General features: G+C 35.4%; 9 protein-coding genes and 1 non-coding gene across 11 annotated transcripts; 4 read left to right on the top strand and 6 right to left on the bottom strand.

Annotated features, from left to right (window-relative positions):
• Positions 1-2,451: 2,451 nt before the first annotated feature.
• On the bottom strand, positions 2,452-4,184 carry LOC106415404 (zinc finger protein CONSTANS-LIKE 16-like). Its single transcript, XM_013856102.3, has 2 exons — positions 3,047-4,184; positions 2,452-2,923 (listed from the first exon to the last, which is right to left on the bottom strand). Exons 1-2 carry the CDS (start codon positions 4,040-4,042, stop codon positions 2,666-2,668), a joined length of 1,254 nt encoding a protein of 417 aa, XP_013711556.2. The 5' UTR covers positions 4,043-4,184; the 3' UTR covers positions 2,452-2,665.
• A 6,436-nt stretch (positions 4,185-10,620) lies between these two features.
• Positions 10,621-14,208, top strand: LOC106415574 (serine/threonine-protein phosphatase 2A 65 kDa regulatory subunit A alpha isoform). Its single transcript, XM_013856328.3, has 13 exons — positions 10,621-10,830; positions 11,060-11,456; positions 11,534-11,780; positions 11,983-12,095; positions 12,203-12,282; positions 12,429-12,570; positions 12,659-12,739; positions 12,847-12,951; positions 13,029-13,211; positions 13,312-13,404; positions 13,539-13,678; positions 13,766-13,832; positions 13,903-14,208. Exons 2-13 carry the CDS (start codon positions 11,064-11,066, stop codon positions 14,017-14,019), a joined length of 1,761 nt encoding a protein of 586 aa, XP_013711782.1. The 5' UTR covers positions 10,621-10,830; positions 11,060-11,063; the 3' UTR covers positions 14,020-14,208.
• An 8,976-nt stretch (positions 14,209-23,184) lies between these two features.
• LOC106412198 (protein ASPARTIC PROTEASE IN GUARD CELL 1) lies at positions 23,185-24,977 on the bottom strand. The gene has a single exon (XM_013853100.3). The coding sequence runs from the start codon at positions 24,727-24,729 to the stop codon at positions 23,266-23,268; it is 1,464 nt and encodes a 487-aa protein (XP_013708554.2). The 5' UTR covers positions 24,730-24,977; the 3' UTR covers positions 23,185-23,265.
• Positions 24,978-28,830: 3,853 nt separating this feature from the next.
• LOC106412232 (GDT1-like protein 4) lies at positions 28,831-31,454 on the top strand. Its single transcript, XM_048736692.1, has 13 exons — positions 28,831-28,993; positions 29,102-29,170; positions 29,556-29,615; positions 29,703-29,750; positions 29,864-29,958; positions 30,041-30,077; positions 30,164-30,205; positions 30,294-30,362; positions 30,455-30,499; positions 30,572-30,633; positions 30,731-30,803; positions 30,885-30,998; positions 31,253-31,454. Exons 1-12 carry the CDS (start codon positions 28,976-28,978, stop codon positions 30,954-30,956), a joined length of 690 nt encoding a protein of 229 aa, XP_048592649.1. The 5' UTR covers positions 28,831-28,975; the 3' UTR covers positions 30,957-30,998; positions 31,253-31,454.
• Positions 31,455-32,082: 628 nt separating this feature from the next.
• LOC106411667 (transcription factor HHO3) lies at positions 32,083-36,611 on the top strand. 2 transcript variants are annotated; one of them, XM_048736691.1, is made up of 7 exons: positions 32,083-32,216; positions 32,430-32,520; positions 35,073-35,240; positions 35,330-35,574; positions 35,654-35,897; positions 36,005-36,081; positions 36,230-36,611. In XM_048736691.1, the coding sequence occupies exons 3-7, from the start codon at positions 35,099-35,101 to the stop codon at positions 36,482-36,484; spliced, it is 963 nt and encodes a 320-aa protein (XP_048592648.1). In that variant the 5' UTR covers positions 32,083-32,216; positions 32,430-32,520; positions 35,073-35,098; the 3' UTR covers positions 36,485-36,611. The 2 variants fall into 2 exon arrangements, with proteins under 2 accessions (XP_048592648.1, XP_013707926.2); XM_013852472.3 differs by lacking the exons at positions 32,083-32,216; positions 32,430-32,520 and having other exon boundaries at positions 34,785-35,240.
• Positions 36,612-39,310: 2,699 nt separating this feature from the next.
• TRNAL-UAA lies at positions 39,311-39,393 on the bottom strand. The gene has a single exon. It is a non-coding gene; the product is annotated as a tRNA-Leu (tRNA).
• Positions 39,394-39,777: 384 nt separating this feature from the next.
• On the bottom strand, positions 39,778-42,455 carry LOC106412423 (SUPPRESSOR OF GAMMA RESPONSE 1-like). Its single transcript, XM_013853345.3, has 6 exons — positions 42,222-42,455; positions 41,578-41,710; positions 41,319-41,505; positions 40,737-41,212; positions 40,194-40,655; positions 39,778-40,110 (listed from the first exon to the last, which is right to left on the bottom strand). The coding sequence occupies exons 1-6, from the start codon at positions 42,227-42,229 to the stop codon at positions 40,057-40,059; spliced, it is 1,320 nt and encodes a 439-aa protein (XP_013708799.2). The 5' UTR covers positions 42,230-42,455; the 3' UTR covers positions 39,778-40,056.
• A 1,443-nt stretch (positions 42,456-43,898) lies between these two features.
• LOC106412196 (probable transmembrane ascorbate ferrireductase 4) lies at positions 43,899-45,236 on the bottom strand. Its single transcript, XM_048736695.1, has 4 exons — positions 45,050-45,236; positions 44,918-44,969; positions 44,630-44,826; positions 43,899-44,363 (listed from the first exon to the last, which is right to left on the bottom strand). Exons 1-4 carry the CDS (start codon positions 45,170-45,172, stop codon positions 44,022-44,024), a joined length of 714 nt encoding a protein of 237 aa, XP_048592652.1. The 5' UTR covers positions 45,173-45,236; the 3' UTR covers positions 43,899-44,021.
• Positions 45,237-45,384: 148 nt separating this feature from the next.
• Positions 45,385-48,448, bottom strand: LOC106415211 (protein decapping 5). Its single transcript, XM_048736694.1, has 8 exons — positions 48,174-48,448; positions 47,991-48,091; positions 47,848-47,925; positions 46,891-47,766; positions 46,476-46,547; positions 46,176-46,343; positions 45,984-46,094; positions 45,385-45,845 (listed from the first exon to the last, which is right to left on the bottom strand). Exons 1-8 carry the CDS (start codon positions 48,325-48,327, stop codon positions 45,645-45,647), a joined length of 1,761 nt encoding a protein of 586 aa, XP_048592651.1. The 5' UTR covers positions 48,328-48,448; the 3' UTR covers positions 45,385-45,644.
• A 12,810-nt stretch (positions 48,449-61,258) lies between these two features.
• Positions 61,259-67,142, top strand: LOC106412676 (probable phospholipid-transporting ATPase 12). Its single transcript, XM_013853587.3, has 12 exons — positions 61,259-61,662; positions 62,018-62,439; positions 62,794-64,100; positions 64,180-64,290; positions 64,365-64,641; positions 64,721-64,809; positions 64,914-65,022; positions 65,268-65,477; positions 65,552-65,677; positions 65,757-65,855; positions 65,925-66,116; positions 66,197-67,142. The coding sequence occupies exons 2-12, from the start codon at positions 62,050-62,052 to the stop codon at positions 66,827-66,829; spliced, it is 3,543 nt and encodes a 1,180-aa protein (XP_013709041.2). The 5' UTR covers positions 61,259-61,662; positions 62,018-62,049; the 3' UTR covers positions 66,830-67,142.
• The last annotated feature ends 1,839 nt before the right edge of the window (positions 67,143-68,981 follow it).

Raw genomic sequence — 68,981 nt, forward strand, 5'->3', positions numbered from 1 at the left:
TCGCATCAACGCAGATGCACATGCTACTCCAGTCATCAAGCTCTACTTTCAGTCAGCCATCTACCTGCTGTGGAAAGAGCGTAATACTCGTGTGTTCACAACTGTCTCCTCACCTTCATCAGTCATCCTTGCCTCTCTCGACCGTATGATGTGTGACCGTCTCCTCTCTTACCCGGTAAGTTCTTCTTTCTCCTCTTCTCTACTTCTTTTTATCTTTCTTGTATAAGACTTTCTTAAGGTTTTTTCTACTTTGAGTTGTTGTTGGTTGTTTTTGTTTCCTTGTTGTAATAAATTGTTTAAAAACAACAGTGTAACCTTTCAGAAAATGATAATCTTAACATCTTACCAAAAAAAAAACAAATGTTAACTTATTTATGTGAATATATATTTTATTTTAAATCATTATAGTGGACGAAGAAAGTACCATAATTTGTACAACAAATTTTCTTAGATTCACCTCTTCGTACTCACAATTTTACCATTTTAATTACATAATTTTACATGAGCTTCTTCACCCTCTCCTGTTATTTTCTTTTTATTTATAACTACAATATAAAGTTATAAACTATATATATTATAAATTAATAATTTATTTACTCTTGAAGTCTAACGATTAAAAATAGAACATAATTCAATATAGATATATGATTCTATTAATAAATTAGTAGTTACAAATTTGAAATATTTAGAAATATCAAAAATTGTATGTTAGTTAATTATCTTCTAAATGACATATATTTCTAATTATTTTTGGATGAAAATATTTTGGGTGAGCTGGATAATCCTAAAAAATTTGAATTTAGTCCCGGACGACGGTCCCTCACGTTTTGGAATTACTCGTATTGTTCAAAGATGTATGAAAAGACTTATTAAAAGAGAGGAGAGGACCATTAACATGTCATTTCAGTTTTCAGCCCACAAAGCCAGCCATGAGACACCCTTCTTCTAATATGAATTACAATTATTACAAAACTCCAAAATTACAATTTAATTTGGTGGGTCCAATTGCCGTTTCAATCTTTGTAAATCTGTCTATTGACTTGCTCCAAATAAGACACGATTCACAGCTTTTTTGTTTGTTGAGTTTCAGTTTTTCTGTTTGTATTCAGACATAACATAGACATGTAAGAAAAACATATCTCTATCTCTATCTCTATCTCTATCTCTCTTTCATTTCTCTTGGCCGTAGTTTGTAATGTAGTAGATCTTATGGTTCATTCAATCAGTCGCAATAGCCAAGTGGGAACAGCATCTAGGGTGTGTGTTTGTATTCAATACATTAATCAACTTGTAAGTTTTGTCTAAGAATGTCCACATTGCATGCGATTCATTGGTATAATTTCAATTTTTTATTAATTAATTAATGGGTTTGTATGGGTACATTTTTGGAGATACAGCAGATTCGTGAATTATGATCATATAAAAGATTTGATACCTCTCTTAACGACACAGTGATTGTTGTACTTCCTTAAACAGTTTTGTTTTAATATAAAAAAAAACTTCTGAACTTAAGAAGCCTTTTTAATTAAGTTTTCCCATAATAGTTTTGAACGCTTGAAGTATGATATTTTTGAAAATGTTCTTTTGTAAATATTCCTAGGTTCTTCAAATATATATGCGTTTCGTAAGTAACATACATTTTATCCACTATCCAGTAACTGTCTGTAACAGAAGAAGCGGCAAAACGAAGGTTGAATACTTGAATGTGATATAACTTATAAGTTACAAAGGCAGTGCCCCTCTAAGTTTCTTCGTGGGGACCAAACTTTCAGCTAAACAACAACATCCTACTATGTGACTCCTATATCTTTTAGTTGTGTACTGTCTTTTTATGAACTGGACCTTCTTATCGTTTATAACAACAACAATAAAAGAAGATTTCTCCTATCGTTGAAAGTTTCTTTAATGTATAACCCTTACTTTCTTAACCTGTTTTATGTAGCACCTCTACATATCTCGTAAGAGAGCACTTCCAAACAAAAAAAAACTTCTTTGAAATTTCTACCAATACTTTATTAACTTGTTTTGTAGTAGCTTAGATAATCATATTATAGCCACTTCCAAACAAAAAAACGTCTTTGAAATTATCCATCTTACCAAAATGTTAAGCGCCGCGAGTAGTGACATTTCTTATGTACCACATATGTAAATCAATATTGGCTCGTTGATAATGACAGATTGTTGTTAGAAAGGGTTAGACAAAATGAATCTTAAGAAAAAAAATCCAGTTCTTAATGGAATTTGGTATGTTTGGTTTGGCTTGATTGCACTGAAATTGGTATCAGATCAGTTTTTCCCTTTGTTCCACAAGACTTTGTAAGTGCAACGGTGGTGGTGATGTATTAATGGTTAAAGAAAATCGGCTCAGTTATGACTTTGAGTTACATTCGTTCGTTGATCAGTTTCGGTTTAAGAGATACTATATGTACAAACTATAGTATCTTCTAACAATAAAAATGACTCACATTATGATTACCAGATAATATATACATCAGCTCTATCCAGACAAGAAAGTCACATTATTGGTTTTCCGGTGCACATACCAAGTCCAGAAAGCACAATTAAGTGCAAAAAACAAAACTTCTGTCGTTGCAGAAGAAAGAAAACTTACAAAAACTTCAGCTTCTTTAAAATAAAAAGCTAAAGTGAGATATAACAGGATTATTCAGTAATTCACACCTAATGGTGAGTTCATAGCAGAAACAGCAAGGGAAGCTCTCTTAACGAATCTTCCTTTCATTCTAGGTCTTTTCTCTGCATTCAGTTTACGTACTTCGTACCTTATCTTCTTCGAAAACAATCTCGTCCTCCTCTTCTCCCTGTACCTCGAGACTCTAGCTTCTCTTCCTCCATCCCCAAACCCACTCGAGGGTAAACATACACCAACGTGATGCTTCTGCTGACTTTCTCTAACATTTCCCCCCTTAAAACACACACAAATTCAACTTTAGTTTGTTAGGATTCACTTGGACCTAAGTTAATATATAAATATAGCTATCAGCGAAACTCACTTTAGATTAATAAAGAATGAGTTTATATAACATACCATGGAAACAAATGGCCAACTGCTGATGTCTATGTCACGTTCTGGGGGCTCTCCTGATGTCCACGGTGGACCTTGGCCTCCCCAAGTTGATATCACCGAGTCATAGTTTAATCTCAGCATCAGAACATTCTTTTGCTCTTCCTCCTTCACCTTTACACATTCACCACTACCTTCAATATTCTTTATTACCTCTTCTTCGTATGTGTTGTGTGACTCGTAATCAAAGCTCAGCTCAAACGGCGCCGTTGCATCTCGGTCATCATCGCATATTCCAATGTTCATATCTTTTGTTTCCTCCTCTTTTTCTATTTTAAACATTTCTTTATTAGATAATCCTAGTTCCTCCATGGCATAAGACTCTGTGTCTAGCCCGCGACCGAGGAGAGTCTCCACGTCAGCAGCGTACTCTTCGAGCTCCATGTCGGTCGGGAAAAAACCATTTAAACAACTCTCGGCGTTGTCTTCGTCCTCCTGATCATCCATCATTACACCACTTCTCATAATAGGAAACTCGATCTTGGCCTCCACGACATCGTTTAAGATTTGCTCGGCCACCGTTGGATCAAGAACCGGCACTTGACAGATCAGCTGTTCTTCGAGCTCACAGCTCTCCGTCTGGTCCTCAACACTAATCTCGGGGACCAAATCATGAAATATCGACAAATTATTCTTCTTACCAGAGCCACGTGGAGTACGAGGTTTACGAGTGAACCCGTGATGCCACGTTGCAGCCTCATGCGGAGGAGAAGAAGGTGAGTGGTTGTGGTTGTGGTTGCTATGCTTTGAGGCAGACTTCAAAAGAACTCTCTCGTGCCGGCGAGCGAGAAGATTCGCTGAGTGGACCAAAGTGTCGCAAGATTGGCATAGGAAAGCATCGTCGGCGGCGCAGTACCACCGTGCCCGCCTCTTCACGCAGCTGTCGCAGGCCCTCGCCGTCTTAGCACCAACAGCACTCGCCAAACTTTTCATCTTTTCACAAGATCGAAAAAACAGCATCAACAGCGAGAGCGCACGAGGGGTTTGATTGGGAGCTCAGCTTCAGTAGTTGAATATTTTCTTAAATGATTACTCTCTACAAAAAAAAGTTATACTCCCGCATGAAGTGCGCTCTCCTTTGTCAGTTGATTTTTAAGTAATGAAAATTTTTATGTACTTTTTTTGGGTGTTTATGTCTTCAAATGGGACCCATCTGAAGGCCTTATCTAGATTTTGATTGGTTGAGTTCTGAATATGATCCTTGTAATAGTGTTTTCATTGGTCAGATTCTTTATCCAATGGATTTCTTGTGTGGTCCTACTTGTTGCCTTATTTTTCTTCTTCTCTATTCTCTATTCCTTGTGCAACCCTGAATGCATTTTTTGGAATAAAATCTTCTTGAATGCGTAGTTCCTTTGTATTCTAAAAAATGTTCACCAGTTACAATGTAAAAATTGAAAGGTATTCCATTTTATTGTATGACATTCCATATCATTCCCAAAAAAATTTAACTTTCATTTGTGAAAAGTCATTCCAAATTAAAGACGTGGAATGCTGATTCCTTTCTTTAAATTCCATAAATAATAATTTCTACCATTCCATATATTCCTTTATATGTAGATTTTTGTGGTTTTTTGTTATTTATTTCTTTTTGTGTATATGTCTTCCTTATTTCTGCCGGGTTGTTTATATATTCAAACAAAAAATGAAAAATTAAAGTAAGGAACACTTAGAAAAGACTAATATGAAAATTAGACACTTCTTTGGAACACTTGCAAATTATAACTTTTTCATTAGGAAGAAAACAAAAAAAAATATTTTCTATCTAACAAAAACTAATAACCATGTTTGGTTAGTAAAAACTAAAAGGGTTAATTTGTGAACTAGCCATATATTGCATGTAAATTAAGTAACTAGCTTTGATTTTGACATAATCTAATATCTAACATTTATACCATAAACTACCCGATTTTATCCTTTATTTTTGCAGGTACCAGGTAAAAAGGTGGAAAAGAATAACGTGGCCAGTAGAAAAAAGAGTGAGCCACGTATATTTTTATTGACCACATACATATCCACGGAGTTCTATTCTATATAAAATAGTATAAAATTATAACTTTATCTACAACCCTTAAATAAAAACATATCTCAAATCCAATCCTTAGAAAACTTATTTCAATCCCACCCAACCTCTATACTAAACTCTAAACTCTAATTAGTAAATCCTAAACCCAAATCTAAACCATAAAACCAAATATAAACCATAACTCCAAATATAAGCACAAAATCTAAATAGAATTGAACAAAAAAATAACATAGTACATATTTGTGAAATTATAAAATTATATGGAAGAAGTTATTACTGGCCTCAACCATACTCCTTCACTTTCTAAATACTAAACTTTAAACTCTAATCATTCAACCCTTACCCAAATATAAATCCTAAACCCCTAAATACTAACCCAATCCTAATCACACCTCAACCCTAAATCCTAAACCCTAAATCCTAAACCCTAAACTCTAATCACTAAACTTAACCCAAATATGAACCCTAAACCCAAATATCAAAATTTAAACCTTAACCAATGTTAACCCCAAAATTCATAAACTAAACATAAATTTTAAAAAGCCAGTAAGATGCATTACCATTCCACATGAGGCATATAGAATAGAAATGGTAAAAATGTAGTTACAATCTAAAGATCATCTTAACATATTTTTCAAATGCTGATATGGTCATGCCTTCATGAAAGGTGATAATGCTTGTCCCAATGCCAAATCCAATCGTACATAAACTAAACCCTAGCAACTATCACTAAACCCTACATAAAAATGTAAACCCTAATCTAATGTCAACTCCAATCTTCCATAAACTAAACTCTAACCACTAATCACTAAACCTTATATGGAAATATAAACCCTAATCCAATGTCAACCCCAATCTTTCATAAACTAAACCCACAAGTAACATGTATGTCCATTCTACATGAGCCTATAGAATAGAAAATGTGAGAAACAATATAGCACAATACATATATATTGTTCAAATTTTGAAGTGTCTATGATTGTAGGGATAGAGGTAATGCTTAAACCAAATTCAGATTGTTGTGGCGAAAGAAACGAAGACTAACGGCATTAGAGAAAAGAGGTGGAAGAGATAACATCAGGGGCGGATCCATTAAGGGCACAGGGGGGTCAGCTGACCCCACTAAAATATACATAAAATGGTTTTTGTATAGTAAACAATAGAAAATTGTCAGCTTTAGTGGTGTTGTTTGCTGTTTTGACACCAGTGAACTCAGGTTCAATTCTCCAGTTGACCCCTTTATAAATATTTTTTTCCCTATTTCTGTAAAAATTACGGCCCATAGAGCAATGTTTGAGTAGACTTACAGCCCACACAACATTTGAAATACGTATTATATTTATATATTAACGAAAACAATACATTTTCTGTAGAATAAAAATTACTTTTATATCTTTGTTATAATATTAATATATTATGACCCCGGTAAAAGTAGTTTCTGGATCCGCCACTGGATAACATCATATATGTATCATTCCCATTCAACGTCACATTGTATTCTGTTTTTTTTATGTCATAATAAATTTTATTCCATTTACGTTCAATATATTATTTCTCTTTACAAAATCATATACAGACTAATATAAACCATATATAAACACCAATACAAAATTCATATCAATAGAACATGAAACAACAACAAACAAGATTGAACCCTCTCTTTAAAGCATCAAATAAAATATAACTTACTATATAGTACATTATATATTAATAAACATGGCAAATAAGAGAAGAGTCAAATTTGAAAGAAAAACAATATGTTCCATTTCATAAAATAGTATAAAAGTACTATTACCTTTCCAATTCATCTATGACAAACCTGAAAAACAAAATGAAAATGAAGACACACATTAGTCTACAAGTTGGAAGGAAATGAAAGCATATGAGATATGCTACTAGTATATGAATTACTTTATGCTTAAGTTAAATGTTTAGTTATGTTAATTCCAAATAGCCTATGCGAGTAAAGAAGTAACATGTGCAATTAGAATTGAACCACATGATATAATATATAATTTATAGATATGGAGTGGAACATATGGTCTGATGGAATGGAAAGCGAATAGTATATTAGTTATGATATGATTTTTCAGAAATAGCAGAGGAATGGAATGGCACATAACCAGTCTCTAAAACTAAAATTTTCCATTTCAAATAGCACATGTTCCATAAGATATTCCATTTCACACATAACTAAACTTGTTTTATCGCAAAAGGGACTTTTCATTCCAAAATCACAATCTCCCCTTTGCAGTGAAAACATTTCAACCCTAAATCAATTTGTTTACCCCAGCTTACCAGATCATGGATGCAACAGAAACAATAAGTTAGATTTATCAACTTAGAATACATTAGGTCTAAATCTATTTCAAATAGGAGAGCTGACATAGAAATAATAGAATCTATGGCATAAAACAGAGAACTTACAATATTGCAACAGAACTCACCGTAATCGCCGATATAAAGGAGATCTGAGAAGAATCAACTTGGTGAAGTTGGAGAGGAAGAGTCTGTTACTAACCACTGCTACAACTTTAATACCGTTCGATGTCGGATGATGGCACAAATGGAGAAAGTAAAAGCAGACGGAGGCGACGTTGTGGAGAGAAATATGTGAAGTCGAGTAAACCACGATTTATTTTTGTGTGATTAATAATTAATATTTTTAATTGTTTTTGCTTGTAGGTTTTGCCGGTAAGATAAAAGGACAAAATGGTAATATTATATAAAAGCCACACCATGTATAGGTGTATTAGGGAAAATGGTCATGTAGCTAATTAGTGTTTTTTTCATAGCTATACAGCCCAATTCCCCAAACTAAAAACTGATTTTACAGAGTTAATTTACAAATCTTTATATGTTGTTTCTTGCAAAACATATAAAATGGAGTTGTTAACATAGAAGTATGCTTTTGGAAATATGTGTAGTATTTTTATGACTCTTTGGGTATAACATCTTCCCAAACAATTTACACTGAATTAGCCACGATCATGGCTACCAATTTTCTGTGACCAAGTATTTTAGATACGATTTACTCATTACTTAGAGTACCTGCAACGGAAGTACACGACGGGTTCATAGGTTAGGAAGAATAGAATAATAATTGTTTGGTTAACATAAGTAAGGATTGATACGTTAATAAGGATTTTTAGGACTTGATCTTTAGGGTACGTGGCATTTTCTGAATGGATGGAAGGGTTTACGGTTTGGTAATGAGAAAAATATTGGTTATTATCGACCGAAGCAGAGAAAAAAAATTTGTCCCGACGAAGAAAAGCGATTCCTCTCTCAACGAAACGAAGGCGATTCCCGCGACGAAAGACGGCGATTTGTCTCCGTCGGCTGAACAAGGTAAATCGCACCCTTCTTTTGTAGATCAATCGATATAGATAAGTTTGCATCTTGAATTGATCTCGTTTGAAATTAGGGTTCAAACACAATTTGGGGATTTATTGCGTTTGTACTTATTATCGGTTTGAAAACGATACTGCTTTCATCGATTTGGGTTCTTCTCGTTTGAAATTAGGGTTTCAAAAGGATTTGGGGCTTTTTGCGTTTGTACTTATCGGTTTGAAAACGATATTGCTATCATGGTAGACGAATATCTCCAACTTGGTGAAAGCACGGCACTTTCGTGTTTACACCATTTCACTGAAGGAATAATACTGTTATTTGGAGATGAGTATCTACGAAGACCCACACCAGAGGATCTTCAACGACTCCTCGATACTGGAGAGAAGCGTGGATTTCCCGGAATGGTAGGAAGCATTGACTGTATGCATTGGGAGTGGAAGAATTAATTGCCCAATCGCTTGGAAAGGGCAATACACACGTGGATCAGGAAAACCAACAATTGTCTTAGATGCTGTGGCTTCACAAGATATTTGGATATTGCACACATTTTTTGGTCCTCCAGGTACCTTAAAAGATATTAATGTCCTCGATCGGTCTCCTGTTTTTGATGATATTTTCCAAGGCCGAGCTCTCAGGTTAGAGTACGTGGTCAACGGACACATGTATAAGTTGGTGTACTACCTCACAGGCGGTATATATCCCAAATGGTCAATATTTATCCAATCTATCTCGCACCTTCAAGGTCCTAAAGCAGAGTTATTTGCTAGAATTCAAGAAGCAACCCGAAAAGATGTGGAACGGACGTTTGGAGTATTACAAGCTCGATTTGCGATTGTAAAAAACCCGGCTCTTTCAACGGACAAAGAAAAGATAGGGAAGATTATGAGAGCATGTATCATACTACATAATATGATAGTCGAAAATGAACGAGATGGATATATTCTGTTCGATATATCTGAATTTGAAGAAGGAAACGTCACTAAAAGTTCACGGGTGGATACCGACAGACCTACAAATATCCCTAATATTTTCGGCATTCGGGATGATGTTCGCGATAAGCGTTTACATCAACGTTTGAAAAATGATTTAGTTAAAAATATTTGGAACAAATTTGATGATTGTTGATTAATAAATGTTGTATCTTTATCTTTAATAATGCAATAAATAAAAATTTTAATTTCACTTTTTTTTAAATATTATTTTTTTATTCCTAAAAACTTTAAATTGGAGAACACTATTGAACTAACAATTCGGATTAGAATCCTTAACTATTCAAGAAAAAAAATAGTTAATTAATTTTAAGGATTTTATTTGTAATCTCACCGTTGCGGGTGCTCTTAGCCACAAAAGAAGAAATTCAAAATAGATTAAAAAAAATCTTGGCCAGTCGATAAAAATGTTATTATTTACAAATATACAGCAATTTAAGTGTTCGTACTAGACGAATATGGCTACTAGACTACTAGTGGCCTTGAATATCGCAAGACAGCCACGAAGCGTCAATTGGCAAATTATTCTACATATTTACAAATGACCACATATAATTCGTGGCTTTATGTGACGAACCTATCACATATAGATGCGTAAGTTAACGTAAGTAATACTCAAGTTGGTTTCAAAAAAAAAAAGTAATACTCAAGTTGAATAGGAGTCTTGAAATAGGTAAATATCATTTCAAAATGAAAGTTGAGATTTTACATAATGTGTTTGACATGATATAAAAGCACCTCCGGCTCCAATGAGAGGTTCTACCCATTAGAATTCTAAGGTTTAAGTTCGGGCAAATCTCCAAAATAGCACAATTCTAAATTTATATCACAAAAATAGCACTCAAAAACTAAAATGACCAAAATAGCATTTTATTCTTTGAAAAATTTAAATTTTTTTATTTTTTAAAATTTGAAATCTTATCCCCAAAACCTCACTTTTCAACTCTAAACCCTAAAACCTAAACTCTAAACCCTAAACCCTAAATTCTAAACCCTAAACCCCACCCCTTGAATGCTATTTTTGTGACTTTTGGCCTTAAGTGCTAGTTTGGAAACAAAAACTTTAATGCTATTTTGGTCTTTTTCTCTTTTAGTTCCGCTGTCTCATCGTTATTTCTTGAATGGATCATTTACAGAGATGTTTAAAGCCCAATAAGCTACCCGAAGGCCCAATCATACCTTCCCTTAGTTTTTATTATTGAACTAGTATTAATTTTCTTACTCTCTTGTGTTGTGTCTAGGCCTAGTTGTGTCCTTTATTCTTGGTAAAAATCAAACGCAGGAAATAGATAATTTTCTCTCGCTCGCAACCCATCTTCTCTCCTCCTTCGTCTCTCGCTCGCACCTCGGAATCTGAAAGCAGCTCGACGCCTGGATCGGTAAGATTCCCTCCCTATTATGCATCATAAAGATCTCATCTTTACGCCTCCATTTCCGATTGGCCGTAGCTTTCGTTCCAGGCAGGATCTGTGATGTTTATCGGATTGATTTCAAGATCCAAAAGCCTCTCCCTTTACCTGATTCCATCGCTATTGATAAATTCACACTAGTCTCGATAAAGTAGCTTACTTTACCTTTTAAAGTAACCATTTTTAATTCTTCTTTCAGGAGGATGGCCATGGTGGATGAACCTTTATATCCCATCGCTGTGCTCATTGACGAGCTTAAGAACGACGATATACAGCTTCGTTTGAACTCCATCCGTCGCCTATCTACAATCGCTCGTGCCCTTGGAGAGGAGCGCACGAGGAAAGAGTTAATCCCCTTCCTGAGTGAGAACAGTGATGATGACGACGAGGTTCTCCTTGCAATGGCTGGGGAGCTCGGAGTTTTCATTCCTTTTGTTGGAGGGGTTGAGCATGCGCATGTGCTTCTCCCTCCTCTTGAATCTCTCTGCACCGTTGAAGAGACCTGTGTGAGAGAGAAAGCTGTGGACTCGCTTTGCAAGATCGGATCTGAGATGAGGGAGAGTGATCTTGTGGACTCCTTTGTCCCTCTTGTGAAGGTTAGATAGTGATAGTGAGAGAGAATCTATATGTACCAAGTGGTCAAGGCTAATTTGTTTTTTTCTTTATATTGTAGAGACTTGCAGCTGGTGAATGGTTTGCAGCTAGAGTTTCCGCATGTGGTTTGTTTCATGTTGCGTACCAAGGCTGTACTGATGTGTTGAAGACAGAGTTGCGGTCTATTTATAACCAGTTGTGCCAAGATGATATGCCTATGGTGCGGAGAGCTGCTGCAACTAACCTGGGGAAATTTGCTACTACTTTGGAGTCCAGCTATTTGAACGCTGAGATCATGACTATGTTCGATGATCTTACTAAAGATGGTACTTAATGCTTGAAATATGTCACGTCTCACTATATGTGTCCATCATTTAAAACTAGTTTGCATGGTAAATAAATCACATTTGAAACTAAGAAGCAAGGTTTGATGAAGAAACCTGTTAGAGCAGATACATATCTCTTTAGAAATGTTTGTTTCTTATACATTATTTTTTATATTGGTTTAAATTTGAAACTTCATTTCAGAACAAGATTCTGTCAGACTATTGGCTGTGGAAGGCTGTGCAGCTCTTGGAAAGTTACTGGAACCTCAGGATTGTGTTGCACGCGTTTTACCTGTTATTGTTAATTTCTCTCAGGTGAAATTGAGCTTTGGTTTTACTTTTATTGCATTGATAGCTTTCATCAGTAAACGTTTGCAGTCCTGATATAAGTGGATGCTATATGGTTTGTTTTATGAGAGCAGGATAAATCTTGGAGGGTGCGCTACATGGTTGCTAATCAGCTATATGAACTTTGTGAGGCAGTTGGTCCTGATTGCACCAAGTATGTGCCTTCTGACATTTCTTGTTTTATTGTTCTGGCTTTTCTTTCTCGTAAAACAATGTTGCGACCATCAAGCTAAGAGCGTTTATTGGAAGCCCTGGACGGTATCTTATTATTTCGACACGAAAACTTTTTTGTGGTTCTAGGACGGATTTGGTTCCAGCGTATGTAAGACTGCTACAGGACAATGAGGCTGAAGTGCGAATAGCAGCAGCGGGGAAAGTGACTAAGTTCTGTCAGCTTTTGAATCCAGAGCTTTCTATTCAGCACATCCTTCCTTGCGTGAAGGTACGTACACTCACTCGGCTCTTACTTTTTCTTAATTCCATATATAACAGGCATGGGTTGATGGCATTTCCTTTTTATTGTCTTGCAGGATTTATCATCCGATTCTTCTCAACATGTCCGCTCTGCTCTAGCGTCAGTAATAATGGGAATGGCTCCTATCCTTGGAAAGGTATATGAACTGGAGATAGCCAACACCTCTGCATCTTGTAAATATAAGTTACACACCAATTGGTGTTGCATCAATGATAATTTAACAGAGTAAAATCTTCAATACAGGACTCAACCATTGAGCATCTGCTACCAATTTTTCTCTCCCTTTTGAAAGATGAATTTCCTGATGTACGCCTCAACATCATAAGCAAGCTAGACCAAGTCAACCAGGTTTGCTCCATATCCCTCTTCCAAAGTCTTATATACTTCTTTTTTAACTGATAACTGAAGTTATCTTTGTACGGCAGGTTATTGGGATTGATCTGCTGTCACAATCCTTGTTACCGGCGATTGTAGAGCTTGCCGAGGATCGGCACTGGAGAGTTCGTCTTGCTATTATTGAGTACGTTCCTCTGTTGGCCAGCCAGCTAGGTATAGGGTTTTTCGATGACAAGCTCGGAGCCCTTTGCATGCAATGGTTACAAGACAAGGTTTATCTTAATCCCTGATATTGGATCTTTAATGGTAGCATAATATCTCTCATCTACTTGTGATTCTGGATATTAACGTTGTTCTCGTCTCCTCCTTCAGGTCTACTCTATCCGTGAAGCTGGAGCAAACAACCTAAAGCGTCTTGCAGAGGAGTTTGGTTCTGAATGGGCAATGCAGCACCTAGTTCCCCAGGTTGTATTCTTTGGGCAGTTCCTACTAGAACCTTTCATATCTATGGCTCTGATCTCGATCCTTGGGTCTTTTTTTTTTGCTAAAGCTGCATATATAGAGCTCCGTATTAACCTTTTTTGCTTTCATGTAAACAGGTATTGGAGATGGTCAACAATCCGCACTACCTACACAGGATGATGGCTCTACGTGCAATATCACTCATGGCTCCTGTAATGGGATCAGAAATCACATGTTCTAAGTTTCTTCCCGTCGTGGTTGAGGCATCAAAAGACAGGTGAGATAGATAGAGATGACTTTCGCAAGCTCCTTCAGAGAAAAGTTTTTTTTCTAACGTGTTGTTGCACATATCTAACCGCTGCAGAGTTCCAAACATCAAGTTCAATGTTGCAAAACTTCTGCAATCCCTCATCCCCATAGTCGACCAATCAGTAAGAATGAGATTAAACATTACTCCAATGTTAAATGCTGAACTGTAATGTTATTTGCTGTGTTTTGTAGGTGGTGGACAAAACAATACGTCAGTGTTTGGTGGACCTGAGCGAGGACCCTGATGTTGATGTTCGTTATTTTGCAAACCAAGCGCTTCAGTCCATTAATGGTGCCGCAGTGGCGTAATCCTGATTCTTTTCAAGCGTATTACTGATAGATAATCTTTCATCTGGAATAACTTTTCGTTTATAAAGTTTCTTGTATTTGTTTTCTTTTTCTGCTATTGCATTGGTATGTTTTGTGTAAAACGCTATTTTGGCTGCTGGTTATGAACTGCATTTGATATATGTTAGGAAAATTGTATTTCCTTTGTTACATCTTCTTGTGTTCAAATCCTTGTTTCCAATATGTTCATCTTAGTTTACTCAACTGCAAATACCACCCTATCGAGAATCCGACTTTGGATTGTGTTGCTGCTTAATTCTTAGAAATTTGGATGATTCATATGTTACTAAAATCAATTAATCATCGCTCCCGATATCCATAACTACTGTATGTAGCACTAGCACATCTGTGAAGTGATTATGTCCTTGAACAGTCAGTTTTAACTAAAGTTGTTTAGGGATAGATTGATAAGAGTCAAAGCTTGTGGCTGTTTGGTCTTCCGGCTAGTTCTGTTTCTTTCTTTCGCTTGTCCAAGCTTTGTTCCTCTTCAATTAATTTGTGTTTAAAAAAAGGCAAAATCAGTAGGTTATATTTGATAAATTTTGATCAAACTAACGTCCACAACTTCTATTCATGACGAAGGAATCATCTACTTGCATGATATTCTACAGTTATGTCTCTTCTTTTCCAAGAGACATGGCCTGATCAAGCAGTCGTCAACACTTCACGGGCTCTCGCGCTGCGATGTTGGAGACGACGGTGGAGCCTCTCAGTGAAGAAATCAACATCCCATCTCTGAATCAACAAAGGTTCTTCAGCAAAACATATGTATATTGATGTCACTACGCTCTCCACTACAACCATTCCAAGACCGACCTGAAAACCACAAGGGATGCTGATTTTCTTCACTGAGCATGTTGTAGTGGAACTAAAACTACTACAGAGAACTATGTTACATATGATAGATTCATAGGTGGTCTAAGCAACGACCCTAAATCTTTTTTCAGTGCAATGCACACACTTGACACTTGTAGTGATCAAACTCATAGAAAAGAGACGGGATCTTTGTCATTTTTGCAACTGACCCATGATTTAAGACAAGATCTAACTCGGAAAAGCAAAGACTTTATGCAATGAAGTGTTGTACAAAGCAAAACCAGGAAAGGGATTCTCAAATCCTAACTGATTTGCTTTATTTATGTTTATAGTTTACAACTGTAAATGGTTCTTTGCTTCGTATATTACGTACTATTATAAATTTCCTTATTTGGGTTTATTTCTCATGGAATTTCTATTTTTTCTGCTCGTTTGTGTAATTTTTCCTTGTATTCCATCTTCGAATAATAGACAAAAATTAGAATTAATTCTTTGGAATTGATTTTTGGTTAACTGTTAAAAGTATACTTTTTGCTTAAGTGAGGTAAATTTTACGTGTAGCATGCGACTGTGAAAGTAAAAGAGTGTTTTTTTATGAACAAAGGAGAAAGTAAAAGGTGGACATGACATAACTTTATTTTGTGCACCGGTTGACATCACAAAATTGGAAATGGTAATGATTGACCCGAATGGCTGCCACTTCATTCCTTGCAATGGCATCATGGCTTCGCCATCGCCACCTTGCCATGTTCCTCTCTTTTTCTAGTTATATAAATAAAATTATTTATTTCAAAAAAGATTATACATGTACATGAGGGAATCACTAATCATAATATACAGTAATAATTTTCTTGACTTTTTGAACAAATAATTTGTTTAACTTCATCTCCTAAACATAATGATTTCTTTCCTTTTTCCAATTATTTGTTAGTGTAAAGGCCCAGCCCATTATGAATGAAGAAGCTCATCTTCATCAACGATCATCTCCTATGCTGGTTTTGTCGTCTTGTAGAGCAGAGGAGCTTGGTACGGCTTCACCACAGCTGCGTCTTATCCACAACTCCGTTGCTCCTCTCCTAACGTCTAGTATTGGCTAGCTAATACCTTTTCCTTTACAGCTGTTAGCCTTTGTATCTAGATCCTTCTTGAGTCCTTTATATTGGCTCATGTCTTCTCCTTTGTAGAGAAATGAGAGTAAAGTATTATTCAGAAAACCCTAAAGCTTGATAACATTCACATGGTATCAGAGCCATCTAAACCTTAACAGGTATGGCAGATCCGGTGAATCCTTATCCGTTTCCGAGCAAAGTTCATGTTCTGAGTTGTGTTACTCTCAAGCTCACAGACAGCAACTACTTACTCTGGAAAACTCAGTTTGAATCTCTCTTGTCAAGTCAGAAGCTTTTGGGGTTCGTTAATGGTGCGGTCGAGTCTCCTGCTGCAACTAGAGTGGTGCGTCGTGGTACGGAAGATGTGGAAGAAAACAATCCGTTGTTTGAAGCATGGTTCTGCATAGATCAGTTGATCAGATCGTGGTTGTTTGGTACGTTGTCAGAAGAAGTGCTGGGTTCGGTTCATACTCTGTCTACATCCCGTGAGGTATGGATCTCGTTGGCTGATAACTTCAACAAAAGTTCTGTTTCCCGTGAGTTCTCTCTGCGTCGTAGTCTTCAACTTCTAACGAAGAAAGACAAGACCTTGGCGGTATACAGTAGAGAGTTTAAGACTACGTGTGATGCGCTCAGTGCGATTGGGAAACCTATTGATGAGTCTATGAAAATCTTTGGGTTTCTCAACGGACTTGGGCGTGAGTTCGACCCTATTACCACAGTGATTCAAAGCTCTCTCACGAAGTTTCCGGCGCCGACGTTTAACGATGTGGTTTCTGAAGTCCAAGGATTTGACTTGAAGCTCCAGTCTTATGCTGATACCACCACGGTCAATCCTCACATGGCGTTTGCATCTCAGCATACAAGTCCAGGGTATAATCCGAACTACAGAGGAAGAGGAAGGTCTGGTCAGTACAGAGGAAGAGGTGGTTTCACCAGCCGTGGTCGTGGATTTTCTCAACACCAGTCTACTGGGAACAACAGCCAGAATGAACGTCCTACGTGTCAGATCTGTGGACGAGTTGGACACACAGCCCTCAAGTGCTACAATAGATTTGATAATAACTATCAATCTCAAGCTGCCTTCAACTCGCTTCGTGTTGCAGAGGAAAAAGACTGGTATCCAGACTCAGGCGCGACTGCTCATATCACCTCATCCTCTACTAACCTCCAAGGAGTGCATCCTTATGAAGGAACTGATGCGGTTATGGTTGGAGACGGAGCTTATCTCCCCATAACACACGTTGGTTCTGCCACCATCTCTTCTGCATCAGGTAATATCTCACTCAATGAAGTACTGGTTTGTCCTGATATCAAGAAATCTTTGCTCTCAGTATCTAAATTGTGTGAGGACTACCCTTGTGGAGTATTTTTTGATGCTAATTATGTATATCTGATTGATCTCCTTAAGAAGAAAGTGGTGGCAAAGGGAACTCGAAATAAGGGGTTATACATGTTGAAGGATGAAGGGTTTGCGGCTTACTTCTCAGATCGTCAGGTTGCAGCATCTGAAGACCTTTGGCACCTGCGACTTGGGCATGCTAACTTCAACATTCTTCAACAACTCAAACTCAGCAAGGAAATCAACATTAATAAGAGCAGAACAAGCCTCGTGTGTCAGCCTTGCCAGATGGGGAAAAGTAGTAGATTACAGTTTTTTTCAGTCTCAGTCCCATGTGTCTCAGCCTTTGGAGAGGATTCATTGTGACTTATGGGGTCCCTCTCCTGTTGTGTCTAGTCAAGGATTTCGGTATTATGCAGTACTAGTTGATGATTGTACTCGTTTTTCTTGGCTGTATCCCCTTCGTAATAAATCAGACTTCTTTCCAGTATTTGTTGCGTTTAAGAAACTAGTTGAGACACAATTTGACAAGCAAATAAAGGTCTTTCAATCAGACGGGGGAGGTGAGTTTGTCAATAACCAGATGAAGCAACTACTACAAGAAAATGGCATTGTACATCGTATCTCTTGTCCTCATACCCCTGAGCAGAATGGTCTGGCTGAAAGACGTCACCGTCACTTTACTGAGTTGGGTCTCTCCATGATGTTTCAGAGTCATTTACCATTAGGCTTGTGGGTTGAAGCCTTTGCGACTGCAAGTTATATCAGTAACGTACTGCCTACATCAACCTTGGATAACAAGAGTCCGTTTGAGATGCTGTTTGAGAAGAAACCAAACTATCGATCTTTAAGAGCTTTTGGGTCTGCCTGTTATCCATGTCTCCGAGCTCTCCAAGATCACAAGTTTGATCCAAAGTCACTTCAATGCGTGTTTGTTGGTTATAGTAGTCTACACAAGGGATATCGATGTCTCTACCCTCCTACTGGGAAGGTGTATATCACAAGACATGCGATTTTTGATGAAGAGTTGTATCCATTTAAAGAGCAATACAAACATCTGGTGCCAAGATATGACACCTCACTAATGAAGGCTTGGCAACTTGCCACAAGGCCAGAGCTTGTGGTGAAGGAAGCTCCTTTAATGTCTCAGGTCTTTCCTGCGCCAGCAGCTCCTGCAGTACAAGCTCCGGTAAATGCCCCTCTTGACAATATAATCAATGAAGAACAAGTGATGGGAAACGTGCCTGTGCAAGCAGTGAATGTGCATCCGATGCAAACAAGAGGTAAAGCAGGTGTGCATAAACCGAATGCTCGGTATGCTCTCCTTGCGCCCAAGTACTCTGTTGCTCTTCCGAAGAACATTGCAGATGCTATGAAACATCCAGGGTGGAATGATGCTGTGTCTGAAGAGATGAGGATTATTCATATGCTTAATACTTGGTCGCTTGTTCCACCTACAGAGGACATGAACATATTGAGTAGTAGATGGGTGCACACAGTGAAGTTAAATCCTGATGGTAGTGTAAAGAAACTGAGGTCTAGACTGGTCGCAAAAGGATGTGCACAAGAAGAGGGTTTGGATTACCTAGAGACATTCAGTCCGGTGGTGCGCACTGCAACTATAAGGCTGATGCTGAATATTGCTATCACCAAAGGCTGGACAATAAAACAATTGGATGTCTCTAGTGCATTTCTTCATGGAGAACTGCAAGAACCGGTTTATATGAAGCAACCAGCAGGGTTTGTAGATCCTGAGAAACCAGACTTTGTGTGTAAAATCACCAAAGCGCTATATGGTCTCAAGCAGGCACCAAGAGCTTGGTTTGATACCTTCAGCAACTATCTGCTTGACTTCGGTTTTGTGTGCAGCACATCTGATCCATCTCTGTTTACTTACAATCTACATGATCGGTTCATGGTGCTTCTATTGTATGTTGATGATATTCTTCTCACGGGTAGTGAAGAGAGTCTTCTTGAAGAGTTGGTAACTTCACTATCTCACAGATTCTCTATGAAAGATATGGGACGCCCTTCATATTTCTTGGGTATAGAGATGGAGACGCATTCAGAGGGTCTGTATTTGCATCAGCAAGCTTATGTAAAAGAGATACTTCATGTGGCATCAATGACAGACTGTAATCCAATGCCTACTCCTCTGCCACAACGTATTGAAGCTCCGGATACGAGTCTCTTTCCTGAACCAACCTACTTTAGGAGTCTCGCCGGTAAGCTTCAATACCTGACTATCACCAGGCCGGATATACAGTTTGCTGTGAATCTTGTGTGTCAGAGGATGCATGCACCTACGGTGACTGATTTTGCGTTGTTAAAGAGAATACTTAGATACTTGAAAGGAACACTGTGATATGGTCTGCACATCAAGAAGAATGACAATATGACTCTTATGGCATATTGTGACAGTGACTGGGGAGGTTGTCAGGAGACAAAGAGATCCACTACAGGCTTCTGTACACTGCTGGGGTCGAATTTGGTGTCTTGGTCAGCAAAAAGGCAGGATTCGGTGTCTCGGTCATCAACGGAGGCTGAATATAGAGCCTTAGCAGAGACAGCTCAGGAAGTGACTTGGTTAGCTCAACTGTTGCGTGATCTAAACATCTCGCAAGATTCAGCCACTTTGATGCTTTGTGATAATCTATCGGCGGTTTATCTCACCACAAATCCAGCTCTGCATAAGAAATCGAAGCACTTTGATCGAAACTGGCACTATATAAGAGAACAAGTTGCACTGGGCTTGATTGAAACGCAACATATTCCAGCGGAACTTCAGATAGCAGATATATTCACCAAAGCGTTGCCACGAAAAGCTTTTATACATTTGAGAAGCAAACTTGGCGTCGAAGAAACTCCCACGCAAAGTTTGAGGGAGGATGTTAGTGTAAAGGCCCAGCCCATTATGAATGAGGAAGCTCATCTTCATCAACAGTCATCTCCTATGCTGGTTTTGTCGTCTTGTAGAGCAGAGGAGCTTGGTACGGCTTCACCACAGCTGCGTCTTATCCACAACTCCGTTGCTCCTCTCCTAACGTCTAGTATTGGCTAGCTAATACCTTTTCCTTTACAGCTGTTAGCCTTTGTATCTAGATCCTTCTTGAATCCTTTATATTGGCTCATGTCTTCTCCTTTGTAGAGAAATGAGAGTAAAGTATTATTCAGAAAACCCTAAAGCTTGATAACATTCACATTGTTATCCTATAAAGTTATATACTACTGCTAAGATCGAGCGGATGAAGATTGCAGTTCGCATATGTTTTTAGACAAAAACTAGATACTGTATTGACTAGCAACTAACACGTGAGCAGCTAGTGTAAATATTATTCTGGAATAACTACATATCATCAATACGTAATCAAATCCATACCGATATCAATTTGGTCGTTGCTTCGTCGTGATTCGGAACTATAATAAAATTATTCAACGAGAGAAATAAATAATTAGAAAAGGTGGCAATTAGAGATTTTTCAGAACTGTAGAAGATTAATTTGTAAATTAGCAAAAAAAAAAACAAGGTTCCGAGTTGGTGGGGTACGGCAAGCAGAAGCATCATCTGAACTGGAATCCCCTATATATTAATTGAGAAGCATTTGAAAAATTAGAACCTTAATTTTGTATTAATTAAAAAAACCCCAAATCCTAGGTGGCACTCTAAATGCCTTCTAAATTCTATTTCAAAGAATTCTAGAACATCTAATATAAAGTATAGTTTAATCTAATGGTGTCACATTATTTTATAATTATATAACACTAGAGAACATTATATTAACCTAAAATATAGGAAGTGTGTATTCTTTCCTTAAATAAAAGCTACGGAATTACCTAATATGATTTACATATATATGGCAATTAATTATTATGAATAATGGCAATTAATTATTATGAATAATGAAGATTTGATAACAATTTTTGCATCATTCTTTATTTTTGTTTAAAGTTATATTATTAAAAAAAAATTAAACAATCACATTAACCATATAATAAAAAAATTAGATTTTTTCTTATATGTTATATTTTTAATTTTTTAAAATGACTTTAAATTACAAAAATGAGGAAACCTTATATGTTATATATATATATTTTTTTTAAATGACTTTAAAATACAAAAATGAGGACACCTTATATGTTATATTTTTCTTATATGTTAGAATTTTCTTATATGTTATATTTTGATTTTTTTTAAAAAGACTTTAAATTACAAAAATGTAAGTTTACCTTAAATAAACGACTAAAAACATTAAAATGACATGTATCAATTCGATGGTTGATTTGAAAGCTTTCAAAACCATATGCAAGATAAAATTCAAAATAATTTAACTGTGGAAACAATACTGTTAACTTTTTTCAAAAATGTGTTCGATGAAAAAAATAAGGTTTTTATGTCATAATTTGTTTAATGTTCAGTAGAGAACATTATATTAACCTAAAATATAAGAAGTGTGTATTCTTTCCTTAAATAAAAGTTACCGAATAACCTAATATGATTTACATATATATGACAATTGATGATTTTGAATAATAAAGATTTGATAACAATTTTTGCATCCTTCTTCATTTTTGTTTAATTTTATATTTTTTTTAAAAAATAAACAATCACATTAACCATATAATTAAAAAATTAGATGTTTTCTTATATGTTATATTTTGAATTTTTTTAAATGATTTTAAATTACAAAAATGAAGAAACCTTATATGTTATATATTTCTTTAAAACGACTTTAAAATACAAAATGAGGACACCTTATATGTTATATTTTTCTTATATGTTATATTTTTCTTATATGTTATATTTTGAATTTTTTAAAACGACTTTAAATTACAAAAAAAGTAAGTTTTTCTTAAGTATACCACTAAAAACATTGAAATGACATGTATCAGTTTGCTGGTTGATTTGAAAGTTTTCAAAACCATATGTAAGATAAAAGTGAAAATAATTCAAATATGAAAACAATACTGTTCACTTTTTCAAAAATGTGTTCGAGGGGAAAAATAAGGTTTTTATGTCATAATTTGTTTAATGTCCACTAGAGAACATTATATTAACCTAAAATATAAGATGTGTGTATTCTTTCCCTAAATAAATGCTACTAAATTACCTAATATTATTTACATATATATGGCAATTAATGATTATGAATAATAAAGATTTGATAACAATTTTTGCATCCTTCTTCATTTTGTTTAATTTTATATTATTAAAAAAAATAAACAATCACATTAACCATATAATAAAAAAATTAGATTTTTTCTTATATGTTATATTTTGAATTTCTTAAAATGACTTTAAATTATAAAAATGAGGAAACCTTATATGTTATATTTTTTTTAAACGAATTTAAAATACAAAAATGAGGACACCTTATATGTTATATTTTTCTTATATGTTAGATTTTTTCTTATATGTTATATTTTGATTTTTTTAAAACGACTTTCAATTAATGTAAGTTTTCCGTAAGTATACGACTAAAAACATTAAAATGACATGTATCAATTCGATGGTTGATTTGAAAGTTTTCAAAACCATATAGAAGATAAAAGTCAAAATAATTCAACTGTGAAAACAATACTGTTCACTTTTTTCAAGAATGTGTTCGATGAAAAAAATAAGGTTTTAAGTCATAATTTGTTTAATGTCCAATCCGATCAACTCATGATGTATTAATTATACTTTTGTTCCATTATTTTTAATAAAAATTGATCCGATTCATTGGAAAGAAATTATATAATAACAACAATAAATATTTTATATATATAAATAAAATGATCAAATGTATAAAAGAAACTATAGATAATATATACAAATAAACTCACCCTGCGCAAGGCGCAGGTCTTATCCTAGTGTCAGAGTTAAAACGCCACGACCAAGAATTTAATTCATTACACAACTCTTTGCAACAACAAGTACAAGAAAAAAAACATTAAATGCTACTAACATTTATTTGTCGAGAATCCAATGAGAGAATTCGCCAAATCGAAACCAACACGTGTCCCTTGCTGCTGCACGTTTCCGATAATCGCAAGCGAACTCGCCGTCGGTGCAAACGCAAGACAGAAAGTCCCCACCGAGTCAACCGGAATCATGTAATTCTTCGCCGGCAAAGCCAACATGTTCCCGCCGGGAAAATGAAAAGCCACCGTGGGGACCTCAATCGTCGTTTTAGCCGCCAGGTTGTAACACGTGTCGAACATCGCAACTCCGGCGGCTTTCTCCAAGTCCGTCGTCCCTTTCACGAACGCGTCTCTGAGCGAGTTGTAGATTCCCGTCTGGAGCCGAGTCACGGCGGTTCCCGAGTCGATAATGATCCCTCCGCCTCCCGACTCGTCCACCTCGAAAGAAGAGCTCGGAATCTGAAGCATCTCGCCGCCGACGCTTATCCCGGTGAGTCCAAGGTAGTAGAACGTGTCGAGCTGGTGGTTACGCAGCAGCGGAGCCACGACGGCGTCGGGAGATAAATCCGACCCGAACTCTACGGTGGAAACCGAGTCCGAGTCGCGGTCGACGAGGCAGTAAGAGAACGACGTCGTGTTCAGCTGCGACGGCAGAGCCAGCAAACCGCCGCCGAGACCGAGCAAACCGGCGGCGCCAACGAACAGTCCTTGGTTGCTGTGTCCACACCCGACGGCGACGTTATCGACGGAAGCTGAGCCGATGGTGAGCGTCTCGGTGGCGAGATCGCCGACGGTGTAAGAGCCGTCTCCGTAAGAAACCTCGTAGAGACACGTGGCGTTCCTGCATTCGGAGACTTCGAGGGCCTTGCACTGAGGAGTGTCGCAAGAGAGTGTAGAGTAAGAAGAGGAAGACGACGGCTCGAAGATGGGCTCGGTCTGGTGGTAACAGTCGGCGCAAGGGGCGCACTGTAGCCAGTTCACGTCGCTTCCGGTATCGAGCACCATGTAGACCTCACGCGCCGGGTTTCCGATACCCACGCGTGTGAAGTACTCGCCGCTTCCTTGAGTCGTGCCGGAGATCAAAGGAGCTTCGATCTCTTGCTGCTCCGTGGTGTACATTGTGGTAATAACGGGCTTGAGATCTGCTTTGGTTATGTTGTTAACGGCTAGATCTAAACGAGCCATGAGGGATTTGACTCGGGCTGAGTCACGGTCGAGTCTAGCTAGCGTGAGAGACTTGTAGTCTGAGTGCTCATTTCCTTGGACGGAGGCTCGTGAATGAAGCTGCAAGCTAAATGAAGAGGACGAAAAAGATGGAGTGTGACATTTTTCTTCTAGCTGGTTCAGCTGAAACGACGACGCACCCTTGGTTTTGCGAATGGAGTCGGAGACATCAAGAATCGTTGAAGTAGTGACAGAGATCCTTGGCAAGATTCTGGAAGTAACCGAAGAATGTGAAACGAGGAAGAAGATGAAGAGAACAAAGCAACGGTGAGAAAACATTTTTAGTTCCCGACCGTTAGATAGACCAAGAGTGAGAGATCTTCTCTCACTTATTAAAGAGAGAGAGAGCAAGACAAAAGTGAGTTTTGTGGTGGGGGAGGGAAGAAAGTGAGACAAAAGTGAGTTTTGTGGTGTTTTGCAGATTCCAAGGAGATTTATATACGAGCAAGTATCTTTGGAAGAAACAAGAAGATATATAAATGGTTAAAGAGGAAGAGGAGGTTTCTTCATCGTCTTTAGGTGTGAAGATTAATTATAACTTCGTTTTATGATCTCAATGCGGTTAGTGTGGCGCTTATTAGTATATATCTATCTTGTTTAGAATCTCATATTCTAATCACTTTTTCATCTTCGTCCTTATTTAAGTGTTTTTGACAACGAGCTTAGCTTTTTGCTAATGACTTTCAAGTAACTGACAGCTCATCCATTTCGTATTCTATTACCCAAGCAAATACATAATAAAACTATTATGGTATTAAACAATGTAGCTAAGCAAAGTAAAAAAGGCTTTTATAAAATACACACTTGCGTGATAATGCATATCAAAATTTGGTTCATTAGTAAGAAGTTCATAAACTTAAAGATTCAGAAATAAAATCATAAATTCAAAATCTAGTTTAAGCTTTTGCTTCTTGTTTTTTCTTTAAGAAAAAGTAATTGAATTAGGTTAGTGTAGGATAAAATTGAAGTAAATTAGTCCTTAGATATGCCATACACTAATTATTAAGTGTTCATTTCACTTTTACGTTCCTAAGAGCATGATTAACCAGAGCATGATTAACCGGAGTTCTTAATTTGGAGTTCTTAACTCATGATTTGACACTTTTTTTTACACTTTTCGGCTAAGAGTCGGCTTTTATATTTCTTATTTAAGAGACGGTTCTTAGCTTTTTTTAGTTAAAAGTTAAGAAACGGTTTTTAGATTTTCTTAGTTAAAAGCTAAGAACCCCACCTAAGAGCCCAGGTTAATCATGGTCTAAGGCGTCCCTTTGCCATCTCCAAATGGTCCCTGTCCCGGAGACGTTTCCATTACGGATACGGCAAGCAAAATGACGTCCCCGTGCAACATAGGTACACAATATATCCCAGAGATAAACATGTGGCCAAGGCTCCTTTGTGTCTTCAAGCAAAGGAGACACCTGAAAAATAAACCACAACATAAAGATGAATCAGTAATCACAATCAAACACGACATATCAGTAATCACAATATCAAAACATACATCGGCCACTGAAAGACGTCTTATGTTGAAGATCACGTTGCAAAGCAAAAAAATATCGTCTTAGTATAGATGCATGACATTTGAGAACAAGCCTTTGTGCAGACAATTGTCTCTCCACAGAATCTGGAAAAAAAAACAAATGTTATTGTTTGTACAAACAAAACAAACACAAAAAATAGAATAAAGAATGACTACCTCTGAAACAACCATCACAAAACTTATGTCCGCAGTTAATCCTCAAACAAGATACTAATGTTTTACGGAACGAACAATAGGAATAGACGTCAAGTGGTGGAGACTCCGTTATGCAATTAGTTTTTGTTTTCTTGCCACTTAAGGCGTCTATGGGTAATCAAAGTGAATCGAATTAATCTACTTTCACCTGGAAGTTTTTTTGGGGAATTTTATATTTACCAATTTCATATACCATTATTTACCTTTACCACTATTAAAGGATCATTTTCAAAAATACATTTTTAATTAAGTGGCAAAAGAATCTTATACTCGTGTTCAATATATATAATAAATAATTATTTAAATAAAATAAAATAAAACAAAATAAAAATAAAATTGAAAATTATGTTTGAACCTATTTTTTAAAAAATTATATTTTTTAAGTATTTATTTTATATATTTATTGGAATCCTAAATTTCACATTCTAAAAAGAGCAATTCTCTCAAATAGCCTTTTTAAGTTTTTGTCACAAAAATAGACCTCGAAAACTAAAATGACCAAAATAGCATTTTTATTTTGAAAATTTTAATTTTTTTTTATTTTTTAAAATTTGAAATCATATCCACAAAACCCCACTCCTCAACTCTAAACCCTAAACTTTAAACCCTAAACCCTAAACCTTAAACCCTAAATCCCACTTCTTAACTCTAGACCTTAATGTCTAGATTAATTAACTTCAGAGATATAAGTGTATATTTACTTCTTTTGATAAAACATTTAAGTTTATTTTGGTCAATTTTATTTTTAAGGTCTATATTTGTGACAAAAACCTTTTTAGGTCTATTCAAGAGAAATTTTCTTCAAAAAACCCTATTCGACCCTTCAAATCTAGATTAGTTAACTTTATGAGTATAAATGTCTTTTACCATTCATTAAAAGTAAGGCTAAAATTGATTAATGTAAACATAAAAATTAGTATTATGAATATAATATTTGTGTCTTTCCTGAAGTTCTTTTACCATCAGAAAAAGACTTTGATTCGTCAATTAATCTAATTATTTATTAAATTTGATATCGGTTAAAATCGAGTTAAAAATAAGGTTTTGATTGGGGAGCGGGAAAAAAGTGGATGACACACTTAGGTGTAGGAACCACTATCTGTCTTCCCATTCAAGAATTTTTGCAAACTAAAATATGATCCGTCTTATATATTAGTATTATATATTTGACTGCATGCAGTCAAGATTTGTGCGTAAAATTAAAGAACTGCCATGTACAGTAATCACATTGCAATTGTGGAGTAGTTTTGGCGTTTCTTTCATTTTTATTATTAAATTTCATTTTTTTCATATATTGCAATTGTTGACTTTTATGTTCTGAGAATAACTGTTAAATAAAATACTTGTCTAATAATTTTGGTTTGAACCAAATAATTCAATTAATTTTGATGTACATTAAATTTATTTTCTAATTAATCTTTAACTGAGCTATATATTATAGATAATTTTCATATTTCAATACAATTTAATATTTGTGAAGAAAAAATAATTGATTAAATTTTAAAATCAATATAACATCTACCTTTTCTAAAATAGTTTGTTTGAATTAGTTATGAAAATATATCTGATTTATTTATAATATTTAATGAATTCAAAACAACTATTTTAAATAATTTAATTTAATTATAAATACGACAAAAAATCTAATTATAAATTAAATAATAATTTAATTTTTAAAAGTAATTTTAAAATTATTTTACTCCGTCTTTTTCAAAATAAAAAATAAAATTATTTTTAAAATATCCACAGTCAGATACATATTTAATTTTAAAACTCAAAATAATAATATATATGTTTAAATTTTTTTATTAGATTTTAAATAAAATTTTATATTTTCATTTATAAAATATTTTTAAAATAACAATTTTTAGTTATGAAAATAAATAGTATTATAAAGGATTAATTTAAATTAGCATAATACTTTGGACCACTTTTTATCCACTTTTTCCATTCAAACATATGTTCTGAACCGCTAGATCCGCTAGATCCACACTTGAACCGCTTGATCCGCTTGATCCACTCTTGTTCCGCTCAAAACGCTTGATCCGCTAGATCCGCAACGCTTGATCCGCTTTTTCCATTCGGACCCTAAGTATAGTAGGATCAGGACGAATCAAATCAACTAGGTGCTTTGGCGAATCAAAGTCTCATCCAATTACTTTTTTTTGTGCAACTGTCTCATCCAATAAGAAGTTGTGATAAAGACCTATATTCTCACGTGACGTCTTTATCGTGATCCGACCATACATCACCGCAGTCCTACCGAACAAATTAGCATATAAGTACTACTCCCTCTGGATTTAAATGTATGATGTTTAAGGTTTTACACACATATTAAGAAACAATAAATACACTATTTTAATTGTTACTTTTTGGTTATATCAATAAAGTTTCACCACTCATAATTTTACTTTTTAATTTATGTTTAAATTTTAAAAATAAATACATTAATTATATCTCAAAATATCATACATTTGTATACAAAATAAAAAGATAGAACATCATACATTCGTATCCGGAGGGAGTAATTTTTAAAAGTCAAGTGGAGTCTTTTGGGACCCACATAGAACTAAATCGTTGGATGCTATCTATTCACGTGGCGAGATCTAAAGTGCTAGAGAATCCGAATCAATTTTTACACGTAAAAGCCCCAAAAAAGCATTCATCTTTTGCACTTGAACAAACTTTTGTGGGAGAGCGTGTGTCGTCTCTCTTCCCTCTCAGCAGATCACTCCGTTGACTCTGTACCAGCCGGAAAAGATCGAAACATTCGGAGCTAACTCGGCAGCCATGAGCTCGGTTTTGCAGGTACGGTAAAAAAAAAGATTCCTTTTTTTTTTCTTCTCTGAGGATCATTGAGGGAGCTCAGCTAATTAATCTGGTTGTGTTACTATTAATGGTTTTTTTTTCTTGTAGGGATTTACGAAGTCACTCGCCATGACTTTCTTGTCGGAGATTGGCGACAAGACGTTTTTCGCTGCAGCTGTAAGTGTTACATGCATCTTTGCTTTATGTGATTTGGAGGGTTTAAGGTTGAAGAAGGTCACTGGCTTTTCTGATCAAAAGACCGAATCTTTGTAGGATTTGCATGTTCGTAATTAAAAATATTTTTTTTAATCACGTTTTGTAAGATTAATCTCTTTTTTTTTTACTTAAATCAGATTTTGGAGAATTTAAGGTTAAAGAAAGTCATTGGCTTTTCTGATCAAATACCAAATCTTTGTCGGATTTGCATGTTCCTGATTGGAAACTAGTGTTTTGCTTGTTTAGAATCTGTTACATGTCTACTTGAGAGAGAGAGAGTGTATGTACTTGTGTTCTTTTATCATGTTTTTGTAAGATTAATCATTTTTTTTTTTTACTTAATCAGATTCTAGCGATGCGTTATCCAAGGAGACTTGTGTTGGCTGGTTGTGTATCGGCTCTAATTGTAAGCTTTCTTTACGACTCATTTTGACTAAGTAAGTGAGATTTTGGAAGGAGCTCATGAGGGAGGGTCTTTTGCTAATTCTTTTAGGTCATGACTATCCTCTCTGCTACTGTTGGATGGGCTGCTCCTAATCTGGTATGTCTTCTTTTTTTTTTTTAACATTTGAACTCAGATTTTAGTTTGATGGAAAGTTTCAGTTTTTTTTTTTATTAACTAAATGGTGACAGTTCAACCCTCGTTGGTTGCAGATCCCTCGCAAATGGACGCATCACATAACAACATTGTTGTTTTTTGGTTTTGGGCTGTGGTCTTTATGGGACGGTTTTAAACAAGGAGGAGGAGGGTAATAATAATCATTCTTCATTAAGTTTTCATGTCATGAGGGTGAAAAATTGAGGTGCTATCTGATTCTACTTTGTTGGCAGGGGCTCAGAAGAATTAGCTGAAGTTGAAGCAGAACTGGTCTGTTTCGTCTTTCTTCCCGCTCCTTGTCACGTTTTAGATTTTAATGTTTTTGACTTTATGATGTGTGTGTTTGTTTATCATAGGATTCTGATTTGAAGACTAATGGTAAAGCTACAAAAGACAAGGTATGGAACTAAAATCACAGACTGCGTGTGGGAATTGCATGTGCTATGTCCTGTCTTTTTCACAACGCCATTTCTTTGTTCATTGTAGGTTGAAGATGAAAACAAAAAGCAGAAAAGGCCGTTCCTCACACAGTTCTTCTCTCCAATTTTTCTCAAGGTAAACTATAGACAAATCCTCTCAGAATCTGCTCTCTTTGGCAGCAGCTACCTTTCTGAAATAAGTTTCATGTTTCCCCTCTCCTCTTGCAGGCATTTTCAATTAATTTCTTTGGTGAATTTGGTGACAAGAGTCAGGTTAGCTCTCGCTTACTTGATTGATTCAGTCTAAATGATTCACCATAATTCCTTTTCTTATGTTCTTTCTAGCTTGCTACAATTGGTTTAGCTGCAGATGAAAATCCGTTTGGGGTGGTCCTTGGTGGAATTGTGTAAGTTTCACTATAAAACTGTTTCTCAATTGTTTTCTGTGTCTGCATCACAATAGTGGAATCAATGTTTGCTGACGAATTCGTGTCTTCTACACAGCGCACAGCTATTGTGCACCACTGCTGCTGTGATTGGAGGAAAGAGCTTAGCGTCTCAGATATCCGAACGAATAGTAAACATCTCTCTTTGTCACATTCACATTTGAGATCAATTTTAAACTCAGGTCTTGTAAATTTTGTTGTTGTTGTTTCAGGTTGCTCTTTCTGGTGGAATGCTTTTCATTATCTTTGGCATCCAATCGTTTCTTACTTCTGTTGAGACCTAGTGCTTCCAACCCCCCCCCCCCCCCCCCCAACATTTATTTCTGGTATAAATTTGAAATCCTAATATATTCATCAGCCATTTAGACAGGGCCGGCTCAAAAACAACATGGCTCTTTGGCAAAATAACTTTAATTTTTTTTTTACATATATTTATAGATAGTTTTAAAAAAATTTGGGTCCCTATTCCTAATTTTTTTAAAAAAAACTGAGCTCCTTTTCTAATACTATTTTTGTAAAAAACTAAAGGCCCTGCATTTAGACAAATGCTCTTCTGTCTTACTATACTTGTTTTTTGTAGGGAGAGCTGAAGATAATGATGAAGAACGTTACTATCCATAGTTTCTTAGATACTTAATCATGATACGAGATGTTTACAAAAGTTATTACAAATCTAATCTGAACTACTTTCTCCCGTGAAAAAAATATTAAACTTGGCTGAAGCAGCCCCATCAAAGTATCTAACAACAGTAAAGTTTTAGTTAATCTGTGTTTTTTTGTTATTTACGAGTGGTTCTTATATGTGAATGCGTACGAAGAGAAATCTATATGATATAATCATATAAGTAACAGTATGCGAGAGTCTTTGATACAATGCGGTGAAAATAAATATTACCAGGGAAATAAATATTAACAGTATGTGGCAGCTGTTGTTGTTGTTGCTAATTTGTTATTTACGAGTGGTTCTTATATGTGAATGCGTACGAAGAGAAATCTATATGATATAATCATATAAGTAACAGTATGCGAGAGTCTTTGATACAATGCGGTGAAAATAAATATGTGGCAGCTGTTGTTGTTGTGGCAGCTGTTGTTGTTGTTGCTAATTTGTTACCAGGGAAATAAATATTAAACACAACCATATCATGGGAGGAAACAATCACAGTCAAACAAACGATTCTATAACTCCCAATAATCCTTCTACTATCTACACACATGCTTATTTGCAAAACTTTCTCTAGATCAATTTCAGACTCCAATTCTAAACTATTCTAACAACTCTTACCAACTCTCTTAACAACCATTAATTTAACAACTAAACTTGTTCTACTACTCAACTCTTCTTTGGCTTCTTGTCGTGTTGGTTCTCATTTCTTATCTTCATTTGTTTTTTGTGGTTTACTTTTCTTCTTTACGAATTTCCTCTCTCTTTTTTTTGCAGGTATAATATTATCAAGGAATCAGCTACGGTATCTCAACAATGTTATGCCCACTAAGATAACATAGTTACATAGATCCATGAAACTGATGCAAAGGAAGCAAGCGTATTAATCCTTTTATTTTTAATTTATCCTTTTATTTTTAATTTGTTTGCTTGTATGAGCAGTTGAGCCTGGAAAATTGAGCACGGGCCGCTTGGCCCTATGTTTCGAGTGTAAAATAAATGTTTTTGTCTTTAGGATAAGTTAATTGGATAACTCCCAGTATGATGATACTACGATATTCACTGTGTTGAATGTGCACGCGCTTTGGTGTAGCTAGGTATGTATGCATGTGGCTCTTCGATAACGTGAAAAGTCAGAAGAGGAAACGCGGCTTCCAAGAAGATTCTCTCTTTTTTTCCATTTGGTGCGTTTCTCCCTCCCTACTCGCATAGAATATTCCTCCAACCATATATGAAAATAAAATAAATTAGTCTTTTGCTGCGTTGTTTTTACTAGCGTTGAAAATGTAAACTATTGCTATTAATAATATCTTGTGAACTAATAAATTCATTATAGATGCATTTAGTTTTGTACTCCCTCCGTTTTTTAATACTCCCTCCGTTTTCTAATATAAGTCGTTGTAGAGAAATTTTTTGTTCCAAATTATATGTCGTTTTCGGTTTTCTATGTAAAATTTATTAGTAATTAATGTTGTATAACCAATGGTAATATATCTTTTACTTTTCTATTGGTTGAATTTTGGTTAAGTAAATAATTAATGATGTTTTTGTTTAGAAAATATAAGAAATTAATGGTTTTCTTAATCTACGCGCATAGCTGTAAAATGACTTATATAAAAAAACGGAGGGAGTATAAGTCGTTTTAGAGAAACTTTTTTTGTTCCAAATTATATGTCGTTTTCGGTTTTCTATGTAAAATTTATTAATAGTTAATGTTGTATGACCAATGGTAATATATCTTCTATTTTTTTATTAGTTGAATTGTGGTTAGGTAAATAATTAATGATGTTTTTGTTTAGAAAATATAAAAAGTTAATGATTTTCTTAATCTGCGTGCATAGCTGTAAAACGACTTATATTAAAAAACGAAGAGAGTATAATTTTGCTTAATTACCTTTTATGTGGTCCCCCATACACTATTTTAGTACTCCCTCCGTTTTTTAATATAAGTCGTTTTAGAGAAACTTTTTTGTTCCAAATTATATGTCGTTTTCGGTTTTCTATGTAAAATTTATTAATAGTTAATGTTGTATGACCAATGGTAATATATCTTCTATTTTTTTATTGGTTGAATTGTGGTTAGGTAAATAATTAATGATGTTTTTGTTTAGAAAGTATAAAAAATTAATGATTTTCTTAATCTGCGTGCATAGCTGTAAACGACTTATATTAAAAAACTAGGTGTTTTGCCCGCACTTGCGGGCTTAATAATTTTATAAAATTTTGTAAAGAAATATATTATCAATTCAAAAAATTTGAATAAGTTATTTTCATGTTTTTAAAATATTTAATAATTAATTTAATATTAAATTTTCTATATGCGCTAAAGTTTTTTATTTTAATAAAATATCTATTATTATGTAAAATAATCCTCAAAACATTTATATATACATAAAACTATATACATGAATTTATATTTATTTTAATATAATATAGTAAAAGATAGAAGATTTATGGGGTTTTAACGTTAAAACCTCTCAACTAATTTTTTTTTATATTGACATGTAATAAAAATTATCTAAAATTATTTATTAAAATTAATAATTGAGTATAAAATATGATTAATATTTTTTGAATAATATTAAGTTATATGTTTTCTGTGTGTTTTTAGTTTTAATTTTTTAGTATTTAAATTTTTATTAAAATATATTTTCGGATAACAACACAAAATATATAGGAATTATCTTTTATTTTAAAATATATCTTTCAGATTTTGGATAAGTTTTTTTATTATTAATAATAAATTATCTAACCAAATAATTTTAAATTCGTTTTTATGTTAGTTAATTTATAGATTTTATTCATTAAGGGTATAAACGATATTAACCACTCTAACTTTTAACTTGAGAGCTCGATTCCAAAAATTTACTTCGCAAATAATAGTATAGAAATATATCTTTCAGATTTTGGATAAGTTTTTTTATTATTAATAATAAATTATCTAACCAAATAATTTTAAATTCGTTTTTATGTTAGTTAATTTATAGATTTTATTCATTAAGGGTATAAACGATATTAACCACTCTAACTTTTAACTTGAGAGCTCGATTCCAAAAATTTACTTCGCAAATAATAGTATAGATGGAGGGAGTATATCTCAGGACTAAAATTAGTTGCTTTAAAACTTTTATGTGCTTAATTATACTCGAGATTTTTTTAATAAAATTGAAAAGAAAACATAACTGGAAATTTGATCTCCTCAGTTTGTGCGTGAAACATAATGGCCAACATAACAGGATCAGTATATTCTTCTTCCCTCGTTTTGTTTTAAAAATCCAGTTTTTCAAAATAAAAAGTGATGAATGACTAATGTGAGTAGTCGTTCTTATCTTAACGTCACGGCTCACAAGAACGCTAACGTCATTGGTGACAAGAATGAATCCCCATAATACCCGAATATTCTCCTCTATAAACACAACCCAAGTACCCAACCCATCATCTTCGCATATTTACCATTTTTTTTTTCTTTTTATCTTAAAAATCGTAAATATGGAGAAAAAAAACGCTTTTAAAAAGTAAAAAAAGATTCCATTAGGTACGCGACGGCTTGACCTCGAACCCTAATGTTTTCACACATCAATTCTAATCTCTCTCCTCTTAAAGTTTCCAACTTGAACAACAAGTTTATTTTTTTCCCTTCTCTATTTAGATCAAAAGATTCTTCTCTTTCACACCTCTTCCTTTTTTCATCTCTCTGATTTATGGTCTCTAATCCAAACTGGTCTGATAATCGAAGTTGCTGTCTAAGATCTCTGTACGACTATGGCTAAGAAAGGAGACAACATGGACTATACCTTGAAAAAGAAGAGATGTGAAGAATACATAGAAGCACTCGAAGAAGAACAAAAGAAGATCCAAGTTTTCAAGCGTGATCTTCCCCTATGTTTATCGCTCGTTACACAAGGTAATACTAATACATATTAGATATATATACGCTTTCAGATCTTCTATTATTTTTCAGGTTTCTAAATTGTCGTTTGTTTACTAAAAAAGCGATCGAGTCGTACCGGAAGGAGTTATCGGAATTTTCCAGGTCAGAACACATTCAACCAGAAGGTTCTGAGCGGACTACAAGTGAATGTGAAGGCAGAGACGGTTGCATTGCCTTGTGTGAGGAGTTTGTGCCGATCAAATCTTGTGAACGTGTTAAAGACGATGAAGCTGAAAATAACGTTGATAAGAAGAAATCCGAATGGCTTCAGTTATGGAACCAGTCTCCTGATCCTCAGCCCATAGAGGTAAATTAATCAAAACCATTTGTTAGTGCACGAACTTTCTCAAGATCCCTTATAATTCTGATGTGTACAACAACAATAGGACCAGACAACAAACTGCGATGCGTTTCAACCGTTTCAAAAAGGAAAGCTCGCCTATGCTCAACCGTTGAAAGCAATCACTTCAACGCCGACGGCGTCGAGTTCAACGGCGGAAACAGGCGGAAATAAAAAAGAAATGGAGCAGCAGAAACAGTTACAAATGCATCGGAAGCAAAGGCGCTGCTGGTCGTCGGAATTACATCGGAGATTCCTTCACGCGCTTCAGAAGCTTGGAGGATCACATGGTAATTAATATTAAAATCTTTTTTATTTTATAATATTTATTAAACCTGCGGTTTGTTTGAATTGAATTTTGATTTTAATTTTGATATATGTTTTACCAAATGTGTAGTTGCTACGCCTAAGCAGATTAGAGATCTCATGCAAGTCGATGGTCTAACCAATGACGAAGTTAAAAGCCACTTACAGGTACATAATAATTATTATTTTACGTTTAACCATAATAGTTTTGCGGCTGAGCCGTTTAGTTAATCTTATATCTAGATCTGATATGAACATTATTAACCTCGATTCTCAATAATCATGGTTTATTGAATCCGTTAATTTTCTTTTATAGAAATATAGATTGCACACAAGAAGACCAGCTACTCCGACATTGACCAACGGCTGCGAAAATCCACAACAACAGCAGTTAATTGTTGTGGAAGGCATTTGGGTGCCGTCGAAAGATGCAGTGAATAACAGAGTTTACGCTCCTGTGGCAGTACAACCGCCACCACGTTCTTCACCGTCCGAACCAAGAAGCATCCAACGTTGCAAACCGCCTACAGCATCTTCTTCTACACACCCATTACACCTTCCTCTGTCATGATTAGATTAACCTCATACGGAAATTCATTTCTTTTGTAAACCAAGAAAGTTCCTTCAATGTTTTTAAGTTTTGAATAAACTCTAGAATAGAATTTTGAGTTTTATAATAGTGTTTGGATTCTTGAATAAATTTCTAGATGTATGTCTAGCAAATGATAATTAGTAAACTTTAAAGACACATCAACATATCAGATTAAATCTAAAAACATAAGTTGCCAAAAAGAAGAAAATCTCAAAACATAAACATGCTATAGGTTCAAATGTAAAACATAGAGTGGAGAATTGCGTACAAAGTCTTTGAGACTTTTTGGTCAATGTTGGTAAGTGTTACTATTATATGGCCTTTATATAATAGTTTTCGACGTAACAAATTAAGCGTGAATCATTCATTTTGTTCATAAAAAATAATTGACCATACGACCATTTAAGACATTTAAGAGAAAACGCATAAGGCGGTGATTATTAAAACAATAATAACATGGCCTACCTAGATTCTTAATGCACAAATAATCAATAAGTATATATAACTTGGGGTTGTATGCTAGAAATTTACAAAATTCGATTTTTTTGGTTTGTAGTATTCAATTAGAGGTGTGTGGTCCTGGTGGCCGAATATTCTGGTATATTGAAAAAAAAGCATATATTTTGTTTGGCATTCTTCTTGCAACTGATTAAATATAATCACGAGAAAAAGGATCCTTTACAGTTTACGAAATGCACAAGCTTTAAGAAATGATGTTGGTGCTGTCCAAAGTATATTCCCTGCCATTTGTTTTTCGAAGTTTAGATATTCTCTACCATTTCAAGTTATCTTCTTGTGAAAGAAAACAAAACAAAAAGTTATTGGTATCACCCTTAAAACCGAATCATGAAATTAAACACCGAATCTCTTTGTTTTACCTAATAAAATATTATTTATCACTTTTTTTCTAAAAGAAAAAAAAGAAGATTTTCCATTAATGGCAAATACCATGCAATATGTTCATATTAAAATTTATTTTTAGTCATATTTACCATTCATAACATTACATCACTATGTTCCATATTACACAGGTTTTTTAGTTTTTTAGGTTTACCTTGTGGTGGTAACAAACTGAATATTTTTTTCAGAAATGCCAAGTTAAGAAGAAAACAAGACAATGATCCATGTAATCAGGAGGCAAATCAATGGAATCAGATATCTTGAAGTTGCATTAAACACCCATCTAACTAATGACCCTTGCCTTCTCCTAAAGGCCAAGTGGCCCTCCCTTTACATCAAATTCAACTACTACCCATCAAGTTCCTAAAAGATATTATATACTTTTGGATTTAAAGTGAGTCCTTTCTTGGTTTGCTTGATAGCGGGAAATGTAGACAAGATTGTCAGCCTTTCCCCAAATAACACAAACATGACAAAGAATAATACCATCCCTTTCATTGATTCCATAAGGTTTTTGGTATCTTATGCTAATCACTAGGGAAAGTCAATGGGTTCTAAATTACGTTAGTGCACTCATCCAACGATCTTTGGCTTAAGATTCCAGTCATGTTTTACTTAATTAATTACACGATTTCTGTCATAGACATCTAGAAGTCTAGGATGGGTTTAGTACCTAAATTCAGTTTTTTTCGTACAATGTCCCACACCCAAAAAATCAGTTCAAAGATTCAAATTAATATATTTGTCCCAAAGAAAAAAAGCAAGATAAATATTAGGAAAATTATCAAAGAGAAAATGTATTTGACTCAAAAGAAAAAGTTTGTTGACTCCCATTTTCACTAGTAGAATGTGACCATAGGTTAAGGATTTGTTATCTGATTTCGATCTCTGGATCTAAAGTTTTGAAAAATGTTGCTGTCCATTTTAATAAACTAGGTTTATGTAAATTTTGTCTTCTTCTCTTTGCTTATAGTGTTCCAATTTCACAGCTTTCACTTCTCTCTCAGAAATCGCAACGGAGCTAGTTATGGTTGAGTGAGATCGATACAAACTGTGATCGGTTGGATTCTAATCAATTAGGCGATTCCTTCACTCAATGTTATATGAATTGGGGGCTTACTAGATAAAATTAGGTGTTTCTTTTGAATCCTTTGATCATATCTCTATATCGGCGAGTAGATTTATCGATTTTGAAATTATCACATGAGCCGACGAAGGTCTTATATGCTGTGATTAGTTTTGATCCGTTAAAGCGGATCAAAGAACGCACTGCCGAAGCATCTTATATTGATGAATGATGATGTAAGAGTATATATTGCTTGCTGACCTGAGAATATATGGAAGAGCGTAGTTAATGTATCATGGTTTATTGGCTTGAATGAATACATTCCTGAATATCTGGCTTGTGCTACCAGAAAAAGCGAGAGATGTGTCAATCCGGAAGTTGTTAAAAGTATAACTATACAGCATTCAAGAAACTAATTTATTCTTTAATCAAATAGTAGGTCTTTAATCAAATAGTTGCTAAATGATGATATAAAATCAAACTGACATAGGATTTTTTTTAATCAAATAGTAGGTCTGAGATTTTTTGGCCTAATCATTAGGTTCTTATGCGATAAGTGATTTTTTGACCTAAACTATTTTTAAAAATTGGATCATCTCATTAAAATTTATATTCTTGATCGAATTAATATTTTTATCCCTTAAACAAATTTTTAAAAACGTTTTTGTTAATTAAATTATTTGTTTACTGATGTTTTATTTTTTCATACGATATTTCTCAAATAATTTTCATATAAATTCACCATGCGCGTGTTTTATCCTAGTTGGACAAAGTAAAAGAAAAGATAGTTGAAAAAAGTAGAGTATCCAAGCTGAAATTGTCAAATTTAAAACAAAAAATGCAGGCTGTGGGGTTCGAACCCACGCGCACTTATGTGCAGAAGAACTTAAGTCTTCCCCCTTAACCACTCGGGCAAACCTGCTGCTTGGACATTACATGAAATATTATGTATAAGGCTATATAACATAACTTAAATAATAATGTTATCAGAAACAAAAAAAAAACTAAGAGAGACGTGTTTCCTTGAGCAAACAATCACTACCATAACAATGGATTAGTTTAACCAACCTGGAGAAAGTGTGGATCCCCATAGAGAGGATGACTAATTAGTAATTAGTCTACTATACTTTACAAACACTTGCAGTTTTCAAAGCGTGAGTAAACCTTTACCAAAAACACTTCTGCATATGTAATCACCATTTTTGATCTTGTCTAAGCAGTGGACAGTGACTGAAGACCGTATACTCTGCGTAAACTAGTCTCCCAGAAACTCATAATCAGCTAGTTCAGAGAAACACAAGGGGTCTTAGAAGAAAATGTTTCTAAGGGAGATTAGAGTCCATACATGGAGGTTTTGGGCTCCATTATCTCAAAAGCACCATTTACAAAAGAACCACATTGCAAGTATCAGAGACAAGTTCCAAAGTAGTTGTTCTAACTCCGAAAACAAAACAAACAAAAAACAATTTGAACTCAAGCACTTTGGGCGCATAGGGAAAATATCATACAGCACCGTTTTGCAAACCAAAAAAAAATATCAGAGAGTTCCCATAATCTCCATCTCGTGTGAGTTCTGTTTTGTCACTCAGTCAGTCTTTCCAGTTCCCCAAGCGAGGAAGCTTTCCTGCGATCCAAACTCCTGAACACACACATAACATAACCCATATGAGCTTTTAAAAGAAGAAAGTTTTTAAAGAGAAGAAAGGGATGTATAAGGTTTACCAGCTGGCTCAAACGGAACTCAGGTGGAGTATCAAGGTCTATGTTGCAGGGATCAAGAACGAGTTTCTGACAATCTTCCAGATCCCGTTTGAAGTCATCTGTTCCTCCCAGGTGTGCGTAATCCCCAAAACATGGCTGCTGCTTATTCCTTAAACCTCCTCCATTGTTTGTGTCCTGTGATCCCACCTGCAAGAGATCATCGCAAAGAGACAAGGCTTCCACCAGCTGTTGCGAGTTCAATATAAACTGAGATCCACCACTGTCCAACAAATTCTCTTCTTCCTCAGCTTGGTGGTTTTCTTCACCTTCTTTGTTTTCTTGATCGTTTTCATCTTCTTTATCATCTATCATTGTCTCATTTTCTCGGTTTTCAATCCCCGTCTCAGGCGCAGGCTCATCCTCGGAGCTTGGTCTTTCAACATTACGTTGAACCTCATCCTCCTTATACATTGGCTCCGATGTCTTAGGGTACCATGAAGCAAAGGAAAACATTCAGTTAGTAAGTGAACTAGCAATAAGATCAGACCAAAACAAGAAGCTTACCTCAGCAAGAGAAACCTCATGTGCAGTTACATAGTCATTTGCAAAGTGAGAATCAGAGCGAAGTGGCACAGCTTGTCTACTAGGCTCAGGTGTAAACAATCTCGGAGTGACAGGATCAAAGATATCTTCAGAGACTTCCTCTTCAGCTTTATCACCACCTTTTTTGAGAACTCCTTGCTGCTGGTAGAATATCTTAGAGACAACGTACTCACCATCCTTCTCATCTTCGTCTGTTCCTAAATGATACTGGTGCATCACCCAGTTGGTTTTCACGGATTTTCCTTCATAGAGAACCATTATCTTCTTGCAACCTCTCTGAACACCATCCAACACAACAGTCTTAGTCCTCCCAGTCTTGTGCCAGCGCACATCGCCAAGATCATCGTCTTGAATCTTTCTGCGCTTCCGAGTTCCTGTGCTGTAAGCCTTGATTGCTCTGTGGAAGAAGTGGGACATAGTCCCATCGTGCTTAACACCTAAAGATGATTTCAATATTGAGTTAAGAGAAAAACTACTTCCTTTGAATCACATTAAAATATATAGAAAGAGAACATTGCATTGCATTGCATTGCATTGGATAACCTGGTAAGTTCTTAGGATGAGTGTAACAGATTCCATCGTCTTGATCAACGGTTGGGATGAACTCGTCAATGAAAGGGTGGGGAGTTAAACCAAGTGAGCCAGTTTTAGCAAGCAAATGCCATATGATCTCTGGATCAGATGGATCGAACTTGACGCCTCGTGGCAAGCCTGGCCAGTCGTCAACTTCCTGGAAGATGTAACAGAAGTTGTATTTTTACAACGGTTATTGGAGAATGGACATCAAAAGAGAAAGACGTACATGGCTGTTGTCAATGACGTGATGACAGTTGGGACAACGTCTAGTAGGATTGGTGTTCCACACCGTAGGACAGGGGTCTGATGCACTCAAGATTTTAGTTGCAATGCGGTTTTTATCAACCAACCATGCTCTTCTACAAAACAGCAAAGCAAAGCATCCATTCGTCAAGACAGTAGTTCGTATATTCTAGACATACGCACAAGTATCTAAAACTAGGGAATGAGAGACCTGAAGACATGGTCACATAAAACAAAACATTCATTCACTTTGAATACTTGTGTCCTCATGGAACAAAGAGGATATGGAGTCTGTTCCACCTTACCAAACCCACGAATATCTACTTCCAGAAAGCTCAAAGTTGTAAACTTGATACATGTAAATGCTATAGACATACCGTGGATACTAATTAGCTGCGGAAAAAGGAATGAACTTTACGAAATTCAGATTCATAGGCACTGTGAGCTTCAAAAAGTTCCCTTTTTTTTTAATAACAGCAATGAATGAACCAAATCTAGATTTCAAAGATAACCTCTTTCGCGCTTATTACAAAATCGAGAAAAGGTTGAAACTTTTCAAAACCGTACTTAGGGTAAACTAAGGCTCCATGATCTAGAGAAAGCCCAGAGGAGGAAGAGAGTGCTTACCCAGCCATTAGAGCTCGATGAAGAAAAAGAGACCAGACGAGGGGACAACAATTCGCTCGACGCTCTCAAATGTTTAGGGCTCGAAGCTTTCTCGACACCCCAATCGATGAACAGATACTAACTATTAACTCGAGTCCGGTTTAATACTGTTTTCGCTTTTTTTTTAAGAGAAACAAAAAAGATTTTTAAGAGAAAATATAAAAATCTTTAGTCCTTCCCCGGAGTGATCACTGGGTAGTGGAGAGAGATAGATAGATAGGCGCCAGTTTTTATGTTTTTGGAACAGTAGAAGGAAGTTATTCTCTGCCACGCGACTTTGCGTTGATTCCAGTCGTCGTATTGATCAACGGTTGTGATATCTTTTGATGCGTCTACTAATTAATTAGCTTTCCAACTAATGATGGGTTATATAATAGTATTTGATTATTCATTAGATTAATGATAATGATTATATGATCTGCGACACAACACAAGATGATGGGCCTTCTTCCATTTGAGAGGATTATTGGATTTTTATAGTCATCATCCAACCATAAAGGCTAAAGCATAGCACTAGTGTCTGTTTATCAGCTTTTTTCTTTGCGAGAAAGTGTTAATCAGCTTTCTCTGTGCTTTTTGCATATTGATAAAGGTATTTTAACACGTTGGTTTTGATATTCCAAATCAAAATCTTTCTTTTCATTGCATTTTAATCGTTTTTTATTTCCACTTCACTCATTACAACAGTTGCCATCTCCTCGTTGAGTAAATAATAGTAGTACTTTGCAAGTGTTACACTATTTACTTGTTAGTAGACTGTAGTTGCAATTGCTCAAGCAAATAGTTCGTAGACTGTGTAGCTGCAATTACTCTTTAAGGTTGTAACTAGCTCCTTTAGCTAATATAGTTTTTAACAGATTGGTTTGAGATCATTTTTCTGCTCAACTCATTTCAATCATGTTTTATTGACTCATTATAGTTACAAAAACTGACAGTAAAAAAAAGAAGAAAAAACCAAAGACAAGTGCTGCCATGTGGGATACATGATACTTCAGAACTTTTCTTGGAGGTGTATGTATCTATCTATTCTAACCTCAGTGCATACAACTAATGATCTCTGAATATAACTTTTGGACTTTTGTAAACTGCAGACTGGTGCTTCTACTTTGAGAGATCCTCACAGGTTTAGGAATTTTCTTGTAATGGATCAAAAACAATCTCATGTCTGTTAAATCAGCATTACGCTATTGGGATGGTACTATACAATACATCGTTTGCTATTTCCTCTTCTTCGAATCTGGCAACTGAATCAAGCAAAATCCCAAAATACATTTTATGCTGCTGCCCTTTGCTTCAGCGTTGTATCCCTTTAGTAGCATTGGTTCGGATTGGGACAAAATCCTGCTGGACTAAGTAAATTCGAGTGCCCGGTAACTTATTTCCGGAACAGCTTGACGCCACCGGTAACGTTTGATGATACATCAAAGAACTCTTTTCAAGCCGGGTTTTGAAAAAATATCAGAAATCAAAGTGTACCAAGTAAAAGAACTTAGCATCTCCATTCAAACACTCTTTGTTTTTCCTTGTGATGGCATAATGAGAGTGACTGGAGATGATAAGTTATTTTACCTCATCTGTAATGGCATAATAAGAGTGACTGGAAAGGTTGGAGGAGCCAAGTTTCTGGACAGAAGTATCATCATCACAATTTATAATATATTTTTAAAAGAACCAATTTGTTCCTTTGCGTATACCAGAGACGTGTAGTTTCAAGTTTGTCCCCAAGATCAAAACATAAAACAAAAATTAGAAAAAGACAAGTCAAGAAGCCAAACATTTAGGATGGTCTTGAGATGAATAAACGAGTTTATCATTACCAGAATGGCTCTTCTGATACTTGGGCAAAACAGCCGAAGCAATAACAATGGCACATAGTAGAACCAAGCCGAGCCCTACACCATTGAGGACCACTGATTCAGCACAGCGTCTCGGGAGGTTTCTCTTGGTCTGAAGGTGTGTGAGCTTCACAAGTAGCCCAGTCTCAGCGGTGGCAATGGCTAGACCGTAGATGTAGAGTCCGAGAAAGACGTGCCATGGAAGAAACGTGCTTCTCGTTTCCCGTACTTCTCCTCTATGCCAGAAGCTCAAGAACCCAGTCACCCACTGCAACACAAGGAACTTTATCATAATTGAAGTGTAAATACAGGTAAGTTAATGCCCCAACTTTCCCTATAAGACACCAGTAGCGCACAGTATGAAGTGTTGCAGTAATGAATGCTATCTCTATCTGTTTAATAATGACAGCAACAGGTAATCTAGCGTTCTTGAAATATAAGTTTAAAGTTCTTGAAAAGCATCTAATAGTTTCTTTTGCTATGAGATGAATCATCCATCATCTCAGGTGTCTAAGAGAGAAAGGAGGGACGGACCTGGGCAGCAAAGAGAGAAACGGAGAGTAAACCCATCCAAGAATGGAGACTGTAGAAGTTAGAGAATATTCCCGATTCATAATGGAACTTTGTCCACATTCCAATGACTGCAGAGACTAATGCCACTCCTTGTAGCAATAAATGAACTGCTTTCTTAGTTTTTCTTGAACCAGGCAACCACCTGTGTATTAAAATCGCTGCATAATCAAACAACCCCCAAATTTCTAAATTATTATTCAAGAAAGAGATGGAATCTTCGAAAGGGATGGATCACGATTCACTAATTACCTTCTCCACTTACAAGAATAAAGCCAATCACCATCAGCAGAGCATGAATTGTCTGCAAGGGATCATCAAACTGATTAGGTCAGACCAGTCCCAGAAAAAATCCAGTTTAAATCAGAGAGTATGGGAAATTACAGTTTTCGTGAGGCCTTTACGAGGGGCGAAGCTGGACTTGAACAAAAGAAACCAGTACACAACCACAACTGCGATTGCTAAACCTAAGAGTCTCGCAAACACGACAAGCGAATCACTTCCCATTCTGATTCTCTCTTTTCAAAGTTGACTATCTCATAATACTTAGCAGATGAAGTGGTCTTTTGTTAAATGAACGACAATCATGGATCTATATATAATGGACCTCTCTATCTCCTTTTACGGCCCATTTGTTTTGGGGCTTCTGGCACTGTGCTCAAAGTCAAACTGTTTGACTTTTTAAGTCGATGATGATCACGCAGTTCCCAAAAAGCAAGAAGCTAAGAAAATGCATTTTACAAAATGTCAAAGTCTACAAAAAGTTCAAAATGACATTGAATACTGAAGAACGGTATTACCAAACTTTAGACAAAGATCCGTTTGGGACACTCGAAACCCACACAAGGGAAGGTTTTCACAAGGAAAAGCATTACATAAGACTCAAGTTTTGTTTTATTGCAACATACCAAAAGCACTCAAAAGCATATCATGAGCTCCATCCGATTCGAGTCATTAGAGGACCCTTTTAGTACAATTTTTAGGAAGAACGATTTGATACACCTCCTCCTCTCCCTTGGCCACGACCACCATATCCATTATAGCCGCCGCCACCACCACCACCGCGTCCATTATAGCCGCCATAGCTACGCCCACCATAACCACCACGTGAATGACCGTTCCGACCATAGCCACCACGCCCTCCCCGGCCTCCTCTGAATCTTGAGAACTCACCAAATGTCTGGAATCACACCGTTACCATTTGTTAAGATTCAATGGGTTTCTCTCAAGATTCTGGTAAGATTGAGTATCTCCAGAAACCAGAACGGAATAGTTATGTCTAGTCTGCTTTTTGAGCGAGGAAAGATATAGATTGTACCTCAGTATCTAGTTTCCGTAATTCTGAGAACCTAGGCCTTGCATTTTGAGAATCTCTGTCATTCGTATTTGATGAGAGGCTATCGAAAAAGTCGTCTTTGTTGTAAACAGGCTACATCAATAAACAGGCACCGTATATGAGACCAGAGAGGGGGAGAGTATAGCAGATTATACAAAAGTTTACTTCACTTACTTTGACCTCGATCTTTGGCAGCTCAGATTCCTCTACGATTGGAGAATCATCATCACCATCATCATTAGTACTCTTCCCAAGATGACCCCATACTTCATCCTTATTGAACTTTTCATTCATCGCCGTGAAATCAAAATCTTCAGTGAATTTCATCACCTGGTGTGATCTCTGCAACAAGTAGGATTATTAGCATACATGGTGGCTATGGTTCATGGGCTATTTTTAACTGGTAAATCTTCACCCCAGTAAAAACAAACGAAAGCCTTGTCACATTCTACAAATAAGTGAGAAGAATTTTACCCCTGCTCCTCTTCCTCTTCCTCTCCCACGTCCTCTGTAACCATTATGGGTTGGGTACGAATGCCCGTTTGGCTGAGAAAAAAACATCAGCATACAATTAAGACTTGCAAGTCATTAATGACGAAATCTAATAGACCAAATAAGAAAACCTAGAGCTACGGCAAAGATTAAGAGATAGGATGGAAAAATAAAATGGGCACTATTAACCTAAAAGTGCACATATAACAACAGACACAGGCTATTTAAGGTAATTCAGACATCATCAAATGCAAGATGAGATCATGTTAAGTGTTCGTTATGCCTCAAAAACACTTCTAGATAATTCAAAGCTGTTTCTCATATCAATAAGTGACCCCGCAAGAACATATAAAAGCCTGACAAGTAGAAAAAAAGATTTTGGAAATTTACTAAACACCTTCTGAGTTGGCCTTGCAGATGAAGGCAATGGCAGTATTGGAGGTTGGGCTTCTGATGTAACTGGAGCAGATTGTTCCAACCCAGCTGATGATGATACCTGAACCACCTCAACATCTTTATCCGCCTTGTTAGAGGGCGGGGACAAAGAGACTGCAGCAGATCCAGATTGCAGCAGTTGGCCAGGAGTAACCAACAAAGGTTTTGGCTGATCTTGGCTAACGGAACTAGAAACTCCAGCAACAGGAGCAGTAACTACACTAGGCTTGTTAGAGAGTGGAAGGCCAGCACTTGTATCGGTGGCTCTAGTAGTTGGTACAGAAAAGGGAAGCAAGTTAGTATCCTGAGGAAGGGCAGGAGGCAAAGAAACAGGAGCTTTGTTAGAAAACAAAGGAGGTGCCATCTCTGAAGCTAGGGAAGGAGATGGTGCTGATTGCATTGTTGATTGCAGGCCTGAAGACAGCGTCATAGGTAGACTAGTAAAAGGCAAAGAACTGGGTGCTAGAGTTTGAGAACTACTGCTAAAAGGAAACAATGAAGAGGGTGGTTCCAGCAAGCTTGAACCCTGAAAAGTTGATGAACCAGCAGGTGTAGGGGCATTAAAGTTAGGATATTGCTGCAGAGAACTGGGCATTGGCAGTCCATGAGGGGGTCGAATCAGAGACTGCTGATGCAATTGGGGAAGACCATTAGGAGGTGGTGAGTAAAATCCTTGCCAATACACTGGCGGTTGTGGCGACGCTCCCCAGGAATTAACATTTCCACCAGGCTGATACAAAGGCATTGAGTTTTGGAATCCCATCCCATGCTGTCCAGGTGGACTGCTCGCAGCAGGAGGCAAGCTACTCGATGTAGGCATAGGGCTAGGGTAGTGAGACTGCAAAACAAGATAAAGGATACATCAAACTGAGACTTAAGGTCACAAACAACATCACTCTATAACATTTCCACCATTCACCTGGATGATAGCAGGGTCATTGTTTATAGCAGGTGGAGCTGGAGGTTGTACAGGTGGAGAGGCTTTGACTTGCAAATCCTACCAACAACAAAAAGAATCAGTGATACTAAACATCATAGCATAAGCACAATCCTGATGGATACCTTGATATCGGTTCCACGGAACAATATGTACTCGTAAACTTTGTCACTAGGGGGAACTTGAGGACCATCTTTCTTCCTTCCTTCGGTTCCAAAGGATCGGACTACAATACGCTCAAAATCAATAAGGCATCAGGAAATCTCAATCTCGCAAGACCTACCTACCTAATCGAAACGAAATCGTACCGTTCTGGAGTCCGATACTGGATTCATCGGTGTTGATGTTGTAAAGGATGCCTTCGTATCTGATCTCGCTCTTGGATGTCAAGCTAATCAAGCTCCCTACGTACGAATCCGCACCCGAGGAGCTCGATTTCGCGCCTGTGCTATCAGTCGCCATGTCCGATCTACGCCACACACACTAGGGCAAGTTCCTGATCTGATCCGCTTCCAGAGAGAGAAAGAAAGCTATAGAAACAGAACGATTAGGGTTTACTCTAATTGGGGGAGATCCAGCATATTCTCTCTTTCTCATTATCCATTCCTGTGAATTACCCAAAATAGCCCCGTAGAGTTTCCGTTGACGTGGTTCTGCTAACTAATAGTGGGAAGCCACGTGTCTACTTGTATAGCCCTCTTCGTAATTCACCTTTTGGTCCAGCCAGTAGCCTACGAGCCACTCTATTTGCACGGCTCCTATTGGTGGCTATCGATGCTTGTTCAATGTATAGACTGGAATGGTTTGCAGCTAATGCTTTGGTTGCTACTGGTATTGATGGAAACATTCTATAAGAAGAAAGAAAGAAGCTTGCACTTAAAAAATAAAAATAAATAAGTTTGGTAAATTTGATCCAAAACCTCCAAAATCTTTTTAATACTATCCAAACAAATTTTGTGTAACCGAAAATGATTGTTTTGATGTTTTTTTCGTACGATAATTTCTTATTCAGATTGAATGTATTCACTAAGTATTAATTTCATCGATATAAATTAAGTCATTTAGCAATATTTATTTTCTTCTTTTACTTTTTTTGTTTAGATCTAATTTATCCGATTTTAGTAATTTCTAGTTTGTAATCTACAAATAAAATAAAGAGAGTAATTTTTACTTCGAAATGAACTAGTTGATCATATATGCATCACATAAATAATTTTATGGGATAATTTGATATTTTTCTTGAATTTTAATATTAATTATGTTATTTCTTCTTAAAATTTATATTTAATATAGCATTTTATAAATTAATATTGTTGTAATATTTTACATATGTGCTTAGTTATTTACAAAAGTTTTATAAATTTAAATTAATAATTATGACAAATATAAGGACCATAGTATAAGATACAAATACTTTTGAAGTTAAGTTTGGAGTTTTACTTTTTGAGAAAAATACTTTTAAACTTCAAACATAGAGTTTTTGAAACTTCGTAATAGAGTGTGCTTTTTAGAGATGTTCTAAAAAAGCCAAACCGCTAAATTGATTTTCGTATAAAAAACTGTGACAACGACATATGTGTGGTTAGATTAATTTAAATTTAATTTGTTAGGTTACTAATTGACAAAATTGGCCAAATATAGATAAATTTTAAAATGAATCTACTTCAATAGAGTAACTTTTTATTTACAATTTGTAAACTACCAATTATGATTTACATGAATTTTTAAAAACTACAGTAAAAATTAAAAGTGGTTGTAAAACCCCATTACCTAAAGCACTATTTCTGTATTGTAGGAAAAAGTATATGGCTGTAAAAATATATTCTTATATTTTTATTTATTTCATTGAATTTTTATACCTAGATAAAATATATATGTTTTACAGCTTATATATATTTTAATGCTATAACCCAACCAATCACTTCAAAGATGTTTTTTTTAAAGAAAACTAATATTATAAATTTATTTATTCACAAAATTAATATACAAACGCTAAAGGAACATTTCTCAATTGTGTTTTGCTTTATGTTCTTTGCTTTCTTTGAAGATTAATTGGCGTTTGTTCATGTAACTAAGGTATTGGTGAGAATCACGAAGCCATAAAAATTAGTGAAAGAATCATACAACTAGTGGGAAAGTGATTGAAACTAAATGTTGATAAAATTTAGAAGAAAAACTAGTTTTATATATGATGAAATTATTGATAGTAACATATTGATAAAATTTAGAAGAAAAAGAGAGTTTTTTTTTTTTGAAAAAGAGTTTGATATATGATGAAAGTGATTGTAGTGAGATAGTAACATATGTATAAAATTTAAAAGACAAGAAAAAGAGTTTGATCATTATTCATTAACGAAACCTGCTATGATACATATTTGTAAATAGTTCACACTAAACACTAAGTGGGGCTTATTGGATTGGAGATTTTATAAAATTATAGGTTTTTGTCAAATCCTCCCTTATTGGATTAGGAATTTATAAAAAGCTTTACAAATTCTCCCTTATTGGATGGAGCATTTATAAAAATCATCTTAAATCACCCCTTATTGGAAAAAATGGATTTGATAAGTGAGATTCATCAAAAGTTATTTTGGAGTATTAAAAACTATCATTTACCCTTTAAATCCAGTAAAAAAAAATACCATCTAAAGAGATGGAATTTGAGAAAAAAACTTGTATTTCATATTTACGACAAAGAGAACTATCAGAAATTGGAAGAGAATCAACTCAAACTTTTCTCATCATCATTGATCTGAGAGATGGTTCCTATGATGAGCTAACAACAGAGGTTTCAACGTCTGCAACGTGTCACCTTCTCGACCCTCCTCGCAGAAATCCAGTTTGCAGCAAATCAAAGGTATGATTCTTACACTGAAGAATCTGAGTTCAGTAGAGGAATAATTGATTATATGTATGATTTGGATATGTTTAGCAACAGATTAAGTGGTGTTATCCCATCAGAACTTGGAGAATTCTCAAAACTACGAGCCATGAATCTATCTCGCAATTTCTTGTCGAGCTCTATACCAGATAGCTTCTCCAAGCTGTGTTTTGTCTAATTACTTACAAGCCTCGTTTGCAAAGGAACGCTCCGTTGAACAAAGTCTCTCTATGGTGTAGAATCCGTTCTGGTCCAACTCGTGTCAATGGTTGGATGCTCAAGGTGTTGGAGCGTTGTGTTGTTGATCTTGATCTCTACATCTCTTTGGCAGACAAGTATCCATTGCCTCTACAGGTTCTGACGAGCAAGACGTTGGTTAAGCTGAAAATAGCAGGAACATATGAGTTTGTCATTGATGTCAAAGAATTTTTTCTTCTAAAGCTCAAGACTTTGCATATGAATGATGTTTCTTTCGCTGGCAAGAGTGGTGCTAAAATAGCAGAGAATGTGGTAACAGACCATCGAACTCAGTCATACATAGCTCGAGGTGATCCTCTTTGGCTTCAATCTACCATACAACAAGAATCTTTGGGGGTGTTAATCTGCTATCAATCCCCAGGGTAACTGCAGTTGAGAGTTCCTTGCAGACCACAGTTCTTGCTCTGACAGTTCTGAGAATCAATCTGTCTTTCATTTGGATACCTAATGGTACTTTCTGTTGTTTTAAATTTATCTTCTTTTAGGCTCAAACCCCTTACGTTGTCCTGTTTTTGGAATTTTTATAATATGAATGAATCAGTGTTAAAACAAACAAAAACTTTCCAATGTGAAAGCCATAACCGCAACTATGTTACCGTAGAGAATTTCTTGAAGTCTATTCACTTGTTTAGCAGGATCAAGAGGTGGGACCATAATATATTTTTGGCAGAATAACTTGTTTCAAAAAATATCACAAGCTTTCTCGCTTAATTTAGTGCTCTTTGTTTATGTTGTTTGTTTGATATAAAACCTAACAAACATATGTTTTGTAGTTTAATGGTTTAAATTATTATTAAAATATTTTTAAAAGATCTTATCAAAACTTACCGAATTCTCCTTTTAAAATTCCCATCAAAATCCTTGAATTCAACAAAACCCTCCATCAAAATCCTTGAATTTAACAAAATCCTCTAAATCTTATTAAAATCTTGAAAGCCTTCTCAAATCCCTAATTCAATAAGTTCCCCTAATAGTTAAAGATCCACTTTTTCATGTTATTAGCCTTTTCAATTGTTCTAGCCACATACATATACCAACCATACCAACCACAAGTGAGTATTTCACCATCCCCAAGCAAAACATGATATGGTTTAAGTTACTTTCTCTTCGTTCATGTCATAAGTAAAAACTAGTATTAGTTGTTGGGTAAGGTCAGGAAAATTTACAAGTTTGCACAATCTCAGCCTTTTACTTTCCACTCCCTCCCCCATGTTTCGGTGAGCGTAGTTTTCTTCTACTTCTCCAAGTTCACATCTTTACCAAGACACACATCTCATGATATCTAACATTCTAACTTATGATGTAACCAAAAAGAGACATCAATAACAAAGTGGAGTTTAGCAAATTTAGACAACCTTTTCATTAACGTCAACGCGGAAGTCTATTAATTAATGATATGAGTTTCAATATGTGTGCTCATGCAATATAAGAAGTATGAATAGACAAATATCTATAAATTTTGATTCGATCTATTATATGTTTCGATTTGATTTAGAAATTCAGTATCAGTAATTCAACAGAGCAAAAAATAATATATAATATACGTTAGAACAAATCAAATCATAAATATTAAAATGTTAAAGATTAATATCTGAACTGACCCGTCTAGCATATATATACATACACATATATAATGATATATATATATATATTGTTAAAGTAAATAATACCTATTTTGTAATATTACTAATTACAATTCTGCACATATAATAGTTGATATTATATCGTATAATTGTTTTTACAAATTTTATAATTATTCTTTTACCTTTACAAGTTTTAAAGTATTGTACAATTACTCTTTGCAATCCTTGACGACATATGTTATATAATCTTCTTACATGTACAAGTTTTATAACATTCTTTTTCATTAAATTCAGTATTTAGTTATTTCAATTTTTAAAATGATATGTTATTATTTTTATGATGAAATATTGTAGTTTTCACTACATTTAGATCATTTTTTGAAATTTAAAATTTAATTTTATGAAACGAATCAAATATCCAGTCAGAAATACATATTTATCAGATATTCGGGCATCAAATATCCAGATGGTATCGAAGCAAATCGAATCATATAACTGGTGATCCAGACGAAATGAAACCGATCACAAATATCTTTAGAAGCTCGCATATCTTAATGTGTCCAACCTAATAAGAAGCCCCAAAACATTTAGTTCGTACATATATTTGCAATTAAGAGGATTAGATATCTAAATCTTCCATGTTCCAACCTTCCGGACGTATATGTGTTTCCCTAATTCCAAATGTTCTCGTGTCATGTATGTTATGTTTTCAGTTATGAAAGTTATCAAACCTATGCAGGTTGGTCCTAAAGTGATACATGTACTACATTCTCTCCAATCTTCTTTTTTTTTTGATGAAATTTTGAATTTATTGATCATCATCAAATATAATTTACAAGGAATACTATTATAAAAAAAAATTGAGGTTCTGTATATTTATAGAAAAAAGAGAAATTTGTACAAAGAGTTCTATGGTCACTCAAAAACCTCAAATCATCTTCTTAGAAATCCCTCAAGTCTGTGATCAGCCTTGTACCCCAAAGAAGAGATCATGTTCTTGACTACCTTATTAACCATACTGATCATCTGTTCTGTTCCATTCTGCCCTTGCTGATGCCTTCTGAGATTTCTTTCACGCCATGGTAAACCACCAATTGAAAAAGTAAGCAAATGAGAACCTGGTCCATTTGAGTAGATGCTCCTTCACGAACAAAACTTAGCATATCTGACCAATCCGGGTTGATTCTCCGTCCTATGAGCTTGCCTGCAACTCTGTCCCAGATAGTGCATGTATAGGGACACGCAAAAAACTTGTGATCACGAGTCTAATCCCTTTCACCACACTGGACACATCCTTGCGTAATTTTCCATTGCCTCATTCGATCGCCGCTAGAGAGCATGTTCTGAATTGATAGCCAAACAGTAAAAGCAAACCTAAGAATGCCTTGTTTGAACTGCACACACAACTACCCCAGTTCACTTTTGCTTTCGTACAACGTTCCCATGTTCTTGTAGCAGAAAAGTAATCTTTATAAACCTCAGTATCATGCCTCTAGAGAAATTTATCATCACCCAACCTGCTGATCATGAACGGGGTTCTGCTTAAATTTTGGCATGAAGCTCTTGGAAATGACTGCTCCTCTATCCGCCCCCCCCCCCCCCCTCTTACACTCCACTGTTCCTGTACAACAGCATCATACACCCTTGCACTTCGAAAAATCCCAAGATAACACGTGCCAACTGCACCTATTACTTTGATAAGTTTGCCAACATGCAGCCAATCATCATGCCAGAAGAAAGCTCTTGCACCATTACCAACTTCCACCATGATAAACTGAAATGCCAGAGTACGCATCTTAAGGAGTTTTCTCCATATCCATGATCATGTAGACTCATCACGCTCATCCCAGAACGAGCTTTGACGTAGGAGATAATGCTGAATCCATGAAACCGACATAGAGTCTGACATATTAAATATGCGCCATATCAAATTAAGAGCAAAGACCCTGACATAATCACATAGTCTCCTAAAAGCATCTCCAACTCTACTTTATAATTTACCGCAAAATGGAGTGGGAAATGTAGTAGTGAAAAAACAAAAAAAATGTTTACTCCATAAATGGAATAATGATTTTTTTTCATTTTTTGATTGCTCTATTTCTCACTTCATTTTGCAGTAAATTATGTAATGAGAATGAATATGCCCTGATACCAGGGACTCCCCCCCCCCCCCCCCCCCCCCCCCTCTGACTTTGGATAACTGGTGATGCAGACGAAATGAAACCGATCACAAATATCTTTAGAAGCTCGCATATCTTAATGTGTCCAACCTAATAAGAAGCCCCTTAACATTTAGTTCGTACATATATTTGCAATTAAGAGGATTAGATATCTAAATCTTCCATGTTCCAACCTTCCGGACGTATATGTGTTTCCCTAATTCCAAATGTTCTCGTGTCATGTATGTTATGTTTTCAGTTATGAAAGTTATCAAACCTATGCAGGTTGGTCCTAAAGTGATACATGTACTACATTCTCTCCAATCTTCTTTTTTTTTTGATGAAATTTTGAATTTATTGATCATCATCAAATATAATTTACAAGGAATACTATTATAAAAAAAAATTGAGGTTCTGTATATTTATAGAAAAAAGAGAAATTTGTACAAAGAGTTCTATGGTCACTCAAAAACCTCAAATCATCTTCTTAGAAATCCCTCAAGTCTGTGATCAGCCTTGTACCCCAAAGAAGAGATCATGTTCTTGACTACCTTATTAACCATACTGATCATCTGTTCTGTTCCATTCTGCCCTTGCTGATGCCTTCTGAGATTTCTTTCACGCCATGGTAAACCACCAATTGAAAAAGTAAGCAAATGAGAACCTGGTCCATTTGAGTAGATGCTCCTTCACGAACAAAACTTAGCATATCTGACCAATCCGGGTTGATTCTCCGTCCTATGAGCTTGCCTGCAACTCTGTCCCAGATAGTGCATGTATAGGGACACGCAAAAAACTTGTGATCACGAGTCTAATCCCTTTCACCACACTGGACACATCCTTGCGTAATTTTCCATTGCCTCATTCGATCGCCGCTAGAGAGCATGTTCTGAATTGATAGCCAAACAGTAAAAGCAAACCTAAGAATGCCTTGTTTGAACTGCACACACAACTACCCCAGTTCACTTTTGCTTTCGTACAACGTTCCCATGTTCTTGTAGCAGAAAAGTAATCTTTATAAACCTCAGTATCATGCCTCTAGAGAAATTTATCATCACCCAACCTGCTGATCATGAACGGGGTTCTGCTTAAATTTTGGCATGAAGCTCTTGGAAATGACTGCTCCTCTATCCGCCCCCCCCCCCCCTCTTACACTCCACTGTTCCTGTACAACAGCATCATACACCCTTGCACTTCGAAATTAGTGCGTTTGTGGGATACTTATGACTGGTTAACAACCAAATGTAGCAACGGTTAAATAATAAGTTAACAATATTTACATTTTATACAATTATAAAAATATCAAAAATAATAATATGATAATAAATATAAAAGTTATATTTAGAAAGTTATATTTTAAATTTTTTTTTAAAATATAGAAAATATTTTTATTTTAAAGTTTTATAATATTAATTAAAATATAATAGATATATTTTAGCATTTTTATAATTCCAATTTTTTTTATTTTTGTATTTATATTGTTTTGGGAAAAAAATATTTTTTTTATCCTCTCGCAACCGCTCGCAACCGCAAACGCTAGCTGGAACCAGCTTTTGAATTTATGAGGTTCAGAGCGATTTGGAGCGGTTTGGAGCAGTTTGAGCGATTGTTACAAAATGCCAACAACCGCTACCAACCGCAAAAGCTGCGTTTGCGGGTGGTAGCGGGAAAACCAGTCATACCCTTAGACTTACCCTTAAAATTGTAAAATACTTACAACACAATGCCACTGAAAATTAAATAAATCTATTATTAAGTAATGCTTGTATTTTCTAATTATTACATAATTTCTTTAAATAATTATAACACTAACAAAGATTTCAGAAACAAGAGAATAAAATCTTCACTTTCCCTATTTGTGGTTTCAAAACAATCACAATAAACAAAATATTCTGAAAATTAAAGCCAAAAATGTTGTGGCTAAAATCATGCCTTTTATTATTTTATGTATATTCTATTATAAATAACTAGGTAAAGAACCTGTGCGATATCGCACAGACACTCATTTTACAGAAAAATATGTCATATTTTATATAATTGTTTTTAAAAATACATGTGTAACAAAATTATCTTATTTAGACCTATATTACTTTATTGATGATATTAGAAAACTATATTTATTGATGATATTAGTTGTAGCAAAATTACATATATATCAAGACCAAATAAGATATATGTCTACTCATTTACTAAATTTATAAGGTTAAGAGATTTTTATATTCATAATTTTTTGAAACCATATAAAAATGCATGTACAGTAAAAAATGATTACATGTGTAGTTAGAATGCTTAGATTTGGAAAAACATAGTTATAGTTTGCAATGAATATTTATAAATGAAAAATGATAAGTTAGATTCTAAAACATAGAGTTGTGTTATTTCGGTAATATAAATTATATTTCATTAAAATTAATTTGTGAAAGTTGGTTGATTAAGTAGTAGATGATATTTTCTAGATTTCTTTTAAAAAATATATAGTATATAAAATGATAATATATAAAAATTGAACAAATAAGAAAAAGACACATTCATAGATCATTTTTCAAGATAAAAAAAAAGAAACACATGAAAATATATTTATTTAGATATTTATTTGGACTATTTAAATGTATAATAAATAAATTTGATGAAAAGATATATCTTTTGATATATTTTTTTACAATGGTTAAAAACCAAGCAATGGTTAACTAAGAGTTATAATGGTTAACATTAAAAATTGAAATGGTTCATATTAAAGTCTATCATTACCAATAGTTTCAAGGATTAGAAATAAAAGTTGCAATGGTTCATCACTAAAGTCTATTGTTGCCAATAGTTGCAAGATTTATCATAGTTGTAAACTTGTAATGATTTATCACTGAATATTATATATGTATATAAAAATAGATATAAAAACGAATGAAAGACAACTCCTTATTGGTTCTGATGAAAAATAGAGTCACGATCTAGGACCACCGGCCTTCTGCCAGTGGTTCCATTTTCCTCTTTTATTTAGTTTTTTTTTTCAGCTTCTTTTCAATTGATAAAGATTTCAAAGTTCTTATCAATACTTCCATCAATAAGATGAGACTGTTTTGTTCTCGTTTAAACACATGCATGGTTCTGGGTGCGATCATAAAGGCGATTTTTGAAGAGTCATGCCCTTTCGCCATTAAATGGCATTGTATTTCTCTGTAGAGTTCTATCCGTGTCTCAGTGACGGTTATGTCAGGCCGGAGTAAACGTCGGGCGGTTATGTCAAGCCGGAGTTAACATCGGACGGTTATTGATTCCATAAATACTTTCTAAAACTTTGTAATCAGGTAATTGCACATAATTTTTTTTCTTCACCATTTTATTAGATTAGTGAAAATTTTACTTTGAGTAAAAACTATTTATAGATTTTCAAAAATTTATTTGAATAGTCACAACTCTTCAATTTGAATAGTCATAAGAATAGTCATAACTTTTTATTTCTTAAAAAATACTTATATGAATTATTAGAAAAGACACAACCTTCTAACATTGATTTTTTTTTTTAAAAGACATAACTCTTCTTGACATTTTTTACAAAAGACACAACCTTTCAAACTCTTCAATTTGAATAGTCACATTCTTCAAATTTAAAGGTAGTTATTTTGAAAAGATACTTATAAGAATAGTCACAACTTTTTATTTCTTAAAAGATACTTATATGAATTTTTAGAAAAGACACAACTTTCTAACATTGATTTTTTTTTAAAAGACACAACTCTTCTTGACATTTTTTACAAAAGACACAACCTTTCAACATAAGTGAAATTCACAACCTTTAGAATTAATTAGGATTGCTATTATTAGTAGATAAGCCAATGGTCCAGACTAGGATACTCGGTTAGCAAAAAAATAATAATAAGCCAATGTATGGATATTATTGGTAACATGGATCATCTTTTTTGGAGAGTCCATCCAAAGATGGAAGACCACCAATTTGCATGGATATTATGGTATATATGGAAAGCTAGGAACAACAAAGTATTTAGTAATCTGAATATTGATCCCAGGGATACACTTCAATTAGCAGAATTAGAATCATCACTTTGGGCTGAAGCACATGTAGACACTGATCAGCAGGGGGAAAGACAGGCGCAATCCAGACCCCCACTGGTAACTTCAGGACGATGCTGTTTTATAGATGGTTCGTGGAAAGAGAAGGAATTATTTTCGGGACAGGGATGGTATAGTACATTACCGAGTTTTGATGGATTATTAGGAGCAAGGAATGTAAGAGCAAGTCTATCACCTCTACACTCGGAGGCGGAGGCTTTGATTTGGGCAATGGAATGTATGAAGAACTTACGACAGTTTCAGGTTACGTTTGTAACGGATTGTTCTCAATTGGTGAAGATGGTTTCAGAACCAGCAGAATGGCCAGCTTTTGAAAGTTATCTGGAAGATATCAAGCTTCTTCGGAGAAGTTTCCTCAACTCAGATATTGTTCATGTACCTCGGGCGGAGAATCAACGGGCGGACAGCTTAGCACGTAGTGCTAGAAAGCAACCGTCTTTCGTCATTCACATGGATGCAGAGTTACCCAATTGGTTTACAGAATCAATATGAGTCTGTAAATGTCTTGCTGTAAAAAAAAATAAAATAAAAAATAAGCCAATGCAAGTTTAATATGATAAATAGGTTTAATAGTATAAAGTATATAACACCAGATTTAAAATAGTATATTTAATAATTTTATTATATCACTATAAAAATTTGATCCATAAAAAAATACATTTGTGCGGATATACGAATTATATTCTAAAAACGTAGATGGTAAAATTAACGAATTACAAGACAATGTATAATACTCAGTATAAATTATAAAATTATTTTTGTTAGAAATATCATATTAAACAATTATTTTATATGGATAAATTTTAAAAATATAGATTATCACTTACAAAGAATAAATATTTATTTATAAAAATTAAAAACAAAAACTCGTGCACAATATATTTTAAAAATATAGATTATTACTTACACAAATAAATATTTATCTATAAAAATTAAAAACAAAATCCGCACCGGTGTGCGGATCAAGCACAAGTTTACCTTTAAATTAGGCCTCAACATTTTACCCGGATCCGAAAAAACCTGATTCGGGTAGGAACCGACCCGATCAAAGTATCCTATCGGGTCTTGTTGCAGAGGACCCACGGATCTTGGACCCGACCCAAACCGAAACCCGATGGGTACCCAAATTAATATAATGTAAATTAAATAAAATGCATCAAAGGGGAAACGAAGACGGATCATTCGTCTAGAGAATATGGGGGTCAATCACTAGGAGACTACGAATTGTTGCTGTATCTCGCATAGTTTAATATATATGCACATTTTAATATAATAAAAACACAAATTTTGAATAAAATTTAAAATATTTTCGGATATATAAATATTTTCAGATTTTTTTTGTTGTAATTTTAGGTCTTTTTTAAATCGAACCCGACCCGAAACCAAACCGAACCCGAACCGATAAATTCTAGTTATCCGAATGGGTCTAACTATCTAAGAACCGACCCGGATCCGGCACGATCCGAACCGACCCGCAACCAAAAATTTGAAATTACCATATCGAATCCTAAACTCTTAGACCCAAAAGACCCAGGATCCAAACCCGATCCGACGGTCCGAATGCCCAGGCCTACTTTAAATGATGATCATTTTTATAAATTTCTTAAATTTGTGATAAAAGAAATTAAACCAACTCTTTTAAACCATTTATTAATGTTTAATAACCTCACTATTTAAATAATAAATCCCCAACATTAATCACTAAACTTTAAATCTAAATATTAATGTATTGTTTGATTACATGTATTTTTAAAAAATTGATAGCTAATTTAGGATATTTCAAACAGTTTCTCTTTTAAATTTTGATTAATGCATTTCAAGCAAATAAGGCTGGTGACGCTCTTGACACGTTATTGATGTCCTCATTATAAGAAGAGAGACAGATAATACTATACTATTTCATAATCCATTTTTAAGAAAGCTACTTTTTTTTTCTTTTTGGTAAAATAAGAAAGTTACTTTTCTTCAATTCCCATTTAATAATCAACCTAACTAATTATATAATGGAAACAACTAATTTCCTTTTAGCAGTTTTAAAATGCCAATTAGAGATGGATTAGTTCATCGGATGCAGAGATTTTGACATGCAATTTTGTGTTTAACCTTCTCCTTTTTTCGCTGAGATTGTTTTTGTGATGAGAAGGTTAAAACACTAATCGCTATTTATCCTCAATTAAATACTTTGTTTCATCTGAACAAAATATCATCATCATTACAATAGGATAGTGTTTGATTTCACTTTTGAAGGCATATCATGTTTTAATTCTTGTCTTTCTCCAGAACAAAACTTGTTTTTTTCCTTGTTTTATATTCGTGCGTGCTCCAAACTCTCAATATAGTTTGTTTGTAAAAACGTTCTTGACATCATTAGTTTGGTAAATCTTCAAAGCTGCATTCTATGTTAGAAATATTTTGGAAAGTTGCTAAAACGTTTCTTTCATCTCAAATGCCATGAAGAGAAAATCGAATTAAAAAAAAACACGAAGTCTTCTTTTCAAATGTCAACCAATGAGACAATTTGAAAAGTCTGTTAATGTTGGAAACTATCATTTTCCCATATTTTTGGTCTCATGCATTAAAAGACCCAAGACTTTTGGTTCATACCATTTAAACCCATGTTCCCTTAATTAAGAAGATTACAGTTTTCAAAATCTTCCAGATTCCACACCTTCCTGTCCTCAGAGTTCTTTCCTTAATTTCATAATACTGATCGTAACCCACTCGATTAGTTATTTCTTTACCAAATTTTCCGAGAAATTATCCAGTTTCTCGGGAAAATTAGGAATCAAAAAAGCTTGGAGCTTTCCTCAACGCCTCTGCCAAAAAATTGGTACTCTCTCTTTTCTTAAAATTTGTTTTCTGGGCATCTTTGTGTTGAAATGTTCTCGTCGGTTTAGCTAATTGATCCACATTTTGTAAGAAAAGTTTTCAAATTTCTTCAGTGCAATGCTATTCAGACACAACTGAAAGATGTTGTCTTTCTCGTTCATATCTGTGTCTGTATATACAACTTTGAGATTTAGTCTGAAAAATATCAAAATTTTCAGGGGTTTAGAGATTTAGCTAATCGATCGACATTTTATAGGAAAAGCTTTTAACTTTCTTCAGTGGAATACTTTTCAGACACAAACCAAAGGAGTTGTCTTTCTTGCTCGTGTCTGGTCTGAAAGTTTTCAAATTTTCAGGGTTTTAGAGATTCTGCAAGTGAGAGGGACCCATGGCAGGAGGTGAAAGGAAGCGTAGAAGGAGGAAGTTACAGCTAAGCAAGCTGTTCACACTATCATCAGCCAAAGCTTGTTTCAAGCCAGCACATTCGCAGATTGGAAGAACTGGTTTCTCTCGTGTGGTGTACTGCAACCAACCTGAATCAGCTGATTACTGCGACAACTACGTGAGGACCACCAAGTACACTCTCGCCAGTTTCCTCCCTAAATCACTCTTCGAGCAGTTCAGGAGAGTCGCCAACTTCTACTTCCTTGTCGTTGGGATCTTGTCTTTCACTCCTCTCGCTCCTTACACAGCTGTGAGCGCCATTGTTCCCTTGACTTTCGTCATCCTTGCTACTATGGTTAAAGAAGGTGTAGAAGATTGGCGCAGGAAACAGCAGGTACCCTTTCATGTTGGTTCATCTTGCTATGAGTGGTGGTTGATAGATTAGAAAAGGACTTGATGATCCTCAAATGTTCAAAAAATCGCTAGGCGGTGGTTAGACGCTTTATAGGAGATTATTGATTAGGCTGACGTCTAAACCAAGCTCCATCTAGACCGATTTTGTAGAACACATGGATCTTACTAGGATGCTAGCTTTTAAATGAAACATGTGTTGTTATATTGTTCCGGATCTGTGGTTTAGGTTGGATTAAGTTGCATTGCTCAGAACTGTACTTGAAGTATCACTCTCTACTTCATTTGCAGATTGATATAGTTCTGATTATGTTGAAATTATCATGCTTTTTATTAGGATATTGAGGTGAATGGTAGAAATGTTGGAGTGCACCAAGGGAATGGGCACTTCGATCTTAAGGAGTGGAAGACACTAAGAGTTGGAGATATATTAAAGGTGGAGAAAAACGATTTCTTTCCTGCAGACCTTGTCCTGCTTTCATCTAGCTACGAGGACGCTGTTTGCTACGTAGAGACAATGAACCTCGACGGGGAAACAAATCTGAAACTCAAACAAGGACTTGAAGTAACCATGTCACTCCGTGAAGAGGTTGACTTCAGGGACTTCGACGCTTTCATCAAATGCGAGGATCCTAACGCTAACTTGTATTCCTTTGTCGGCACTATGGAGCTCAAGGGAGAAAAGCACCCTCTCTCGCCGCAACAGCTGCTTCTAAGAGGTTCAAAACTCAGGAACACAGACTATATCTATGGGGCTGTTATCTTCACGGGTCCTGACACAAAGGTCGTCCAGAACTCAACGGAGCCTCCTTCAAAGAGAAGCATGATCGAGAGGAAGATGGATAAGATCATATACCTCATGTTCCTTATGGTAGTTTCATTGGCCTTCCTTGGTGCTATTTTGTTTGGGATAACAACGAGAGAAGATTACCAGAACGGCGTCATGACGAGATGGTACTTAAAACCAGATGATTCCACTGTGTTCTTTGACCCTCAGCGAGCGCCTTTGGCTGCGGTCTGTCACTTTCTTTCTGCCCTGATGCTGAACAGCTACTTCATCCCTATCTCCTTGTATGTCTCTATAGAGATTGTCAAAGTTCTTCAGAGCATTTTCATCAATAAAGACATCCATATGTATTACGAGGAAGCTGACAAGCCGGCGCTAGCACGTACCTCTAATCTGAACGAAGAGCTTGGGCAAGTGGGGACAGTTCTTTCGGATAAGACGGGGACGCTGACGTGTAACTCCATGGAGTTCGTCAAATGTTCTATCGCTGGGAGAGCGTATGGGCGTGGCGTTACAGAGGTGGAGATGGCTGTGGGTAATGGTGTTGAGTATGCTGTTGCTGCAGAACCGGTGGTGAAAGGATTCAACTTCAGAGATGAAAGGATAATGAATGGGAACTGGGTCAAGGAAAGGGATGCTGATGTCATTCAGAAGTTCTTGCGTTTGTTGGCAGTGTGTCATACGGTTATACCTGAGGTGAGTGAAGATACGGGAAAGATCTCTTACGAGGCTGAGTCACCGGACGAGGCAGCTTTTGTTATTGCAGCGAGGGAGCTTGGGTTTGAGTTTTTTATCCGGACTCAAACAACAGTATCTGTTAGAGAGCTAGACGTTACGACTGGGGGACGTGTTGAAAGGTTTCTTCTCTTCTTTATTGCCATCAAAAGCTTCTCTCTGATTCTTACTTTTAGCGAGAGAATGTTTTCTCTTTTGCAGGATGTATAAAGTCTTGAACGTTCTTGAGTTCAGTAGCGCAAGGAAAAGGATGTCAGTGATAGTGAGGGATGAAGATGGGAAACTCCTTTTGCTTTGTAAAGGTGCAGACAGGTATGTGAACATGACTTTAAAAACTCCTCTTTACGGAACTTGGTTTGGTTTTGAAATTGTTTTTATCTGCGCAGTGTCATGTTTGAAAGACTTTCTGGAAACGGTAGAGAGTATGAAGAGGAAACTCGAGACCATGTGAACGAGTATGCTGATGCTGGACTGAGGACTTTGATACTTGCCTACCGTGAACTCGACGAGAATGAATACGAGGTGTTCACTGAGAGAATCAGTGAGGCTAAGAGCTCGGTTAGTGCTGATCGAGAAGCATTGATAGATGAAGTCACGGAGAAGATTGAGAAAGATCTGGTTCTTCTTGGAGCTACCGCTGTTGAGGATAAACTCCAAAATGGGGTAAGCTGCTTACTACACAACCAAAACTACAGATTGGTGAAATTGTTTTCTCTCATTCTCTCTCTTGGATTGCTTCCAGGTTCCTGATTGCATTGATAAGCTTGCTCAAGCAGGAATAAAGATTTGGGTTTTGACAGGAGACAAAATGGAGACTGCTATCAATATTGGGTATTGGTTTCTTGGTAACTCCTGATTATATTTACTCTCGAGGCTTCTGCATACATTCTTACTCACTCTCTGATCTCACCTGTGCACGTGTACGTCTTTGACAGCTTTGCTTGTAGTTTGCTGAGACGAGACATGAAGCAGATCATAATCAACTTGGAGACCCCTGAAATCCAGCAGTTGGAAAAATCCGGTGAAAAAGATGTAATTGCAGAGGTAATAACTTCTTTTAGAACACATGTATTAAGAGAAATTGCTTGAATAACCCATAAGTACCACTTTTCAAAAATATCTTCAATCAAAAATACCCTAACATTTATAAACGATTTAGGAGTATTTGTTTAGTCTTTTTCATCAGGGTATTTATGAAAATAGCCATCCTCTAAATTTGAAAAATGGTATAATTTTTTTAAAATTAGAATTCTCCCATGTATTAATCTCACGCAACTCTTGTCTTATAGGCGTTGAAGGAAAATGTACTGCGTCAGATAACCAATGGAAAGGTTCAACTAAAAGCTTCTGGTGGAAACTCTAAGGCATTTGCTCTAATCATTGATGGGAAATCACTTGCTTATGCATTAGAGGATGATATGAAATACATATTTCTTGAGCTGGCCACTGGTTGTGCCTCAGTGATTTGTTGTCGTTCATCACCAAAACAGAAAGCACTGGTACAGTTTTTGCTTTATCTTTCATATACTTAATGGCTGCCTAGCGTTTTTCGTGAAGATTCATATTGCATTAGGTGACAAGACTAGTCAAAACTGGAAGCGGTCAGACGACACTTGCAATTGGAGACGGCGCAAATGATGTTGGAATGCTTCAAGAAGCAGATATAGGAGTTGGGATCAGTGGAGTTGAAGGAATGCAGGTTCTTTAAAAGAATCTCATAACAAACCATTTTTCAGTCTTTGTTGGAAACTTTGTTTAATCTTCTGTTAATTTTGCAGGCTGTAATGTCCAGCGACATTGCCATTGCTCAGTTTAGATATCTGGAGCGTTTGTTACTCGTCCATGGACACTGGTGTTACAGGCGAATCTCAAAAATGGTAGTTCAATAATGCAACTGACCTTTGGTCTCATTGTTCTTTGAGCTGATGCAGTTTTCTCATATGCAGATTTGCTACTTCTTCTACAAAAACATCACATTTGGGTTCACTCTCTTCTTATATGAGGCATACACTTCATTCTCTACCACACCTGCTTACAATGACTGGTATCTATCTCTCTATAGCGTCCTCTTCTCGTCACTTCCTGTCATTTGTTTGGGAATCTTCGACCAGGATGTATCTGCACGGTTCTGTCTCAAGGTATATAAAATAATCATTCTTATCAAATGAGCTGCTTAATCTTTTCTTAACCCAAAGTCTTGCTTTGTTTGCTGTAACAGTTCCCTGTATTGTACCAAGAAGGTGTACAGAACCTCCTCTTTAGTTGGCGCCGGATACTCAGCTGGATGTTCCACGGCTTCTGCAGCGCAATAATCATTTTCTTCCTCTGCAAAACCTCTCTTGAATCTCAAGCTTTCAACCACCAAGGGAAACCCGCAGGGAGAGATATCTTTGGAGGAACAATGTATACATGTGTGGTGTGGGTTGTGAGTTTGCAGATGGTGTTGACAATCAGTTACTTCACAGTGATTCAGCATCTCGTAGTTTGGGGATCTGTAGTTGTATGGTACCTATTCCTGACGGTGTACGGATCTATGCCGCCAAGGGTGTCTACAGATGCATATATGGTCTTTCTTGAAGCTCTTGCGCCTTCGCCTGCTTACTGGATCACCACTCTCTTTGTGGTGATGGCCACGATGATGCCTTACTTCATCTTCTCTGCCGTTCAGATGCAGTTTTTCCCAATGTCTCATGGGACTATAAAGCTGCTTAAGTACGAGGATCAGTGCAATGACCCTGGGGAGTTGGAGTTGGTGAGACAGGCATCAGTAAGGCCTGCATTGGTTGGTTTCACGGCTAGGATAGAGGCCATAAAGAGATCGGTCATGAGATCTCGTCAGACTGGACCTTGACAAGTGATATGATTCCCTCGGTTTTTTTTTGGGGGGTTTAGTTGTTACTTGGCAGGATGTAAATAAGACCAAATGAACTGCAAACTCGAGGGGAAAGTGGTAGATCATTACAAGACTGTAGTGAACAGGGTCTTTTTTTTTTTTACTGGTTTCTGCAGCATAAAGGGTACAAAATCTGATTATTGCGGCCTTGACCGGTGAAAAAGACAAGAATATTATAGAGTTTGAATGTCAAGAAAAATCTAATTATATTGGGAAAAAGTGGGAGATTGTACATGAGTTGAGATAAAGAGTAAAGAAAGATTTTTCAATATTACAGCCTTGTCTTACTCACCTATCACTTCTTATCATTCGAGATAGAGATTTGAAATCTGTCTCCTTAAGCTTCTTTTCTGGATGATGATGACTCTTGGCATGTCTTTGCCTGAGTTAATCTATCTGTCCAGTCTCATGTAAGATCTCAGAAGTCGAGAGATAATTTCGTATTGGAACAGAAACATACTGTTCACCCATTCGTCTAAGATCTTGTTGAGTTACGACATGACTAAAGTAAGTTGTGGTTTTTTTATGGAACAGAAACATCTGTCTACTCTTTTGATATCTCCTTTAATCACTCTATAGGAATCACAAAGTAGCAAGAAACAGCCGCTTGCCATCTAATCTGTATAGACGACAGTATTTTGATGCAAGCACAGATGGTTTAGTTTGTCCTCTGTTATATGATGAGGTTTACAATTCTTTGGTTTGGTGAGGATAACCCAAAAGTTGTATTATCTCAGTTTCATCAGAGGGCTCCCTCGGCATGAGAAACGGAGAAGAAATGTTATTAAGTTACATACTTGATTGATCTAAAGAGTAGAAGTCTGAATTGATCGAACATTTTTCTACTAGTAGAAATGAAAGCAAACAATACACCAGTAGTACTTACTACTAGTTGATAACTGAAGAACAGTTAGTGATAAATCAATGGACCAACTTTTTTTCTTTTAAGTAACAATAATGAAAGCAAACAATGCACCAGTAGCACCAGTAGAACAGTTAGTGATAAATCAATGGACCAACTATTATTGTTACTTAAAAGAAAAAAAGATTATCCACATGATCCAAGAATGCTCCAACATGAAGGTGAATCTCTTTATTATATTTGGTTTGTGGTGGTGCTAGGATACGCTTTGAACTGTTCAAGGTTGTGAAAACCAAATCACCAACCATAACCTGATCATCTCGTTGAGAGAAGTTAGTTAATTTAAAATGGTTTGAATTTCGCTTTACACAATAAATAGGATTTTCCTTTAGACATTTTTTTAATCTTCAGAAATATGGGAAATTATATCAAATTTAAATAAATTAGTGGTAAAAAATAATCCTTTTATTATTTTATATGAGGTATTATTTTATAGCAAAATCATAATATTTTCGCATATCGACCTCTCACGTTAAAAGTTAAAGTGATTAATATAATTTATACTTTTAATCAATAGTTAGATTTATTGTTATATAATTAACCATTAAAATAAATTAATTGTAATAAAATACTCAAAATAAGGAAAAACGTTTTTGAGAAAAAAACAAGTTCATGTACATTGTATTATTATCTTAAATAATTTTTTTAATAGATAAATTTCTGAACATATATTTATCGACTAAAAATATAAATTCTGAGTTAAAAAAAATCATTAAATAGTCTGGATAATTATAAGTTTATATTAGCTATGTTTTGATAAACATAACTGAAAATATATATTTTTAACACTGATTAATTATTTAATTATGTTGTTACAAACTATGAGAATTGTTACATAGACGATACTACAACCGATAATTTTTTCTATTTTATGAGGATTTTCGTTTGACTGCATCATTCATTCCTCACAGTATGCCTTACGTCATCCCGAAAATCTCTTATAATTGAAGATCTTGATAATTAATGTTATCTATGTTTTGATAAACATAATTGAAGATCTTGATAATTAATGAATTTTTTTAAAAAAATACCACCAAAATTGTATATAAAGAGATTTCTACAATATTTACATAACATTATTGTTTCTAATTTTTACAAAATATATATATATGTGTGTGTTTTAGTGAAAGACCGCTTAAATATTTGATGTTAAATTGTTACTGATTTTGTAAGTGTATGACAATTAAT

The sequence above is a fragment of the Brassica napus genome, chromosome A7, assembly GCF_020379485.1.
Source record: "Brassica napus cultivar Da-Ae chromosome A7, Da-Ae, whole genome shotgun sequence".
NCBI lineage: Eukaryota > Viridiplantae > Streptophyta > Magnoliopsida > Brassicales > Brassicaceae > Brassica > Brassica napus.

Excerpts from the sequence above, each read along its gene's own strand:
- LOC106415404 (XM_013856102.3), bottom strand. The coding sequence starts at position 4,042 with ATGCTGTTTTTTCGATCTTGTGAAAAGATGAAAAGTTTGGCGAGTGCT. Across the intron at positions 2,924-3,046 it reads GTTGGCCATTTGTTTCCATG|GGGGGAAATGTTAGAGAAAG; the intron begins GTATGTTATATA and ends GTGTGTTTTAAG.
- LOC106415574 (XM_013856328.3), top strand. The coding sequence starts at position 11,064 with ATGGCCATGGTGGATGAACCTTTATATCCCATCGCTGTGCTCATTGAC. Across the intron at positions 11,457-11,533 it reads CCTTTGTCCCTCTTGTGAAG|AGACTTGCAGCTGGTGAATG; the intron begins GTTAGATAGTGA and ends TTTATATTGTAG. Across the intron at positions 13,405-13,538 it reads TGCAGCACCTAGTTCCCCAG|GTATTGGAGATGGTCAACAA; the intron begins GTTGTATTCTTT and ends TCATGTAAACAG.
- LOC106412198 (XM_013853100.3), bottom strand. The coding sequence starts at position 24,729 with ATGTTTTCTCACCGTTGCTTTGTTCTCTTCATCTTCTTCCTCGTTTCA.
- LOC106412232 (XM_048736692.1), top strand. Across the intron at positions 29,171-29,555 it reads AGACGTTTTTCGCTGCAGCT|ATTCTAGCGATGCGTTATCC; the intron begins GTAAGTGTTACA and ends TTACTTAATCAG. Across the intron at positions 29,616-29,702 it reads GTTGTGTATCGGCTCTAATT|GTCATGACTATCCTCTCTGC; the intron begins GTAAGCTTTCTT and ends TAATTCTTTTAG.
- LOC106411667 (XM_048736691.1), top strand. The coding sequence starts at position 35,099 with ATGGCTAAGAAAGGAGACAACATGGACTATACCTTGAAAAAGAAGAGA. Across the intron at positions 35,898-36,004 it reads GAAGCTTGGAGGATCACATG|TTGCTACGCCTAAGCAGATT; the intron begins GTAATTAATATT and ends CCAAATGTGTAG. Across the intron at positions 36,082-36,229 it reads AAGTTAAAAGCCACTTACAG|AAATATAGATTGCACACAAG; the intron begins GTACATAATAAT and ends TTTCTTTTATAG.
- LOC106412423 (XM_013853345.3), bottom strand. Across the intron at positions 41,506-41,577 it reads ACGTCATTGACAACAGCCAT|GAAGTTGACGACTGGCCAGG; the intron begins GTACGTCTTTCT and ends TACATCTTCCAG. Across the intron at positions 40,656-40,736 it reads ATGAGGTTTCTCTTGCTGAG|ACATCGGAGCCAATGTATAA; the intron begins GTAAGCTTCTTG and ends TGGTACCCTAAG.
- LOC106412196 (XM_048736695.1), bottom strand. The coding sequence starts at position 45,172 with ATGGGAAGTGATTCGCTTGTCGTGTTTGCGAGACTCTTAGGTTTAGCA. Across the intron at positions 44,970-45,049 it reads GTAAAGGCCTCACGAAAACT|ACAATTCATGCTCTGCTGAT; the intron begins GTAATTTCCCAT and ends GATCCCTTGCAG. Across the intron at positions 44,364-44,629 it reads TTTCTCTCTTTGCTGCCCAG|TGGGTGACTGGGTTCTTGAG; the intron begins GTCCGTCCCTCC and ends CTTGTGTTGCAG.
- LOC106415211 (XM_048736694.1), bottom strand. The coding sequence starts at position 48,327 with ATGGCGACTGATAGCACAGGCGCGAAATCGAGCTCCTCGGGTGCGGAT. Across the intron at positions 47,926-47,990 it reads TCCGTGGAACCGATATCAAG|GATTTGCAAGTCAAAGCCTC; the intron begins GTATCCATCAGG and ends TGTTGTTGGTAG. Across the intron at positions 46,548-46,890 it reads CTGCAAGGCCAACTCAGAAG|CCAAACGGGCATTCGTACCC; the intron begins GTGTTTAGTAAA and ends TTTTTTTCTCAG.
- LOC106412676 (XM_013853587.3), top strand. The coding sequence starts at position 62,050 with ATGGCAGGAGGTGAAAGGAAGCGTAGAAGGAGGAAGTTACAGCTAAGC. Across the intron at positions 64,291-64,364 it reads CTTTGTAAAGGTGCAGACAG|TGTCATGTTTGAAAGACTTT; the intron begins GTATGTGAACAT and ends TTATCTGCGCAG. Across the intron at positions 64,642-64,720 it reads AGGATAAACTCCAAAATGGG|GTTCCTGATTGCATTGATAA; the intron begins GTAAGCTGCTTA and ends GATTGCTTCCAG.